The 72,089-nt window shown below is 32.8% G+C and overlaps 1 pseudogene; it reads left to right on the top strand.

The window, feature by feature from the left end:
- The first annotated feature begins 15,470 nt into the window (after window positions 1–15,470).
- On the top strand, window positions 15,471–63,993 carry LOC129222581 (sodium- and chloride-dependent glycine transporter 1-like; annotated as a pseudogene).
- The last annotated feature ends 8,096 nt before the right edge of the window (window positions 63,994–72,089 follow it).

Below are 72,089 nucleotides of genomic sequence, written 5' to 3'. Positions count from 1 at the left end.
TTTTGGCTCACGTAAAACTGCTGATTGACAAACGTTGCCAAGAAAGAAGACATGATCACTTGACGCCACACTTGATGCACCTGGAAGGTAATCAGATTGCGTCGTAGAAGAGCTAATTATACACGTGCTTTGCCTTGAACTTCGAGCTAAGAATGTATGTACACAAGCCCATCCTTGTGATTACATTTATTTAGCAATTATATTTAGGACACCGACGATTAACCACGAGTGCACAAGCAACTAGCGATTTGTTTTATTTTTATAACTAGTGGTACCCGTACGGCTTTGCCCGTAATAGAAAATTAAAAGGTCTTTTGGTTCGCCTGTATATTTACAAATAATGTATGGTGAATTTTCTCGCCAATTGGCTTGTGCCCATGTTACGGTTCCACATTATGATAATTTCGTAATTTACTCGTCCATCTTATGATAATTTTGTTCTTAAAATTGGAATAGAAAAAGAACCACATCGAATTTTCGAAAAATCGCTTCAAGGTTTACACCCCCATGCTACAAACTAACTTCGTGACAAATTTCATGAAAATCGGCCGAACGGTCTAGGCGCTATGCGCATCACAGAGATCCTGACAGACAGAAATCCGGACAGAGGGAGATCCTGACAGACAGAGATCCGGACAGAGAGACTTTCAGCTTTATTATTAGTAAAGACTATACCAATTCCATCAAAATAAATGTAATTGGGTAGTGATGTTCCGATCAAATTTTCTGCGGGTATACTCCTACTAATCCATGATGCACAACACAGTAAAACCTGTAAAGTTGACCACCCTTGTAAGTTGATTACCTTCTGTGTTGACCATGAATATGCACCAAATTTGGCCGAGAATCGTATAACAAACCCTTTCTAAGTTACCACCTGTCTAAGTGGACACTGCACCGCAAGCGGTCAACTTACACAGGTTTCACTGTATGTGTACTTGTAGGAAAATGTAGGTTTTACTTGCAGGAAAATGATTTTGAAACAGAACTAATAATGTTTGTACTAAAGCCATCATTTGTAATCAAAAAAAAAAAAAAAAAAAAGCGGAAAACAAAAACAAAACTGAATATATGTAAATATAAATTATACTAGAGGACCCGACAGACGTTGTTCTGTCCAAACTTTGTCAATTGAAATGTTGAAAAATTTCAATAAACCATCAAGTGTTCCAACCGTTTTGTTGAAAAAAATAAGTAAATAGAAAATGTTTTAAGCTGCTTGGTGTCAGAAGGCGTATATTTATTACAACTTGATTTATCTAGTGCCCACAGAGCAGTTGTTTTATCAACTATTTTTTCTGGCGTACTTCAAAGATCTTCAGAGATTGTATGGTTTGTTCCTTTAGGAATACTCAAATGATAAAAATCATCCTCAGATATTAAGTATAAAAAAATAACTTTCTCATCTAATAAAAACGGGAAATCCCGCTGCAACGTCCCCCATATGAAAAAAGAATCAAGCAATCGAATGGATATCGTTTAAAAAATGATAAATGTAAAAACAGTTCCCTGAATAAGCGAAAATCACTCCCCTCCCCCTCCCGATATAAAATAAACACTTTCTTCAATTCAATAGACTAAACACTCTTTAAAAACCAAAAGCAATTCTTTGCAATTTAAAATATTTTACCAAATAAACAAAAGATACAATAAATTACATTAAAAGTAGTAAACAAATAATCACGCAACTGTATTATTATGGCCAAGGTCGTCAAGCCACCAGGTTCCTGTAATCCAACTGATCAGTGAGCGAAGCGAACTCCGACCGATTGGCGGTCCCATCTTTTGAACGAAAAACTTCATATATTTGCCTAATTTGCTCTTTCCACCAAAATCTTCCACTGCACTGATCTTGTTTGCACAGAACTACCGTGTTGTAATTTATCTGAACGAAAATAAAATTTATTTCGTCTTCAAGTTCCACCATCTTTGCGTTTAGTAATGTACAATTTGATAATTCTTAAAGTATTTTTGCCATTGGTGCCAAAACTCAGATGGATTTGAACCGAGAAACAAATGTTGCTATGTACGGTACTATCCGATCATTAGGTTAGGAAAACCTCAAGCACCGACCCGGTCACATGATTTAACTACGACGGAAAATACGCGTTTTGAGTGAACCTAGTGAAAGAAATCCGATTTCTTCCAGTACTTTACTTTAAAATATATCACTGGAACTAAAATCGTTGCTTTCAAGAAATGAAAAAAGGCTTCACTCTCTTTCTCTACATTTTATCTATTCTCCATTGACGTATCATAGCAGGAAATTTCATTACAAAAAGCAGAGCTGGCTTTCTTATTGTCATTTGGCAACGGGTTAAATATTTATTTCAATTCTCGCTCAACAATAGGTTAAAATAAATATTAATCATTTGGGAGATATAACCATCCAATTTTAAATTAATTAATTAATTAACAAAAACGTTTCCGATTCGATCCATCGCGCTTCGAAGCCATGCTTGTCACAACTTAATTAAACGCAAAAAATTTGTCCAAAATCGGTCCAACCGTTTAAAAGCCTTATGGTGACAAACGTCCGCACAGAAGATTTTTATATATTAAGATAATATAAATAGGGGGGGGGGGAGGCCAAGCGAAAACGACAGTAACTTAAGAATGCACTAAACCAGCCATATGTTAAGTAAAGCAGAGTGACTTGCAACTTAAAAGTGTCGTGTCATGTGTATATTTTTTAAAATTGGTCTTTTTGCACTTTTTTCCTCTTTTTATTTATTATTATTATTATTATTGAAACTACCAATACTGACGCGTTCAATCCCCTTCATTTATGTTTGTTGCTGCAGTTCTAAATTCATGCTTTATAAATGTATCCCACTCCGTGGCGACAATAATGGCATATCTAACTAAATTTGAAAAGTAATAATTTTACCGATTTCAAATTTAAATTCAATGCCCTCTTTTTCCTCAACATTCACATTGAGCTTTTATACATAATTGTTGCGTGGCACCGCTTCAAGTACGTCATCAGTAGTGACAAATTAATTTAAATTTCATAATTTCGAAAGTTTTTCCATTTTTAAAGTTGAACTGTACTCTGTTAATGTTTAGACACAAAAAACAACTAGTAAGCGTGACACCGTACATTTTTGCTCGTATTTGAGATAAATGAGTCAAAGGGTTTATTGTGCAAAATCCTGATTTTCCCCTTTGCTGTATTTTTTTTTAAGAGAGAGAGAGATGTGCCACTATTGTCGCTGATAAACGGGGGGAGGGGGGGAAAGGCTAAATGAATTACGTCAGTTACATTGAAAACGTGCCTATAAAATAATAAATGAAGTGCACAAACTTTATTAGTGCACAGTACCATATTCAATTTTTAAGTTTAACTTCATGTTCCTCTTGATCGTCGTATTAGGGGGTGAATTGTAGAGTTAAACTGAATTTCGTGTTACAGGCAACAGCAGTCTTACATGCGTACAGTCACCAGAAAATGCTAATTGAGTTATTAAACTGAATTTTATACTTCCAGACAGTCGTAAATTATTGTTTTGAAGAAAATTTGTGTTGAATTACTGCTGTAAATTTATTTTCCAAGCTGACAGAAAAATTACTCGCAAAAAGTGAGTTATGTTGCTAAACTAAACTGGATGTTATGGACAGTAAAAACCACTCATCAAAAAATGCAAACTGCATTTTTAAGTTAAAACTCGTACTCAAAATCATTAGCTCTCAAGCTGTGGATCTTTACCAATTAAAGGATCACAAATATTTCTTCTTTCAATTTTTGCATGTAAGCTGTTAATGAAATCTAGACTATAATAAATGAATAGACGCAGAAAATGTGATTTAAATCACTAAGCAAATTTTCATTAACCAGCCAAAGTGTAAATAACTCGTCAGAAAACGTAAATTAAATTATTTCCCCGAAACTCAGACAGTAGCATTTTGCTTGCCAGAAAATAAATACACGAGTTTGATTGTTAACAATACTGTATTGAGGGGTGATTTAACTTTGATGTAAATTATCCTTTTGTGTATATTTTACACAAATTCAGTGCATCATTTTTAATTTTTCTTTTGAATGATTTCAGAATGTATTCTGTGGATTCAGTGGTGCGCATGTGACCTACAGGCCACTTATTCCATATTATCTGGGGTAACAGGAAGTATGGATTCATTCGCTAACAAACATTGATGGAGGCATATTTTTCTCACGCACTTACTCTTAGAGAGCGTATAGTTTCGGATATAATGCACAAAATGTAGTGGCTGAATTCATCCAAAAGTAGACAAAGGATCTAAAGTTGAAACATTGAAATTCTCCTTCCCTTTACCCCAATATAAACCTATACCCTCCTTTTTTTAATGAGTGTGAAGTTTGTTTCATTCTATTGAGTGTTTTAAAAAATAATAACGTAAAAAAGTACTACTCAGAACTTTCTGTACTAAAAACATTCTATGAATGAATTTTTTATTACCTTCGCTCGTCTTTGCGGTGGTGCCGACTCATTGATCAATTTCAATCGAAGCTTTATATAAGATCAAGTGATCAAGTTTAACAAATCACTGTGAAGCAACTGATGTACAATGTGCAAATAAAAACCGCCCTGCTATACGGGAGGTATTTGAATAAAAAAAAAATTCTTACTCATTTTCTACATTTTAGTCTAAGTTGCCAACCATCTTCCACCAAAAATTTACTTTTCCTTCTTTCAATCTATTCAGACTATAATATATTTAATAGTCTGCTACTTTTACGACCACTGCAGTAATTATGACGCTAAATCTCATAATCTAGACTAGACAATTGTAAGGCACTCAATATAAGATATTAATTATCAAATTGAATTTTAAGCAGTCTGTTCATTCGACAGTAGTGTACGATTTTTAAGTAATAAAGAAACGAGTGATGCCAACATCCTGCACTGCGCATTTACATAAACACGACTGTTTTCTTCTTGTCTTCCTGTGATGGAGTTATACTTTCGTTCACGTATCAGTTCCGAATCGGATATCCTCGGGTAACAGGTTGCTGTTCCGTTTTGGATCTGAATGATTTTACGTAGAATGTCTGTGTGTGTGAGTTGACCGTGAGCTCATTCATTTGTGTAGCTCGTGTTTTTGACTGAAAATTAATCTGTGGTGTTTTTGGCGTTTGTTTTCATTTTAAAAGCTTTTTTTTTTTTAATTTAAATTCTCTTACTACTAACTGTTTTGTATTCATTAGTGAATATTAAAATCTGATGACACCGCGCTCTTCCTTGTACGCTTAATTTTACTCTATCAAACGTAGTTGCATCACCACGGAGGGAGCTGAGCGCTTGCGTTATGAGACACCCTTGGAGGGAGCTGATACCAAATTGGTTTTAAGAATTTCATTTTTTTTTTCATGTATAAAAACTAAAACCTTTTTATTTTACTTTTCTTTGGAGCGGGGGGGGGGGGGCGACACCACAAATTACCGCCCCGGGTGTTACCCTGCTAGGTACCTCACTGCATAAACTACGGTCAAGTGAGGGAATAGGCAAATAGTAATTGCTAAAAGAAATTGAATTTCAACTTTTTTGTTAAAATAAAATATTTTAATGTTAAAAATTCAAATCAGAAGAAGAAACTATTTCTGTTTTACACTACAAATAGGACCAGCTTTCAACAAGTTATCATCTGCAATTTTCGATTAAGGGCAACATTAAAAAAAAAAAGCAATCTCTGCTGCTATCTACGTTGGTAAGGAAACTGTTATGCTTACAACCGAATTCGATACTTTTAAATGATTTTTAAGTAAAAGAAAAAAATTTCCGAGCTTTTTGTCACTATACCCGATCCGGAATGAAGAGGCTGAAAGCGCAAAGTTTAATGTGTACAGATGTGCTCATTGCGAAGAACTGGATGAATGAAAGTCACAGTTGACGAAACATCCTTAGTAACCTTAAAAACTGGCTTCAAGTTGAAAAGTGATGAGCCAAATTGTTAGGAATTAGTAAGTAGTTTCAGTTATATGAACTTAAATTTCTTATATTATACGCATTTAAACCAACCGTATTTATTAAACGTAAAATATTTGATCTCCTTCCAACAAATATCAGATGTGAAATGACCTTCCAATTATAGTACGTTTCTTTCCTTTGATTTGGAATGGGACCTGCGTTGTAATAGGTCTCGCTTTGAACAATAAGAGAAAATATAGCTTCCGCTGACGGTATAATTAATTGATTGAAAAATGATATATATTTCTTTGCTCGTTAAAAGCGGGCGACAAAGCACTGCGCCGTACACGCTTTATTTCACTTATACTGTGAAATATCAGCGGACGAATATCCGCATTTGGACTGCCCACTTTTTGTTAGACCACGTTGACGGGCCGATTTATGAACGCTACATCCAGTTACAAACAATAGCCGATATATTTTATTATTTTAAAAATGTGATTACACTGCGCATCAATATGAAACTTTGTCTTAAAACTGTTTAAGTTTTATTGGTTGAGGGCCAATTAGTATTATCTTCATACCTGCGTATAGTATTAGGGCTGCGGAGTCAAATTCGGACTGATTTTGGGATAAAGGAGTTGGAGTCAGGGGTCGAAGGTTTAAAATTTCAAGAGTCGGAGTCGGTCATTCCCCCCCCCCCCCCGAAGTCTGCAAGTCTGACAGTGCTTGCGGGGTCGGAGTCTGACTGCTTTTGGAATAAAAGAGTCGGAGTCTCTAAAATTCCCGGAGTCGGAGTTGCAGCCGAAGTCGGCCATTTTTTTCTCCGACTCCACAGCCCTATTATATATATCCTCTTCGTTCCAAATTAATTAGTACGTTTAAATGTTTTTGTACTGGTTGCGATTGATACTGGTGATTAAATGATTTTGTTTAAACTTTTTTCAGCGTTTCCATGGTGTTTTATACTGCTGTCAATTACCATTACCAACATTTTCTTACCAGGCCTTCCCTCTTTAAGCCAGTACCAAATTAGTTTCACTTCTCATAACTCTTAAATGCATGATTTAAAAAAGGGGGGGGACTTAAAAATATGTTCTTTGGATAAAATGTTTTGTTCAAACCATGAGAAAAATACTTTTAAAAGCATAGTTTAATTTAGGTATGGTTTATTGTTAAACAACCACTTGGCAACTTCATGCTTTATCTGAAAAACAACAACAATTAATTTATTATCAAATGTCCCAAAACATTGATAACAAATGTAAAAATGCTTACAATTTAAGTAGTAATAAGACTTTGTCACAGAATTAAGGAAGTAGCCATTTTCAAGCATGCTAAACTGAAAAAAAAAAAAAAAAAGTCCTACATTTGCGAGTGCCGAAGAAATAAATCTATTTTTGTTTTCCATCATATTGGTGCATTTATAAGTTCACAGTGGATTTAATAGCATCTTTTAAGAGTATTATTTGAACTACAGAGTTTCAATTTGTTCTTATAGTATTTTAGAAACCTAAATAACTTACACGTTTCTATAAATGCTTTATTACATTTCATTTTCTTACTTTTTAAAACGCTTTCTTTCCAAAAATAAACGAGGTAAAACGTTCCCGAGCTTGTTTTCTTTTTTGGAAAATAGGAGGTAAGCGTATAGGCGAATTTTCAAATTGTTGTCCTGAGTTTTCGCTCTGGGGGAAAAAAGGAAATAAATGAGGTCATTATTATAGTCGCCATTTTTCTTTTTTACAATTGATTGCAAAAATGTCGTTTTTGTTCATAATTGGCTAAAATAGTCACCATAGTCACCTTTGCTTCAAAATAGTAACTCTTGTCGCTTTTTAGTCACTAGTGGCAGTCGTCTGAAGCTAAGAGGGGACATCACGATCGTTAAAAAAATCCCACTAATAAAAAAAAGTCGTAAGCTTTTTTTTAAAGGTGTTTTTCAAGCTCAAAGGTGTTCTTTTAAACCTTAAAACGCGTTTTGATTAGAATGGTGTTTTTAAAATTTTGCATCTTATTCAAAAAGTAATAATATTCAAACAGCAATAACTCCAGTTTAAATTCTCATTTGAATATTATTATTTTACTTTATTTTTTTACTATAAAATCACATTTATCTGCTTAATGTTTTGAATTTAAGTCCTAGAAACATGAATTTTTGAAGTGCATTTTAAATGAAAAAGCTACCAAAAAACTATAGCCTACCTGTGGAAAACATTTTTCGGTTCAAAACACAGAGCGGAGTAAGATGCGTCATTCAGACACCAATATTGTATAAATGTTAATCAGTTACCAAAAATTCTTGTAAAAAGTTATCATAAAATGGTTTTCATAAGAAACATCTGGTAAACGCATTTTTCAATGGCAAAAATCTAATTTTTAAATTAAAAATTTGAAAAAAAAATGTTCAAACCTATGCGTACAAGTTTACTTAGCACCTCTGCATATTTCTGAGTACATTTTACGTCAAAAGAAACTGTACGAGAAGATATTCCAATACTGCACTTTGCTGCATGGTACGTACGCTTCAAAAAAATCTCGAAAATTACTTGAAGTAATAAAAAAATTTTGAAAAAAAAAAATAGAACCGACTTCAAAATTGCTCTAAAAAGTGAAAAATAATTTTATTCTTTAAACACCATCGATAATACTTTTCAACATAATTTTTGAAGTTGGCGCAAAAACGATCGATAAAACCATTCACAGCCATAACTCAACTACAAGTATAAATTTAACCACGTCCAGTTTCTTCACTACCACATGCATTACGCATTGACGACAGCATATTTGAGTAACGATATAAATGTTTCGTTCCTAAGTTTGGATGATTTTTTGATAAAAATATGAACGAAGCATGGTTACAATGGATTTTACTTTTTGTTTTTGCGCCAACTTCAAAAATTATGTTTAAAAGTATTATCGATGGTGTTTAAAGAATAAAATTATTTTTCACTTTTTAGAGCAATTTTGAAGTCGGTTCTATTTTTTTTTTTCAAAATTTTTTTATTTCATTCTTTTTAGTGTAAATGTAGATATTTCAGTAAAAGTAAGAAGTTACCTAGTAAGAAGTGCGGCTCTATATCACTATATTGCTTTAGAAAAGCCTTTATTCAAAATTATCATTACAATTACTATTAATGTTACAGTTACATGGCACCAAACTTTTATAACAATGAGTTTCATATTGTCGCGTAGATGAAGATAGCGAAGACAATGTGAAAGCCAAATGAAGCGAATACTCGTTAGTCTCAACTCGAGATCTTAATTCAGAACCACGAATGAACGTTACATCTCCTTATATACAACTTGAAAAAGTGCTGGAACGTTCCGAACTTGAAAAGATACAGAAATTAATAGAACATTCGAGAAAATACGGAAAACAGTAGAAACGAAATTTTAGTAAAATTCACTTTGTCCTGGTCGGGATTTGAACCCAGGTTGCTCGTGTGGGAGACGAGAATTCTACCACTGAGCCACCGTTATCCACGGATGACAAGTGCGAACTTTGCTACAATATCATTTTAATCATTTAATAGGGAAATTTACTGTTTTTTGCCCATAACGTTTTTTCTAAAGAACAAATATGGTCAAACAAAGTAATGGGACCTAAGTTGAGCCATCCTCTATCCATTAAAAAAAGAATCATCAAAATCGGTTCACTAGGTGAGACGCTATGAGTGGACAAACAAAAAAAAAAACATACATACGGTATGAACTGATAACCGCCTCCTTTTTGAAGTCGGTTAAAAAGTTTCCTTTTCAAGTGCTTGAAAACCTTGAAAAACGTTGAAATGTATCTTTACTCCATGATTTTTGTGATTTATTTAAAAAGGTACATTTAAAAAAGTACATTGTTTTGCCCCTGTTTTTCAAGGATTTTCCCTGGTTTTAAATGTATAATTCAAAAATCCGATTTTTTCAGAAAAATCAAATTTAGTGCATTGAAGGAATTGACTAATTAAAAGTTTCCACTAAACTGAATCTTCGCAGTAGGATAAAAATCTTATTTTCGAAAACTTTGCCAGCATCAAGTTCGTGCTTTGCTGAAAATTGCATTCATTGTTTGAGATTCTAATCCTTTTGCATCATGTAAATTTTTCAAAGATTTTTAAAGTTGAAAGCTATTTTAACATATGCAAACCGAGGATCCTCGTATTTTTGTTTTCATTTGAACAGTGTATTTAATTTTTTAGGGGCATTCCACGGTATTTTTGACATTTATGTAGAGTCCGTAACGTGACCTTTTTTGCCATAACTTTTTAATTTACTGTTTGATTAGTATATTATTTTATTTTGATCTTTTCCTACCAACACACCAGCTCAAAATTAAAATAATTTGCAAATCAAACGGTAAATTAAAAAGTTATGGCAAAAAAAAGGTCATGTTACGGACTCTACATAATGTCAAAAATACCGTGGAATGCCCCTTTATAATTTGATTTAATTTATTAAACAACTGTCTGCAGCAATCAGCGTCTATATTTACCGAATCGGCAGCTGCAAACATTGGCACTCTTGAATCGAATATAGCTAAAAATTAGGGTTTCCAATCCCGAATCCCACGGGACCCCGCCTAATATTTAGCGGGGTTAATCCCGCAAATATTTTCTATGCAAGCGTTTTCCAATTTTTGCCGTCAAGAATATTTTTACAAGCATCATCTGAAGTTTCAATCACCTTCCTGTTTTTGTGCAAGAAGAGCAAGAAAAACTTAGTCTCATATGATGAACGTTGTATTTACCACTCAAGAAAACAATAAAAATAGAGTATATTTTTCTGAGAATGAATTGGTATTCTTATTTAAAGTTTCAGTGTTTATACGTTCAGCAATAACGAAAAAGCTTTAAAAATATTAACCTTTTCGGGAAAAACATCACTAAATAGTGAAACCCAGAAAATTGGGCTTCAGATGAAATTGAGGAACTGTATGACAGAGTGCAAAATCCGATCGAGTAGCCTGAATGCAATGTTTTGTAAAAATGTCTACAATGACTTACAATGTAGTACAGACTTACAATGTTTTGTATGTCTGAATGCGCTTTTGTAAGCTTCAGGAATACGCTCAAAACCTTTTAACTTACCAAAAGTGCGCAATATTTTTTTCTGAATAAGAAAGCAATGAAAAACTAAACATCATGTTCTATTTATACTCTCTAACCTGTAGAAAGTGCCATCCGATGTCTTTGTCGTCACTGCGAAGCTAATCTTTACTAATAATAAAGCTGAAAGTATCTCTGTCTGGATGTCTGGATATCCAGAGGATGTCTGGATCTCTGTGTTGCGCATAGCGTCTAGACCGTTCGGCCGATTTTCATGAAATTTGGCACAAAGTTAGTTTGTAGCATGGGGGTGTGCACTTCGAAGCGATTTTTCGAAAATTCGATGTGGTTCTTTTTCTATTCCAATTTTAATAATAAAACTATCATAAGATGGACGAGTAAATTACGAAATTATCATAACGTGGAACCGTAACATGGGCACAAGCCAATTGGCGAGATACGAAATTATCATAACGTGGAACCGTAACATGGGTACAAGCCAATTGGCGAGAAAATTCACCATACATTATTTGTAAATATACAGGCGAACCAAAAGACCTTTTAATTTTTCTATTACGGGCAAAGCCGTGCGGGTACCACTAGTATTATAAATAATGTGGGTGGTGCCTATGAAATTGCGTTGAATGAGAATTAGCTATAAGCAATCTTTTATATTCAGCACGACTCTGAAAGAAGTGATAGAAACTTGAATAAAGCATTAGATATGACTCGCATGCCAGTGCTAAAGCAATGACCAACGTTAATAAAGCAACAAAGCAAGTTAAATTGGATAGAGTAATACAAAAATCAAACAGACATTGTTTTTGTCTGAAATTCGAAGTTGTTGAGCAAAAACCCCTAACATAATCCCCATAAGAAATATAATCTAATCTATTTTAGAAGGTGGTAAAGTTTATGAGGATCTTTTGCAAAATGTCCACAATTATTTAATCTCATTAAAACCAACTGCAGTGAAGCCATATCACGCGTTTTCATCAAGTCCATTATTTTTGTGCAAAAAATCTTTTTTCATATCATACGAGCGATGCTTTGTTCAAGAAGCATTGGACTTTTCTAAAGCACTTTTACATAACGAATTTATGTTTAAAAAAAAACCTACACCCCTTCCTAAAAAAACAAAACTTTTTCTATTTGACATAAAAATTGGATGCCGCGGGTTTAGGTTCTTACAATCCCGAAATCCCGCGGGACTGAGATTGGCGCGGGTTTGGAAACCCCACTAAAAACGATATATTAGATGCCAAACTTTTGTGGACACTAAAAACTCAAAAGTCGAAAATCATGGCTTGGTATAAATCCAACAACCTTTGGGAAAATATTTTTTCAATATTTCCTGATAGTGCTATCACAGAAAAGTTACTTTTAATTACAACTTAAAAGTTACTTACTTTTAGTTTAAGTTACTTTTGAATTTTTTTAAATTACTCAGTCTACATCAGTCTTAAGGTTTGTAAAGGGTGTCCCAAAAGTAACGCAAGATTTGAATTTGCCACCATTTTTTTCATAAATTGTTGGCAACCATGAAAAAAGAATAATTTGACAGTTGAGAGTTTAGGGTTAGTAAAAATGGGGTGTTATTGTACCATACAGCTAGAGAGAGTGAAACATTTCAATTACTGCATCAGGCATTTCCTAGTCACTTACTCTCTCATTTCGGTCATCAGAATTGGCACCCTAGATCGTGTGATTTAACATTTTTAAATTTCTTCTTATGAGGTTATTTGAATTCAAAGGTCTATGTCAACAGGCCCACAACCACCCGTGCATTACCGTGTTGCGATACCGAGTGCCAATAACAGTAACTGCTTGACCAGCCTCAACTTTCATTATTTTTGAAACAATTGTTCAATAATGAAAGCGCGTTATTGTATCGTATAACGCTCCATTTTTGATTACCCTAAACTCTCAGCTGTCAAATTGTTCTTTTTTCAGGGTTGCCAACCATTTATTGCAAAAATGGCGGCAAATTCAAATTTTGCGTTAATTTTGTGACACCCTTTAGCAGTCAATATGATTCTTAGAAGCTCAAACTAGTAAAGATTGATTTGGAAGCTATTACGGTATATTATACTGGGTGTTCTAAAATTATCTTAAAATTATTACAATTAAATTGATTACAGACTGGAAGTGCTTAGAATCACTAATGGTGCGCATGTTGAAGTGTACTAAAAAAAAACTTTATTAAATGCAGTAATACATGCAAAAGATAGAATATAAATATCTTGTTTATTTTCGAAGTTATGAATTTTTGGAGTTGTAAAGATAATTTTGGAACACCCTGTATTGTAAAAGGTTTTGTCTAATACTGAAACTTTTATATCAACTGGAACGTAATCGGCACTTATTATTTTATTATTGTAAAAAAGTTTTCGCTTTAAAATAATCCTGACTAGTCATTGAATATTCCTTGAAAAAAAAATTGAATTTTTATGTACGAACCATGTTCTGGCAAGCTTATGATGTCATTTTTCGACTCATTCTTAAATTTGAAAACACTGTGTACGCAGCTCATTGTATTATCCAATCATTAATATGTTCTGAAGTTTCTTTTCTGCAGGACACCCTTGAATGCTGAGTAGAAGTTGTTGAAATCTCCCAACTTACATTGTCTATGCAAAATAATGAATGACAGAATCTTGTGATGCTTGCAATAAAAAGAGGAGTTTTTGCACTTTTGAAAGTTTTATTCTTCTGGCTCAAAATGGCCCGACGTTTCTTAAAATATTTAAAATTTTATTTTGCATTTCTTACATGATGGTACAAAACTGCCGTGGACAGATACAGGACAGAAACTGATTTTTTTTTTTTTTTTTGCACTTCGTCACCTATTGTACGTTAGCTTTATTGTAAAATAGTGGCACCCGCACGGGTTTGCCCGCAGTAGAAAATTAAAAGGTCTTTTGGATCTGCCTGTATGTTTACAAATAATGTGTGATGAATATCTCGCCAACTGGCTTGCCCATGTTACGGTTCCACGTTGTGATAACTTGGTAATTTATTCGTTCATCTTATGATAATTTTGCTCGGGAAAATTTTCTTAAAATTGGAATAGAAAAAGAGCAAAATCGAATTTTCGAAAAGTCGCTTCGAGGTGCACACCCCCATGCTACAAACTAATTCTGTGCCAAATTTTGAAAATTTGGCCGAACAGTCTAGGCGCTATTCGCGTCACAGAGATCCTGACAGACAGAGACTTTCAGCTTTATTATTAGCCAAGAAGCTCGCCTATTTGGTTTCCGCTGAAAAAAATAAGCGCGAAAAGACATCAAATTACAACGTTCCCCTATTGTTTGATATCGAATCCAAAGCGCGTTTCTCCAAATTTCTCGAAAACTTATTTCTGCAGAAACTACGGTTTACCTGCCCACGGCACCAAGTAGCATCACATCAGTGGCAGGATAACTATGAACCTAGTTAATAACTCATTTCAAACGGTTTTTATAATTATCATTTCTTAGTATTGTGGATAACTCTACATTCGTCATTAGTTTTATGCCAAGAGATAAAATATCACGTTTGGAAAATTAATGGGGCAATTTACAAAAAAAAAAAAAAAAAAAAGCAAAAGAAGAAAGAAAAAAGGTTCTGGATCTGAGTTGCTATTAACCTTGCAAAATACCCCAAGGGGGGGGGGAGCGGATGGTCCGTAAATGATGCCACACAATTTTTCAGTATATTTGACCTTTTCCCCACTTTTTCGCAAAGGGTAACATTTTATTTTACTCCCGCCCCTCCTCTTGTCACACCTAATATATTAAAATACATTTCATTTAAAAAAAAATGCTTTTTTTTCAGCCAAAATGCGTGATATCAGACTTCTTGTTTACCACTCCCTTTCCCTTTGCACAAACTGTCACAACTTAACGAACGCCATGCCCCCCCCCCCCAATTTTTTTTTGAATGGGATACTTGTTTACAAACATATGAGTAAATGCGTTTTCCGTTCTGTTACTTTTTTTTTTTTTACTTTTTAGATTTTGCTGGAATAAAATTTCGATCATAAATCTTTTAATTTGAAGTATGCTCAAACGATATTCTGAGCAGGTAAGTAAAAAATATTAATTTAACCCGGGAGAAAAATTGTTTCAATTTACACAGACTAAAAACAATTTCTTTTGTTTGTTTTAAATTTTTATTTTGTATACAAACTCTGTCGGAAAAACCCTTCAAAAGAAAAGTCAAAGGTAATCTTTTCAACAAAAATTTCACTCTTTGCCAAAAATTTTCATTGATGCATCATGCTTGTGAATTCAGCAATCTGACCTCTCGTGGATATAAAAATTTTGCTGCAGGGAGAAAAAAGTGAAAGAGAGGTAAGAATGAAAAACGTGCCAAAAATACTACCTCTACAAGCCGCCATTCCTGTCTCGTAAAATGGACAAATCAGCGAAATGGCGCCGAGCAGAGAATCGCTCCCATTGGTCGATAGACCAGACGTCTGCCATTTTAACGCGCTTTCGTATAAATAACATAGTCTCGCATCGTGCGCTCTGTAACGTTTTATTTAGAGTTGTAAAACGCGGGGACGGTGCTGGACGCAATCACACTCCCTGCTGTATTCCATACAAATATAAACATTGCAGCTCTCTTACATAATTCTTTTGGAATACCATATAAAAATAGTGTGAAGACCCGAAAATTTGTTCTGACGTTGGAATATACGCTCCGAGGATTGGAATAACTGCGATTCTTCAGAATTCGTGTTGGACATTGATTTTTGTATCATGGATGCGCACGGTAATCCGAGGATCTTTAAGTTCTCCAAGGTATTTTATTTTATCTTCCAGGTTTCAAAAACGTAGTTATAATAAGTTATAATAAAAATAATGTTTGTTTTTATTTTCATGATATGCTGCATGAGTTCTGCCTCTTCATTGATCCATATGGAACGATTTTTTTAAAGAGCTTTTTATATTTGTGCTTTGCGGAATGCGCAAAGCAAATATAATTTGAAGACGATCCATTTTTTTTTTTTTTGTTTGTTTGTTTGTTTTCAGAAAAATTAATGTTTAAAAAGAACTAAATCTGATGAAAGATCTCTTCTCTTTTTTTGTGAAAATCTTTGTTTTTAGAAAACATTTTCAATTGGTTACAATACAAATTTGCTGTTGAAATATTTTTTATTGGAACTGTTTTGATGTTTAAAATTCCTTAGTCTAAAATTAGTGTTTATATTTTTTTTAATTCTTACGAATTCATTTTAATTCTAAGTAATACAAATAACCAAAACAATTTCGAACTTTAAGAATATTCCGATACTTAATTTTCAATTTAAAAAAAAAAGAGATTTTCTAAACGTCATTATGTATTTCTAATGTTTATTTAATTTTTGAAAAACGTATATTTTTCTTTGGTTGATAAATAATGTTTGTTGTTCTGTAAGAAAATACTTAATGATTGCTTTATTTATTTATTTTCTTTAATTCTCCATTCAATATTTATGATAATTATATCTACAGTGATGTTTTCTTAATGTTGATAATTTTTTTTTACATTTTATCTGCCTTAGAGATTTTCGTTGTTTTCATTTCTTTTCCTAATTTTTTTCTCCATCTTGCAAATTCATTTTTTGCATTTTGAGATATTTTCATTACATTGCCTTCATTTTACAGTTTTTTTTTAAAAATCCTTGTAGAAGTATTAGTGATCATTCTGTTGTGTTAACAGTTTTGCGATGGTCTTCTCTCGATCTTTTAATGTTCGTTCGTTGATGATTCACCTTTACCGATCGATATAAGGGTTGGCCCAGTTGTTTCTAAATTGCATATTAAACCGGAAACACTAACTTTCAATCTTTTGGTCATAAAATGTTTTAATGATTTTTACTTTTCTTATTTGTTGGACAGGTAATTTAATCACATGCTTTTTGAACACGTTTTTATTGTTTGTTGACAACGGAGCGTTACTACCATTCTCGTAAAATGCCGACTGCGCCATCTATTGATCTGTCATACAACTATTGTTGTAACTAGATCCTCCAAAACTTTTATTTTTGCAGTTCATTAATTCATCGAAAACAATTGAAATAATTCTCTTTCTAAAACAGAAGTTTTAAATTTTCATAGAAATGTCAGTGAAGAGAAAAATTGAATGTTTAAAAAAATTAGACTGACATTTCAAGTTTTTGAATCAGATATTTTTAGAAGCGATCAAGTTGCTCTCTATGATATTATTTATGCATTCCTTTTACATTGTAATCTTGGAATCTTGCGCATCTTTTTCGTTCCGTTAATCAAGGGTGCCCACCTTGGTGGGGTCATGGTGTAGACTGCACCATTGAAATTTTAGGAGGAAGGGATTGAGGGGAAAGCCCCCCTTGAGGGACTTCTTGATTGGGGGGGGGGGTCTTTACGATATTTAGAGAGGGCACCACTGCGTTTATTTTCCTCATTTGTTTTATATACAGTAAAACTGTCTTTGATAAGTATTAACTCTTTCTTCATTTATTGAGATTTGAATGAGGCCTGTGTAGGCCTGGATCTAAATTTTGGGGCTTCCTGCAAAAATCGACAGGGCCGCTAACCGCCTACTGAACTGCTCTGCCCCCCCCCCCCCACCACCACCATCGATTCTTTTAAACGAGTGGTTGTTGTATGTTTTTAAGTTTTTAACTGCTTCAATATTTCTACTTAAATTTCCAATTCATTTGTTTAAAAGTTTTATTTATTTATTATTATTGTTTTAAGGTTTCTAACTTACTTTTTAAAACGCTTTTGGGTAGCTGTGTGAGTTATTTTTATCCTGATTTTTGGAAATTCATTTTGTTTATAAGTTACGTCAGCAGGAAAACAAGTCTACCATAGCGTTACATTGTCCCCGTCACCCTCCCCCCTTTCGCTTATGGGCTTTTTTAATATGTGTTGAGATTCAATTTTTCCTCACGTTTTTAACAAAACATTTCAAGAATTATTCAACTGTTAAGACTAAGTATAGTTTTTAAAAATTGATTTTGTATTTTTTTTTTTTTTTTTTGTTTTTGTTTTTTTTTGTGCTGCGAGTCTCTCGATAATGTTTAAAAAACATCAGTTTATTATTCTGTCACTATACTGCCGACGATATTATTAGCATTAGTAAAACTAGTTTGAGGGATTACTATAAAACTAAGGGGGGGGGGGGGGGTCGTGTGAAACAAGACTCATTGTAATTTTCAAAAAAGAGGTTACTTAGAAACAACGTGTTGAGAAATTATTATTTTAGGGGTTCTTTAAGTTTAGTGTGAATCAGTAGGAAAAGATGGTAACGAGGTGATGAGAGAGAGAAAACGATAACTAATGAATTTCACAAAAAATAATATCTCATTCATTTAAAAGTAATAAGTTCGGCAGTTCAGAGAGAAAAGGAACCCGAAACATTAATTTTGCATGGATTTGGAGCGAAAAGTTGCAGTGTGTAAAAATAAATGCCCATTTGTACACCATGCCCTCCATTTAATAATTTTAAATGTCCATGTTTGAAGAAAAAAAACTCGTTTTGGATGAATGGATCACTAAATTCGTTTTCACCTGCGCACGATTCAGAATTCGAAGCTTATAAAACATCTGTTCAAGTTAATACTACACATAGAAGGTCGTCAAATAAAACTTAAGGGGGAGGGAAGCTGTCATCCCCCTTTTTTGTGATTGACGTATGTGTCCGTGCTTCAGATGCTGAAGAGAGATAGCGGAAAAGAGAGTATATGAAAACCGAAAATTTGCCGTGAAAACAACTATATGCTTCTGCCGAATAAGGCAGACCCGTTATTTAGGGGGGTTTAGGAAAGAGAAATTGAATCTCTTCCCAGGCCCGAAGAGAGGCCATGTCAGCCTTGTCGGATGCTATGGGCTCCGGCCCGGAACTTGGGGTGGGGGGGGGGGGGGGAGCGCACTGACGCAAAAAAAAGAGAAAGAAAGGAAAGAAAAAAAAAGGGGGGGTTGGAGGGGGAGACTCCGAATAAGAGAAAACATAAAGATTAAGTAAAATTTACTTTGATACAGTGCTGGTAAAAAAAAATTGCATCACCCTCGCATTTTCACGACAATGGGATTATGTGAGAAGTTTTGGTCGACCGATTAACGATGAATATATGTGAAATTCTGCAAAACTTATGAAATAAACATTTAACAGCAGGAATCCGATAATTGTTTACGTAGATCGGGACTGTTTCCGGGCCAAGGCAAACTGCTGACCCCATGTTCATTTTTCCATTTCTGAACCTGCGTGTGAGTTTAGAAAAAAAAAAAAAAAAAAACTTGACCCCATGTCAATTTAAGTCTAATGGCAGGATAAAGGTTTTTAAATTGTTACTTACCAGTTTTGCCCTATTTCACGAAGCAGAATCATCCTGGAAAATGACGTTTGGAACTGAAGTAAAGTGATCCCGGATAGTAGGAAGCAATTTCACCTCCAAAATTCCAATATACACCTGAGCCTTTGCACAAAGTGAAGCCCACCAAACTCCTCGATCAGAAATACATCCCCAAATCATCTGAGATACGGGATGCTTGACTGTGTGTTGAATGCAGTCGGGATGATATTCCTCTCCTTTGTGGCGCGGGTGATGCAATTTTTCTCCTGCTGTATTTACTGTTGTGGCGCTTAAAATAGAGTTAATTTTTTTCTAGTAAGCAGTTTTGATTTTTTTCTCCAATTTTATCTATTCCCCCCTTTTATCTCCCCCGCCCTTTTTTCTTTTCCCCTTCTCTTCTCTTTTTTTTCTTTTCTTTTTTGGGGGGCGGGAGGGGCCCGGCGACATAACTGACAAGGGGCCCGCCGTGGCTCTCTGCGACCCTGCCTCTTTCTCTGAGAAATCAATGTATTTCACACATATGTGGCGTGATTTTTTTTTTTTTTTTTGTTTGTTTTTCGATAAAAAGGCATTGAATACATTTCCTCCAAGGGAAAGTTTTGAAATGACGGGGCCTGGAACAATTAAATGAATTTTGGTAGGAAAAAATAAATTAATAATAAATAAATTTTACAAACATTCCCGCAGGATAGAAAAAACTGGTGATTGAAAATCTTAGCAAAATTTTGGGAGCGGAAAACGGCTTAAACTCTGATGTATAAATTCTAATCCCTCTGCGCAGTGCTGTAGTTAAAGGGGCACGCAGAGAAACGCCGACCTCAGAAATATTTGGTTTTAAACTTTGAAAAGAATACACATTTACTAGAGCATTTGAAGTCGCTGTGCTAGGAAAGACATTTTTATTTTTGTTAATTCCCTTTCAGAGCCTGATTACTGTATAAGCTAACTAGGCCGTGGCCTAGAGCCCCTAAATGACTAAAATTGTAAGGTTTGACTACAAAGGAGTTCCCGGAAAAGCGTTTGGCCTAGGGCCTCCTGATATCGGGCTCTGTTTCCTTTAATATCATTGTCGTCAAAAAATTTTAAAAATTCAAAAATTCCTTGAAAAGAAAACAAAAACTTTCCTGTATAGAAAGTAACACTACCGCATTTTACTGCCTATTAAAAATGTCCCAACTGATACATTAACTTTACCCTTAACCTTGTTCGGAGGTTGCCATGGTTGCGTGCAGAGTTTACACTTGCGCATTTATATGCTAATGAAGTTTGTTGTGTCTGATCACGAGCTGCCAAAGATACGTAGGTTACACGAGGGCAAATGGGGACCTCGATGCTGATTACCGGCTGGAACTGGATTGTTAAATTTTTCCTGCTACTGTCGTGGAAGATGGGAAGAAATGTGGGTTATTGGGGGGAAATGTTTGGTAAACATCAAAAAGAAGCATCTGTGAGCGAAGTTTATTTTGACGCTGACGAGCAGATGTGTTTTCGTGTAGTGGTATTTGCAATTTCGTGTGTTACGCGGAAGTAATTAACTGCCATTTAATTCCCTGTTTTGTGTTGTATGGAGGAGGAATGATATACAGAGGGGATTATGCAAACTTGTTAATACGAACGATAATGCTCAAGTTCTCATTCCATGATGATTCTCCCCCCCCCCAAAAGAAACAACAACAAAGCAGGCAATTTTAAACGGATAGTAAATGCTTGAAAGGTTTTCTTAGGTTTGTAGTACGTGCGGCAAAAAGGTTTTTAAATCATTTAGGCTTAGTGTAAACCTTGTATGTATAGTATTGCTTTTGAAGAAAATGGGACTTCCTTTATAACACAAATACGAGGAAGAACAAAGCAAAATCTAGAGTATGCTTAGAAGAGATCAAGTTGTTTTCTACATGTTTTTATCAATTAATACAGAATGAAGAAACTCATATTTAATCACTTCGGATCACATGATGGATCTACATTTCGCAGCTTGAAAAGAAAAATAACACAACTCAAAAAAACAACTTTCTCAGAAAAGAGCATTTTTTAAATTGTTGCGATTTGTAATTTAGTGTTTCATTCATAACAATTCCTAATTATTGTATTGCCCTTTAAAAATGGCTATTACTATTATTATTATTATTATTTTTTCTTTTTTTGTTTCATAAAGTTTTTGTGCTAGCCTTTTAGGCTTCCTAGAAATTTTAATCATATTAGGTTTTAATCAGTTACCAGCTACCGGTAACTTTGCTAACTACGACTTGTGTCTCTTCAAAAAGTGTTAACTTTTCTGTCACACGTCTTCTTTTACTGTAAAACTTTTAAGGAACAATTCATTTAACAGTGATTTTTAATTTCATTAAAAATATATCTATAAAAACCTGCCAATAATTTTTTAGTGATAATTTTTATTTTAGTATGTTTTTGGTTCACAACATTTGAATTCTCACCTCCGTGGCATGTCAAACCCGGTGTGACTGTTTTTGTTGCTTATAACTTGCTTAATTAAAAGTATATGCTTAATTATTTATTACTAGTGGTACTCGCACGGCTTTGCTCGTAATAGAAAATTAAAAGGTCTTTTGGTTCGCCTGTATATTTACAAATAATGTATGGTGAATTATCTCGCCAATTGGCTTATGCCCATGTTACGGTTCCACATAATGATAATTTCGTAATTTACTCGTCCATTTTATGATACTTTTTTTCTTAAAATTGGAATAGAAAAAGAACCACATCGAATTTTCGAAAAATCGCTTCGAGGTGCACACCCCTATGCTACAAACTAACTTTGGCCAAATTTCATGAAAATCGGCCGAACGGTCTAGGCGCTATGCGCGTCACAGAGATCCTGACAGACAGAGATCCGGACAGACAGAGGGACTTTCAGCTTTATTATTAGTAAAGATAAAGATTCCTTTCACAAGTGTCTCAAATACTAATTGTTTAAGATAAGTACATTTAAGTGTTTAATATTGTGTCTTATTTTGTTTTAGTAGGATAAGTTATCATGTCACACAATAAGTTCTCACCTCCGTTACCTTAACACAAAACGCCATTTGTCATTAACACGTGGCAGTAATGACATCTCATTTTATTTTCCATGATACATGGGAGCCCCCTTGTTTATTTTCAGCCATAAAGAAGTTGTGAGATGTTTGTCAAAAGACAAGAGGATAGATTTTGTTTGAAAAACTTTAGTGTGGTTATTGTGAACTCTCACCTCCGTGGACTTGAATTTCAGAAATGTAAATTAATGTAAAAAAAGCAAGTGAAAATGTTTTCATATGTTTAACATGTGCAGTTTGTAGCAACGAAGAAAAAGCAATTTTTCCCCGAAAAATGTATACATTAGGCCTATATTAGTGGAAAATTCCTCACAAAACCTCCGTGACAGATCTTATCATTGTCGTTATTTTTGAGGTGAAAATAAATGATGGAGGGGAAATACATCAATATTAAACATTCTACCAAAATTATAAATTGCCAGTATATTCGCAAATTTATTAAATACTATTTTAACGCACGTTTGAACTAAAAGGATAACTAAAAATTAAACCGTACTTTAATTAAGAGAGCTTAATATTAGATTCCCACTAATCATTAAAATAGCTCTTTTTTTCATAATTAATAAAATTATTACTTTGATATTAAATAGGCATTGATTTTTAAGCATTAAAAGTTTTTTTTTTATTTATTTCCATTAACAAGGCATTTATTTTATTTTTTTATTTATGAGTAAAATAATTGGAACTTAGCTTTGCCATTGTTTATGGTTACTTCTAGTAGGTAACACTTTCATGTAAGAATGAAAAAAAAGAAAACGAACAGTTTCGAAATTGAAAAACCTTTGCGTTCAAAAGTTACGCTTTCTGGAGAATGACCCATAAAAGATCAAACTTTTTGAAGTGTTATCAATTAAAAACCTCATTTTCGGTATATTTTGAGTTGTTTCACTATTTTTTCCAAGCGACGATTTGTGGATGGTTCTCAACCTCTCTGAGCCCATCGACCTCCTCTGGAAGTTGACAAACACGTATCGCCCCCTCCCCTTTCTTCCTTGGGGGAAAAAAAAGTTGGCGACAGTAACATCGATGTTATTGAAAATATAAGTGCTAAATTTTAGTTTGATTGGTTCGTTCTATTGGGATTTTTGGCGCAAGAGCCTTAATAGGCCATACAGCGCCAAACCATAGTTGATGTATAGAAAGAAGTGATTTTAATTTGAAAATTATTGTAGTTTAACAAAGCAACTTTATCTAATCACTCTTTACTTAAAAAAGATAGTAATAATGAATAAAAGTTCCTTTTTACTTCCCTCTCTCCCCTATTTTTTTTTCATACACAACTTTAACTTTTGAAACTTATAGTGATGCAATAATGAAGGCAGAAGTATTGCGCATGCGCAGAAGGGCAGCAACAGAAGTTTCGTCACTTACGACAGGTGTAAAACCAGCCCCAATAGTTAGGGCACATCATCGAGTCAGAAAGATTTATGCTTGATTTTAATTCAATTTTTTTAAAAAATTTTCATGTTTTTAAATTTCATGTAGCGCCGCTAGAACTATCGTTCCTGGCGTCACGTGATTGTGCTCAATGACGATAAAAATATTAATCTTGAGAGGAAGGAAAGCAAGTGTTTTTGAGTTTTTGCTATCTCTTTGCAGAAAAATAAATAAATTTAACACGTTTTCTTTAAAAATGCGGAAGCGACGAAGTAAATCCGAGTAATTTGCATGATTAGTTTTCTCATTGTTCGAAGAAACAAAAAACTTCCTGAAATTCCTACGCCACTTCTAAAAATTCTCTGTTTTTCCCTAATATTTTTAGAGCACGATGTAAAAACCTTAATACACTGAACGAAATTGAGATCTCTTGTAGTACGGTGCAAATAGACCGAAAAAAGGTCTAACCTCAACATCCAAAGTAAAAGTTTCCCGTCAACTCCAAATTGTTGTGTACTGTCCACATATTGTTTGGTAAAAAGTTACACCGTTTTCAGCGTCGGGTTTTGGGGGGAGGGGGGGAGAAGTTGGTAAATTAGTAGTTTTTACCAGTTTTTTGGAAATATTTAAAAAACTATGGCGTTTAGCGCGAAAAGTGCCATATACAAAATAATCTACACTAAATTACGAAGAAAATGGTCCTAAGCATTATTTTGTTAAGTGAACGATTTTAGAGTTAGGGCGGGTGTAAAAGTAGAAAATTTTCGCATTTTTTTAGATTTTTCGGAAAAAAAAATTCACTATCCCTGAAAAAATTCACTATCACTCAGGAAACTAATTTTTTGTATGAGGAGTGTTTTGTAAAAGCAAATTGCGATTTATGGTGCCGGTGGTATGTTTGTGATTAGCCCTTGAAGGAACGACAACCTCACCACCTACTCAAGGGGCTCTACTTTTAAGGGGAAAAAAGCATTCATGGACCGTGGTTATATAAATCTGCGGCACGGAGAAACCCAAACTTTCTCTAGAGAATGCCGCAATAAGAATGAATATATTTTAAACATAGATGATTTTAAATTATAAAAATTCATAACAATTATGATTTATATTTATATCATTTTTAATAACATTTTTATAAGTGCTGCTTTTGAAGTTTTTTCTTTAGAAAATAGGCTTTTTTGCCTGTATATTGCAACCATATTTTATCTAACTTTTTGACGTTCGTAAACTGAGTTCATTACTAATATTTAATAAAAATGTAGAACGTTGAATGCGACATATTGTGATGCAAAGTATTCACCAGTATTCAGTCCTCTTCAAGCATACCACCGTCCTCTTCTAGATCTTTGTCTATGATATAAGTGCCCCTGTTATTACTTCCTAGACCTGAACAATTACTGCACATGCTTGAGCAGTTTAGACCATTACTTCTGCACTCGCCCTGTTATGGACGCATTCGGCTTTTTAAACGCGCACTATGAGGGAAAGTAATTCCTTGGGAGTTGCAGAAGGCATTGTTGTAATTGATTAAAGTGAAAAAACCAACGTAAATAAAGCACAAATATTGAAGAAAATACAGCTTATAACTATTTCAAGGCTACAATGGAGTTTCTTCATCGGTGCAAAAAGCTCACCAGCACAACCAGAAGTTGCGAGAGAACTGACAGCAACCAAATGGACACCGGTATTTATACCAAAGAGGGCCAACTAATAAGATTGTTGTAATTGGTCTCAGGTATTCACCAATCTTCTTTCACCCCCACTGGAGGTAAATTCTTTTTTTCATCCAGCCGCTGCTGAACCTGGTGGTAGGTTCTATATGAATGCTGCCTGGTAGCTGTTGAAGTGAGGGTAAGCCAACTTGTGTGTGTGTGAACAATGAATGTATGGGCTGCTTTGCAATAGCCTGCAAGTAACACTGGTAGCGAAAGCTATCTAGATCTTCAGTATTCTTTGCTCCAAACATCGCAAGAAAGAAATACTTTTCTGCGCACACCTTCTCCTGCTGATTGTCTTTCTTTGGTACCACCATTTTCAATTTGTTTTCTGATGGTGTGTGAACATTCAACAAGACTAGTAAGTTCATGTCATCACCGATCACACAAGCTTCAACTCCATTCTTAGCTTTATTAATCGCTGTTAAAACTATAAATAAGTCATCGTCACCCGATGCTTGATGAACTGTTCAACCGCCTCTTTGCAAGTACATTGTCAGGAGAGAAATAAGGCGCATTTTTTTTCTTAGAAATTCACTTTGGTTGATAGTTACATCGATTGAGTCTTCAAATTTGACTTCAATGTTAGTGGTAGAACGTGATCTACGTAATTGTTCTTCATCTTTTGTGGTTCCTTGCTCGTATTCATCAAAAACAAGTTGCTGGCCTATAATGAGCAATTACGTAATTTATGTATTGCTCGCAAATCTGTCTGAAAGTAGCTGGGAGACGTCAGAAAACACGATGAAGAAGGTGATGTTCATCAATGATGTAGGACACTTTTTCTAAATAAGGGGTGATCGATGATTCATTTGAATCTGGAACCAAGGGTGGAGGATATGCACATAATTCAAATTAAAATACTGGAGAGCCCGCTTATTAGAATATCGGTTAAAAGAATATCCCGCTTAATATAATACATTTTCAATGTACCAAACCAATGTAATGTGTTATTTTTATCCCGGTTTTTGGAATATCCCGCTTATTAGAATATTTTTTCGTGGCAAAAACAGTATTTCTTAAAGTCTCTCATATTTTCTTACAGTGCACACCATCCGATGTGAGAGAGTATTAGGCAGGGGTGCACGTGGACTCAAGTAAAATTTTCTGAAGGCAGTATGAAATTTGCTGAAACTGTGAGGAAGCTCGGCCCTTCTCCCTCCCCAGTAAAAACTCTTCAAATTATGCATACAAAAATCATTTAAATCATAGATAAAAATTATTTTTCAAGTTTTTTTTTATTTTTTTAAATAATTTTTCCGTTTTAGAATGTGTTGTCAACCAAAAAATGTCGGAAATTTCTGAAATTTTGGATCACAAACACCCCTGGTATTAGGGTTCACACATACAGTGGTGTTGCTAATTGTCATAGACTTGGTAATAGAGGCTAGAGACTGAACAGCTAACTTTCTTTTCTAGTCTATCTCTGAATGTTTTGTTTTCAATCTTTTTTGAAGCTAGTAGTCTAACTTCAAGTGCTTTATCACAGTTCACGCAAATTGCAGAAAACCGGTTCTCGTTCCCAGTATTTCTACATTTCTAACTCCATGTGGTGCCTCTTAGTTTCTTTTAGACTAGAATACGATTGTACAATATTACTTTTTAATAAAATTGTTTAGTTATTTCTGTTTACGGAGGAGTTAGAATTGCATTTTCCAAAAATTCTTTAAAATGCGAAAATTTTCTACTTTTACACGCGCCGTAACTCTGGAATCGTTCACTCGACAAAATAATGCTTAAAACCATTTTGTTCGTAATTTAGTGTAGATTATTTTGTATATTACACTTTTCGCGCTAAACGCCATAAATTTTTAAATATTTCCAAAAAACTGGTAAAAACTACTAATTTACCAACTTCTTCCCCCCCCCCCCCGAAACCCGACGTTGAAAACGGTGTAACTTTTTACCAAACAATATGGGGACAGTATACAACAATTTGGAGTGTACGGGAAACTTTTACTTTGGATGTTGGGGTTCATGTCTAATTGCACTGTACTATTGTTTCAACTCCAGGCATTTTATATCTGTTTTTCACGCGGCAACGAACTAACATATTGTTTTCTTTTTTTTCAAATTCGGCATAAATGATTCTAGATTTTATCATTACAAACGGTAAACATGCACGAGGGATTTTTATTGTTTATTATAGATATGTGTGAAACGTTTAAGAAACGAAGTTTTCTTGAGATTTGGGTTTTTGACAGAGCATTAGGCAATAAATGTTCAGACCTTAACTTATTAGGGGACCTCTTTTTGATTTTTATTACGTTACAGTAACAGGTGGATGGGATGTATGCAACCCCTCGTAACTGGAGGGTCGCCGGTTCGATGCCAACCGGTCGAAGATCCTCCGTGATTATTAATGATGACTGGGGCGTACTAATTTTCATTAAAATTTACGAATTTTTCGCTGACATACATATACATAAAAAGCCGTATATGTGAATTGTACAACACGTGTGAATACCCAAGTTCAATTCTTCTGGTGAAACACCCTACTTTACCAATTGAGGGTTAAACTTGCACTCGATTTTTTTACTCACTCGCTATGCATATGTTACCAAAAGACCTACATTTGAGAATGTCGACTTTCACCTGTGATTCACCAGAAATATTCGTTCTTTCGCCGATGTCTTCGGAATGTGAATGTAGAGAGTCACCGGCGAATGTTGACATTAATGACATCGTGGATTTTGACCGTAACGTATCTATTACAGTAAAACCTGTCTACAACGATACTGTTGGGACTTAAAAAAAGATCGTAATAGACAGGTTATCGTTATAGACAGTATCGTTATACACAGGTTTCACTGTATCTCATCGAAATTTGAAATTATTTAATACGTTCTCTTTTGTTATAGATCGGCTTAAGGCCCCTATATATACGAGCCGACGCATCAGCTTAAGATTAGCCATTTTGGATCGGAGCGCGTGTTTGAGTGGTTGTCTTTTTCTGGCGTGTTATCGCGTTTGGTGATTGTTCACTGAGCAATTATTAGCGGCACGTGAATTGCTTATTAAATAAAATATTATTTTCGGCAAATTTGGCGAAATCCGAAACTTTGCTGTGGTAACCCTAGGAATGCAACAATGAAAAGTCCGATCCAAAATGGCTAAACTTAAGGTGATGCGTCAGCCTATCTATATATAGCGACTCTAGATCGGCTAAAATAGTTTCTTTTTTAGATTTCACCACTTTTTTTGGAAAACTAGTTCGTTTAGACAAGAAAAAAAAAAAAAAAAGAAAAGAGCAAGATGATCGTTGAATTATAATTTTTCCTGTGATCAAAAATGTAGTTGAAAAAAGTAACGTTTGAGAATTGAACTTCCATTTTACCACGGGACCGCTAGAATAGTTTTCACAAGGACAGCCTCAAGCTCTTCCCCCTGTAAAAAATATTTGATCCGTACATTTTTAATACAATTTCATATTTTATACAAACTCAATTTTTGCTTCCTCTAGAATTTTCCCCCTGGCCATTGCCTTCCCTTTCAAGTCGAGAATTTTTTAAACAAATAACACGGACTCCAGAAGAAGACGTATCAACCTATCAAATATTCCAATTTTAACTATTGCACAATGTTGACAGGCTTACAAAACACAAAAATTCACCATGGCCGGATTTTTAAAACCAACGATTGATTTTTTATGATTTTTTTAAAGAGCGATGCGCAAAAAAGAGGTGTGGCCTAAAACGTCAGCAGCTGACGTCATTTCCCTGTTCCGATCAGAGCTCCATTTCCATGCCGTGTTGCGCCTACCAGGAGGTGAATAGCACTGTCTTTTTCAGCCTTTTTAAAGCATTTAAACAGCATTTTTTCCATCATGGGGCTAGGATTCACGAAAGGTCAATCCAATAACCTTCCTCAAGTAAAGTCATTCATGGTGTTTGACTTTTTTCGAAAGAACGAGAGATTTAATGTCCTAGAAGTACGGGGAGTGAGACAACAAAGTTTCACCATTGTTATTCTTTAAAATTGTACGTACATATCCGTCTATGTTTGCAGTTCATATTATTCGCATTAGTTTCCCTTATCAAGATTGATCATTTCCATTTGTGTGTCGATGGTTTTTTTATCTGAATATATAAATTACAATGTAGGAGCGCTATTCCAGTTCTTACTTGGCGGCTTTTAATGAGGCGCGCATTTTGTAACAACCCTACTGCAAGTGATTCCAGTACTAAGTTTTAAAGCAGTTTTTGCATGAAAATTTTTCGCTTTGTTGGCAATAAAAGTTGATCTGCTTTTTTTTTTGTGGAAAATTGTTTTAAATCCACTAATACATGTTAATTATCCTTGAGTTTTTGTGCAACTTAGCAAAAAAAGGAAAAATATATTTTTTTGCTCTTTTGATAAAAATAATAAATTTGAAAATGGCGTTCATTTCATAAAATAAGTACCTTTTTGCAGGTGAGAAAGGTCTTGTATATATAGAAACGCTTCTGGTGATAAACTGAAAATGTATTTTTAAATTATCAATTTGTAATAGTTAAAATTTGAAGATAGTTTGAATGTTAAAAAGAAAGTATTAATAGTTTTTGCATTGTTATTAAAATGGAAATATTAATGCATCTATTACTTTCTATTTAAGTTTATTTTGCAGGGTTTAAATTCCTTTGTTTACTTGCATTTTTTTAAAAAATATCTCATATGCTTATTAAACATTTATTTATGAACAGTTGTGAACATACATTTCAAACTATTTCTCACTTGACATAGTTTTTAATTAAAATGAAGTGCAAATTTTCATTTTCAAATTTTAATTAATAAACACACTTGAAAACACTTCTTTCGAAGATCCTGCTGGGACGGAACAATAACAAATCGCTTGTGAGGAGTTTTTTTAGATGTAGATACGCATCCAGGAACGAAGCAATACTTTTAATTTATTCTACTAGCCATGACAAAGAAAATCAAATTAAAAACAATCGCAGAATGCATTAAACCCTACAGACAGCAAAGGATTTTCACTAGCCTTTTATGCGCGCTGCTGTAAGAAGGCTCTTGTTTTCCCGCGCCTTCCCCCAAAGATCGCCAAGCACTTCTTTGTCCTAGCCAACCCCGCCGCCTCGCAGCGCGGCAGTGACGTCAGTCAAAGGACTTACAAGCAAATGACGTCACTCGCGCGTGAACTTTAAAAAATTATTTAAAAAAAAAGTATTAGTCGTATCGTAAAAATTTTTTCGCAGATGATGTTCATGTATGTTACTCTATCAAATAAAAATAAAATTAGAAAATCGAATACTTCCCTATTCTCCGTCTTCGGGCTCTCCTCCGAAGATTCGACTGATAAAAAAAGAACATCTGCGCTAAAGCATCGATCAGTAGCGTAAAAAGTGTCTTAACGCGTCAGGAACAGTTACTTCCGTTAACGCTTTTCCTGTCATCAAGGTCACCGACCTATTTCCCTCTGATGAAGACCAGGATAATTTTGATTCAGGGACATAAAGTAAACTTTGGCTAGGGTCTGATTTACGGGAGGGCATTCGAGGCACGTGCCCGGGACCCTCTACTTCTGAGGGAGTCCCAAATTATGTGTGAAGCATGTTTTTTTTTGTACAAATATCTTGCTTGCATATTTTTTTTACATATTAACATGTTTTTCGTCATGCTCATCAGCAGCTCTACCGGGAACCCCGTGGCTCTGAGGCAGAAACTTTGTTCGATTGCCGGAGGTGGTGGGTTCGATTCCCACCGAAGTTCTGGGTGTTATTTCCTCTCTTTGTGCTGTAAATCTTTCATGTGTAGCCTCATTTGCAAATCAAGGAGTACCAGCTTTCGAGGCAATGCAACCCATATCTTCATAGTGATTATTGATTAGAATACGACAACAACAGCTCTGTCAATTATTTTTTCTCTTCCAGCTAGTTTCAAGTTTAACTAAATTAAAGCTTGAATTTCTATATGATGTAGACATAGGATTTCTATATGATGTAGACATAGGCGGCTGCTGCACCTGAAAAGTTGTGGGTCAAAAGATATGTAGGAGTTTGAGGGCATAGCCCTTGAAGCGGATGATTATTATTATTTTGTGAAAATTTGACTATATTATGGTTGTTAATGTGAATGTGGCTAATCATATTACTGATTTAATGACTTCTAAAAATGTGGAGTATGGCATCAGGGGGAGGGGTTGGAAAATTCTTAGGTACCCTTACATGGAGGTAGCTTAGACCATTGAGAGATAGACAAGCTATTCCATTCAGTCGCTATTGTAAGCGCTAAAGCAGGAGTAAAGGCGACAAGTTTTATTACTCGGGGAGAAGATCAAATAATCTCGGTACCATGAACCATGAACCACGTGATTCGGTCACAGGTCCTTTGGATTTCGGCACTTTCTTCCTCTGTCGCTATTCAAAGAGAGCGCAACTTCTAGAACCATTTTTAAATCGGCATAACTCAATCACTTAATGTCGAAATTGAAAATAAAAAATACTTATCCTTGAATCAGCAAACTATGCGCTTGCGGGTGACAGAAAAAAAAATGTGGCAAAACATTTCAGGCAAAGGGTAAAAAATTAAAATAGACGACTATTCAAATTCCTACGAGATTTAGTACAGCTCTGGCGAAACGTCTTCCGTGGAAGAACGCAGTCACGTGGTCTCCCCTCACTCCCCCCCCCCCCCCCGAAGATTCCTGTGTCAGCAACCAAACCCACTTGCCATACCTATTTGTTATAATGATCTAGGGGAAGTAGAGGGGGGGATCAAAAATCTCCAAAATCATCTTTACGTAATTAATGAACGGCCTTAATGGGTCTGCAGAGTCATTTAGACTGATTTTCTGGTAAAGGAACCGGAGTTTGGAGTCGAAGGCTTTTAATTCTAAGAGGCGAAGTCGATCAGTTCCTCCTCCATGAGTTCCTCCGAGTCCGCAACCTTATTCATTGCTGCGGACTCAGAATTGAAGTGTCGGAGTCGGACTGAAGTCGCAGGCTCTCAAGTTTCAGGTATCGGCATTGGTCCCCAGCTAGGGGGGAGGGGGGTCATGATACAGACTGCGCCATTGAAATTTTTAAGGGCGTGTTTTGAGGCGGATTTTTCTCATTTGAGGAGGAGAGGGGCTCCGCAATATTGAGAGGGTGCGCAAATGCCCTTAGGGGGGGGGGGGCACCCCTGAGTATCGGAGACGTCCCGTTCTTTCAAATTATTGAAGCACCACTATTGTCATGGAAAATGATATCTTGCATTTTCTCTTGAAATCTGGCATGGAGTGGTGTCTTTGATTTTTCCCTCACACCTTGAATGTTCCCATTCTTCATAATTCTGCCCAGCAGGGCTGCCCGACATTCATTCCACTTGGCGACATGTCGGATGGAGTGGAAAACTAAGGAGGTCGGCCCCGAAATGTTGGTCATTGCCAACTTTCGCTCTGGCTCCAGGTGTGTCTTCAGCTTGGCTGCTTTTCAGTTAAGATGTCGACTGTATGTTTTTACTGATGGATTTCGGTTTTGTGTTATGTTTCTTAATCGCATGACATTTTATTTTGGTATCGAACTCGTTCCGATTCCCACTTGTCCCGCTTTCCGTGAGACGCAACAGCTTTGACCCGGTTAAGATTATATAGTTAGTAATACTCTGATCCGTCGCTCACTTGGCACTTGTCAGATTTCAAGTAATTTTGGTGGTACACTGTTCCAAGAAAAACTGAATGTTGCAAACGTCTTGACAGTTCATTAAAGAAAGAAGAAGAATTTTTGAAAATTCTATGGACGAAAGCTGAAAGCCAGAAGGAAGAAAAATGTATGGCAAGCAAAATTTACCTTAGTATCATACCATAGTACCATAGATCATACGATAGTTTGTGAAGAAAACCACAGGAAATAAGAATCGATTTACTTGTTTTGTGTTCAGTGACTCAAGAGCATCAACGGCCATATTCACCAACCGAGTTTAACTTCAGTCAAACAACCAAAGCGTCGACTAAGCATTCTTATTGGTTGAAGGAGGTCTCGATCGGTAGTGGTTCGGGTGCCTGATTGAAGTTTAACTCGGCTGATGAAAAAAAGGCCTCAACGGATTGCACTGTGCCAGTATTCATTTCGCGATTTTATTTGTTTATTTATTTGTTTTTATGCGCAAACTTGAGGGGAGGTTGCTTTCCTTAGTACCTTCTATAATGACGTCTGCCCTGCTTTTGATTATTGTTTGTATTATGCGTGACGAAGTACACACAAAATGTTTCGGCTGTATTTTGTGGAACAAATTGTCGTTAAAAATCTGCCAGCCTCTTCCGATCTCCTCGATATCTAATAACTAGAACCCGAATCATATGAACTAAAAAGCTATTGAAATACACATGCAAATATGCACTAAAAGTATGCGCTGAAAATTAAAAAGTCGCACTAATATTTTTTCTGAGATAGAGAAACTAACCCGGAATTGATGTCTGACAAAAGTGCAGGAGCCCTATATTCTTCAAAACTTATTTTCATACGTAAATAGCCTGAGGTCCGTCTAATAAGGGGAAAAAAAATCCCATATCATTGTGAAGAGGCTCCTTCGCTGGAGCTGAGCTCCCATACAAATTAAGCCTGATCCTAACTCCTCGTACAATATTTTTGCATTGATTTTGTGATTACTTTTGCCTATGTTTTTGTCCTCAAGTATATTTACTTATGCAGGGTTGCCAACCTTCGAGAAACAATTTGAGGAGCATCTGTGCTGATTTTGAGGAGCAATTTAAAATTATGCGGAGCAGTTCGGAATTTTGTATAAAAATCAATTCAAATAACTAAAACCACTAATCTAAAATTGTTTAAGAGCTTTAATAATTATTATTTTTTAAATACTAATTATTTTTAAATTAATAAAACAGCTTTAAACACTACTGCAATCTTTGAGTATGAGCATTTTTAATTTCCCATATTTATATATTTGTTATGAAAAAATAGCAAAATTTAAACTTAAAAGCGTTCGGCCGGGAAATGCGGAGCAAAAGAACTTCTTTGCCGAGTCGCGGAGTTTCGCCATTTTTGCGGAGCAGTTGGCAACTCTGCTTATGTATTTACGTACCTGTAATAATTACGGTTGACTCTCAATAACTCGAAGTCTTATAACTCGAATATCTCTTTTTCTCGAAGTTTTCAATCGGTCCCGAAGTAATTGTGTTTTCAATCAGGGTTCGCCGATACATATCAGTCGATATGTATCATAATATATCCGATATTTATTTTGAAAATATGATATTTTGATAATTTTTTTAACTATGGTATTTTCAATACAAAAAGTACATTATCATTGGAATATTGTTCATTTATTATTAAACATAATCAAAGAGTTATGTACTATATTTTTATGATGTATTAATACATCATTAATATAACAAAGTAATATAATACTCCTTTTTAATTGTATTTTATATAAATAAAACTATAAAGAATGTAACAATTTTAATTCTGATTAAAAGAGCATAATTAAATATTAAACATCGCTCAGAAAAAATGAAATTGACTGACTGACAAATGTATATTATTTGTTTCTGAGTCATATAACTGTAAAAGTAGCTAACAGAAGAAAAATGAGTAAAAAAAGCTAATGCTAAATTTACTACATTAAAATTGACAGAAATGTAAAATGAAATATTAGACATAAATAATGAAAGAAACCTTAATTTTAAATCTACATATTGAAATTATAATATAACAAAATAAAGAGTGATTTGAGGATGCATTTACTATTTTGAAGACTTCAGTTTGTGCTATTTGAAAATATCGGACATATATCAAAATATCGGATATTTTCGATATTTTCTAAAATATCATGATATTTTATTATGATCATGATATTTTCGATCCTTGTTTTCAATACTAAGTTGTCTCTATATCAGGAGAAAAAAAAACGCCCCCCTCCCCTTTACACATTACTTGCCTAATTAGTTTGTTTGAGGAGGATAATTTATTTACAATAGTGTTCCTTAATGCACACAGTGTTGCAAGATTACATGAAAAGTGGCCAATTGGTCAAACAAACATGATGACGTTTTAACATGCCTTAAAAAAGTGGGCGCAGTCAAAAAGAACATCTTTTTCGAAGCGTGTATATTAATAAAATTGATTCTCTGTGAAGATATTTTTACGTACCTAGTACTAATGATTAGTTTTATCAAAACTATAAGTGTCTATCCATTATGCACTATTCCTGAAAAAGAAAATTAAAATTATTCTTGAGAAGGCTGTGATTGAAACTTCCGATTACTCGAAGGTTTTAGCCGGTCCTTTGGAACTTTCGAACTATCGGGAGTTGACTGCACTTGTTTTTGAGGAAGTTGACGTCTAGATTTGCCTTTGCTAAAGAAAGAGAGAGATCCCTCCGGTGAAATTCCCTCGATTTCCGAAAAAGAATAAAGGAAATCTATATTTTCACTTTCTCGCGTTAAATTACTAATAAAACTTCTGAAATCTGAAAAATTTATTTTCTACGTTTAGTATGTAATATGATAGAAACTCCACATTGATGTTGCGAAAAAAAATCAAATGACTACTCAGAGTTAAATGGTTGAATCTAAATTCTAAAGCTGTTGTATTTCTTTACCTTGACCTGCCAGTCGCTCATCTGCATAATATTCATTCCTGAAATTCATTGACGGCTGTGAGTCTTATTCATGGAAGAAAGTGTCTCCTTCATAATTACTTAATGGCTCAGTCTGGCGCCACAACACGTCGAAAAGAAAAGAAAACAAAACAAACGCAACTTTTCGTTCCTTTCCATCTCCATTTACATTTCACCTAGATTAGGGAATTAATCGAAACGCACGCTTTCTCTCGTTACGCATTTCATTGTTGAGATCGAGTTTGTTCTTTTGAGATTTCCTTTAGAATGAAATCGTTTGATGAGAAGAAGGGTTTCATTTTTTATTTTCATTACTTAGAATTAGAGATGCACCGAATGAGAAATGTTGCCGAATTCCGAATATTTGCTTTAAAAAATTTAAACTGTATGCCAAAAATTAAAATAAATAAATAACTAATTTAACTTGAAATAGAATATGTATAGGAAGGCTGATAAAAATTCAAAAGTAGCAAAATTTAAATTTAACATCTGAGTGTTTTCTCTTACATCAAAATTACTTTGCATGTGATGCAATTTGCATCATCATTCATTGAACCCCCATCCACCCACCAATCATTGAATTATTTTTGTGCTGTGACACTTTATTGAAAGTTTCAATCAAAATGTTTGTTTACCAACCAGGGTTCGAAAATATCGAAAATATCCGATTTTTTTTATATATTTCGAATATTTTGATATATATCCAATATTTTCAATTAGCACACACTAAAGTCTTCCAAATAGAAAATGCATCCTCAAATTACTATTTATTTCCTTATATTATAGTTAGTGATGTTCCGGATATTCGTTTGAAAATAGAGTTCTGTATCCGTATCCGTTACTTTTTTGACGGATCTTAAACAAATCATTTCTATTCTAAAAATTTTTAAATATTTGAATAAAAAACTCTTAAGTTCCGTTTAAATTAGGTTTTATTCCCTATTTAAATTTTGAGGTATCATTTCAGAAGCCAATTTGTATCCCCTCCCGCCCCCCCCCCCCCTCGCCCCCGTTGAAAAAAAGGAAGGGGAAATAAGTTTTAAAAGTGTATCAGTGTGTCTTTTTGTGGCATCGTAGCTCCTAAACAGTTAAACCGATTTTGATAGTTCACTTTTTGTTCAAAAGGTGACTTGATCAAAAGTGTTTTTAGCTTGGCCTCGTTTTTGTAGAACTATAATTACCAGAGATATTAATTAAAAACCGGCTTAACGTTTTTCACAATTAGGGTAATAAAAATTTACCCGTACGTTAGAAATGTTGGCCCTAATTGAAAGGACGAAGTTTTCTGCGTTTGATATTTATTTGAAACTTCCAACTGATATACAGTAGGAGCTATAATCTTGTTAAGTAAATTTTAACTGTAATTCTAAGCCTTTACACGCTTGATTAGTAGCGATTTCATAGTCGGAAGATGAGAAAAAGCTCAATGATTTAAAATTTTACCTGCTGTCAGTTCATATTTGTTAACAAATGTGTAATCTGACCCGCGAAATTCATCTTAATATGAGATCGGCTCTCTGGTAGATGTTTTGGTTTCTTAATTTTTAATTTAATATTAGTTTTTGTTACTGATTTGGGGTTTCTGTTATTCTTCATTTTAATTTTTCTCGGCATCCTTCCAAAAAAGTGAGATTAAACTCTCCATTGTATTTACTGTTTGTAAAGATGTTCCCGGCTCTGTATTTCGTCGGTCGGAGTAAGTTCGGGGGAATGGGTCAGCGCTGCATTTATGCTGAAATAAAATGCGAAAAATTATTTCTAGCCTGTCCAGTAGAAGCTTTACATTCTTGTTCCAGTATCCTACATCTACCGAGCAAGCTAGAAATAATTTTTCACATTCCATCTAAGCATTAATGCAGCGCTGGCCCATTCCTTCCAAGTCTCCTTCAATTTTAAGAGATTTCTTTAAAGAGTAAATCATCGTCTTGATTATATTTTTGCCGCAGTTGACATTTTTTGAAGAAACTGCTATTATTCTGACGGGAATACCTTCCATAACAAATTTTACACGGATAGTTGAATTGGGTTTAAAAAAAAAAAAAATGAGATCCGTATCCGCGGATCTTGACACTAATGATCCGGATCCGTATCTGTATCCGTGGATCTACTTTTTTAACGATCCGGCACATCACTAATTATAATTACAATAAGTAGACAAAAAATTAAGGTATCTTTCATTATTTATGTCTAATATTTCGTTTTAAAAGTTATCAGTTTTAATGGAGTTAATTTAGCATTAGCTCTTTTCTTCTGTTAGCTTCTTTTACAGTTATATGATTCATTAGAAATAAATAATATGCATTAGTCGGCGCACAGTCATAAAACATTAACTTTTTTTGCTAAGCAAAGTATAATATTTGATTGGGCACTTTTAATATAAATTCAAAATGTTACATTACTAATAATTTTATGAATATAAAATACAAGTAAAAAAAGAATATTGTATTACTTTGTTTTTTTATTGATGTGTTAAAACATCATAAAAATATTGTACATCACTTCTTGGTTATTTTTAATAATAAATGAACAATATTACTGTGATTAATATAATTTTTACATTGAAAATACCGTAACTGAAAAAATAAATATCGAAAATATCATGATAGATATCATGATATATATATATATATATATATATATATATATATATATATATATATATATATATATATATATATATATATATATATATATATATATATCGGCGAACCCTGTTACTAACTATCGACTATTTCAATTCATTTACTATTCGGTTGTCGGATATTGAAGTATTCGGCTGAACCGAATATTTGGTTTGCCGAATATGCAGTAAACTGAATACCAACCGAATATGCAGTAAGTTACCGCCTTAATAAGCACGAAACTACAGTCCTCGGCTAGAATTGAATGAGCTGGCGGTGTATTTCATGTACCAACCAAATATTCGGTGTATCTCTGAACAGTGTTACTTAATTTCCTTCATGGGGGGGGGGGGTGCTTTTAGAAGTTCACTTTTCGTGGAACACCTGGTTTTTTTCAACAGTGTTGTTAGACTGCGACATTCGGAAAATGATTGTGTTGCAATACGTTAGTTCAAATTTCAAAATGTTAATTGTTTGCAGAAAGTAACTTTAGAAAAAGGGGAAAGAAATCAAATACCTTTGAAACAACTCATTCAAGCAAAATTTTATTGAGATGAGGTGAAAATTGAATTCTCATGTCAGGTGATCTTCAAGTTTGTTGTGGTTTTTATTTTTTGTCGACACATAGACTGAGAATTTTTTTTTCGTACTGATTAAAGTGCCAAAAACGCCCTTTTTGGCAGTGTTGTCTGTTTTTCGCCCTGGGAAAAACCCGCCTTGGACAAAATATCAATTGGTAAATTCAAGTAAGTGTTGGCACGAATGCGCAAATCCAAAAGATCCGATAAAATATAATTTTTTTAATCTAGAGACTTTATCCAAGAAAGCTTGGTTATCACTAAAAAGTTCAAAATGAAATCAGTACATGATTTATTGGTTACAACACTGAATAATTGTAGTTAATCCTAAAATCTTCTTATTAAGGTTAATTCTAAATCTGATAATAAAATTAAAATAAAAAAGTTAGCCAAGAAATGTAGGTATATATAGTAAAAGCTATTTGTACAAAGCCACCACATTCGTACAATGTACAAAAGCTATTCGTACCTCCACATTTTGTGTAAAATTTGCTCCAGACCCCAAACCTCTCCCCGGAATATAGTGCGATATTTTTGTTGAAATTTTGAAATTAAAGATTTATTATTGGGGACATTTTTCAGAATTGAAGTATTTCAATTTTTATAAACTCTGAAATTAAGTGGAGGTATTATCCACCAGATGAATGCCACCCGGGAAAAGAGAAGAACCGCTTCCTCTCAAAAAAAAAAAAAAAAATCTCAGTTACAGCTTTCGAAAATTGAAAACACAGGATATGATCAACATCTCTTTGTTGAACATAAAAGGGAAGCAAAACAATCCTATTCAATTTTTTAAAAAAATGCGATTTTTAATATTCCCACTTTAGAAACCGCAAATATTGGATAAATTGATTTTCAAATTGATTTTCTAACGCTGTATGCATGTTAGGTTACAATAAAATACAACACCAAAGTTTCATTAAAAGGAATAAATATTTCAATCTCTGTTTAGGGATTTTTACCCCTTTCCATGGGGGGGGGGTGCAAAAATAAATAAATAAATAAGTCGGAGTCGGACGTTTCAAAATCCAGTAGTCGGAGTCGATCATTTTTCTGCCGACTCTTCAGCCCTGCATTATTCATTGAAATGAAACCAGCACTTGTTAAGACATTAATGTAAATTTAAGGCTGAGCTCTTTCGTTTTGATTCAAGTTCTAATTTAATGAATGATATATTTTCACTTTTAGTGTAATATCTGAAGTAGCAATTCTTAACCGGGGGTCCGACGAACCGGCACCGGCCCGCAGAAAAATTTAACCGTTTTCAGTAGAGACGTACCGAGTAGCACTTTGGCCGAGTAGCCGAGTACCGAGTACTCGGCCTTTCACTACTCGGCCGGGTACCGAGTTACCGAGTACTCGGGCATTTCACTACTCGGCCGAGTTAACAAGTACCAATTATGTTTTAAGAAGAACCACTGACACACACGTAATCAATTTTGAACTTATTGGAATACTAGTATAGAAGACCTCTTTGTCCATATAAAAGTTTTTAAAACTAAATTCCTGCTGAAATTTAATTTCGCATTACGTATTTAAAAAATTTTGTTTACGTCAAAATTTTTACAAAAAAATTATTTTTAAAATTAAAAATAAATAAATAAAAGGTATGATTGATCAAGTTGGAATTAAGACAAACTATACCAATCTATTTTAGTTCTAGTCCGCCAAACATAAACAATTTTTAAAAGCAAATGTGCAGGAACACTGCACACACGTGTGTCTGCGTTACAAGGAACGTCTTTATCAGTGCATAAAATGTGAGCTAAAGAATGTTAAGACATTCGACAAAAAAATCCGACTTTTGTCGGATGCCTTTAAATCTACAAGCTCACATTTTGTGCATTGAAAAAGGAATTTCCTGTAACGCCAAAACACGTGCCTGCAGTGTTCCGGCACTATGCTTTTAACGTTGTTTTATTTCCCTTTTTTTTAAGCAAAGGAATTTTTATATTTCTTATAACTAATTTTTGTTTGTAGCAAAAATCTATTTTTTATGTAAAAATTCCATATTTTCTATACTTACCTTTTTTGCAAAATTTTTAATAAATAAGTTTTATTAACTTTGGGGACATTAAAATAGAGATTTATTCCATTAAAGCATTAAAAACTCAAATTATTCTCAAATTTTAAAATTGACTTGTAAATGATTGCAGAGTATTAAATATGCTTGCGCTTTTTTTTATAAATTTTAATATCTGTCTTGGACAATATTCAATTTTTTGCAACTACTCGGTATTGGCCGAGTATCTGATCAAAATTTGGCCGAGTACCGAATACTCGTCAAATTGGCCGAGTATGCCGAGTACCGAGTAGTTACCGAGTACTCGGTACGTCTCTAGTTTTCAGAGATTTTTGTCCGTTTCCGTTTAAAAAATTTCCTTACTCAATGAAATAAAATAAAAAGTAAGAAAATTTTAAAAAAAAGGAAACCATAATAATAATAACAAAACGATATTTTAGTTTTTAGGCGAATTTTGTGATTAATCCTCCCAATTTCCTATGATCTCACATTTGTTTATTTACTTGTGCATAATTATTACGATAATTACTTGTCTTTGCATTTAAATATTTTTATAATACTTCTTTAATACCGAGTGAAGTGTTATTTATTTATTTTTTAATTTATTATTACCATTTTTTCGTAAAATAGAAAAGAAATCTCACCGGTTCGTGAAATTTTTTCGCAAGTTCTTAATGGTCTCCAAGTCATCCTTTTTTATTCGGGAAAACAAGGGATAAAACCTCGCCGGTCTGCGGGTCAAAAAAGTTTGAGAAACATTGATCTAAAGCAAACTTAACCAAAACTTCTTGTTGTGTCCTAAGTTATTTTAAAGTAAATATAAATTTAAAAAATAAAGTAAAATGAATTTATGTTTTTAAAATTTATTCCTGAATTCACTTAATACATTTGTGTTTTAATTATTAACAGTACTTTCCCCTTCTGCTATATCTAATACATATTAAAGCATATTATAATCGTGATTCCTACAAAAATTGGTTCGCAGGTGGACCTCACTGGGAACCAGGCTTGGAGTCAATTACGAGGGAATGTAATCGATTACGATTATGATTAAGGGCACAATAAAAGGGGGATTACAATTACGATTACGATTATAATCCTCTGGCAAAACATAATTACGATTACAGCAACTATCCGATTATGTAGAAAATGTAATCGATTACGATTACAATATGCCGAATATGATTTTGATTACGATTACCGACTTATATTATATTGTATATATATCACCCATTTGCATCAACAACGTGATAGTTGAAAATTATGATTTTTGATTTAATATTAAAGAGATAATTGCAACTACCGTGTAGTATTAACTTAAAGGTTATTTATTTTGTATTGCGCTGTTGCAGGGAAAGAGCAATATATGAAAGATAAAAAAAAAATCTAGAAAATTCAAATTGCGTACATTACACAATGCCACAATGACTGTACTGGTATAGGCACACTCTTATTCAAATGGATACACAGTGCATATTGTTTTTGACTCGGCTGTTCATTATTATTTTGCCATTGCAGTAGTTCTGCCTTAGCCCTGGCTAAGGGGTTGAGCAGTTTAGCAATGGCTTATTGCTAAACTGCTCAACATTTTATAGCTTATTATTTCTGAAAATTGTGTGGTATATTTCATCATTGTACTCTCAATTATTTAATATATTACCAATTAATTTAATGCGCAGCTATTCAAAAAAAAAAAAAAAGAACCTCCTATGGATCTTTATGCAGAAAAACTGCAATGTAATAAAATACGCGGAAAGTGTAACTAAAAAATACGGAACTAAACAATTGAAATTTAAAAAAAAAGGAATTAAATGCATTTAAGTGTAATTAATACTTCAAATATGTTTGTTTTTTTTTTCTCTCTCTCTCATTCTTTGAGAAGTGAAAAAATTCCAGCAATGCTAAACAATCGTTGAACTGGAGCACATGACGCAGAGGTGAAAAAATACTTGGGTAGTATTATTTTTAGCAAAAAGATACTTATGAGTGTTAGACCCCTACAACTTGATTTCATTTTTGAATCACTCACGTACCATATAAATTGCACTTTTGCAAGCGCTAAAAGGCTTCAACTCAACACTCATAAAAAAAAATAAAAAAAAGATTGGACATAAAATATTTTTGCTACGATTTCCACTTTTTTGTCATACAGCTTTTTTTTTTTTTGCATAAATGAGTATTTTATAATGATATTTATACATCAGAGTTTTAATGCAACAGTGAAGTGCAATTTTTCTCAGTTTAAAAATGTAGCTTAAAAGATAATTAAAGTTCAAAATTTGTGTTAATTCCTTGATACAATAAAACGAAAACAAATTTTTATAAAATCTGTCAATGCAAACTTTTTACTTTCATACATGCTCATTAATTAGAGATAATCAGTTGTAAACATATGAACATACATTTAAGATGAAACTATGCGAGGATCTTATTCACCAGGGTTTAAATTAGATGTCATGTAGCAAAAAATAAATGCAATACGTGTAGAGGCAAGAATACTTAAAGAATCACTGAAACACAAATGCGAATTCCGTTTTCGTTTGACAAAATCTTTTTTCAGTCATTCACTACTTTCTCATGAAAGTATAAAAAAAAAACAAAAGCATTTTGTTGCGCAAAACTTAGTTGTACTTTTGATATCATTGTACTTTTCTGCTAAAATACGATTTTGAGGGCGGCAATGTGCTTCGCTTGATTGCCTAACATTGACAGATGAAAGGGAAACTGATGAATGACCAATTGTAGGGATTTGGGAAGACGTTCCCAAGAAGCCAAGAAGTGCAAAAGCGCCCACAGGGTACTAATTGTACTAAACACTTTAAGATGGGGCTCGATTTATGACTCTTGTTTGCAAACAGGGACGAGTGGGGATGAGCACTGAATAGTCGTTTAAAGAAAGAAGTTGTTTTCAATGTTACTATTGCACTATATGTTATCTTTCCATACATTAATAAAAGGGAGGCTTAAATGTTTTCTCTTTTAGAAAGTCAAGATTACACGATTACAAGGGGAAATTACGGATTATTTTACTTAGATTACAGTTACGATTACGCATGAAAATCCTGATTATGATTTCGATTACGATTACGGCAGTATCCCATCGACAGATTACGATTATGATTATGATTACACAAAAACGTAATCGATTACTCAGATTACGATTACGTAATCGTCGATTACTCCAAGCCTGCTGGGAACAGATTCAGATCCGTTTTTGACGCTAATCGCTGCTAAGTGTTAGAATGTAAATATTTGTTTAAAATTAAGCTTGGCTGCAATTCAGCGACTTTGCTTTATTTGAACTGCCGCTAAAGGCAATAAACTGTTCAACCTAGTTGACACAGTACGTGCATTTGAAATGCCGTTAAGATACAGAATCTTGATAGTTACGATAATAAGTACCGAACATTCTGATGAAACATATAGAAAAAAGTTTTGTGATGCGGACAACATACCATTAATTATATATGTCCCTAATCGCTGCAGTTATTGAGATCACTATTGAGATTGCCGCCTGCGGTGGCGGGTTGTGGTGTACAACTCCGTTTTCCTGAAGTAACGAAGTACAGCTCCCTTGGAGCTGTACTTTGTGGGCTTCGCCTCCCAACTTGCCGCTAGAGGCAGCTTAAATTAGCGAAAGAAATGTGATTAACAGTTTTTTGACGTAAATTACATTTCTTCAAATTAAAAGGTGAAAAAATCAGCGCAAAAAGAAGTAGAGCAAGGAATTATTAAGGGAGAAATGTTACCCACAGAATCGACGTTTTTAACTAATACCTCCGTTAATTTAAGTAGTACGTACGAAGTTGTAAGTTGCCTAAACTCAGTACCCAAAAAATTACAAATCTTTCGATCCCTGGTTCGAACCTAAAATCGCTACCGTCTTCAAGAAGTTTGAATGACATACAGAAATCCATATAGTGTTGCCATTTCACGTCTGAGGAATTTAGTATAATGGACTATTGTTATTATTTATCATCATTATTATCTATATACTTTACTATTACTAGCAAAAATATTTAGTTATATAAGCACACTTTTTTTGAACTTGTATTTTCGCTTGGGAGTTCATTGCTGTTCAATATACATATGTATATTCATCGTTTTGTTTGTTTCCAGGACAACCGTTCGGTGGCCATGCCGCCTCCGACCATGGACCTCCCTGACGTGACTTACAGCCGGTCCTCGTCCGAAGTGGACGAGAACAAGGAGCGCGGCAACTGGACCAGTGGCGTCGAGTTCCTGCTCTCGTGCCTCAGCTACGCCGTCGGGCTCGGCAACATCTGGAGGTTCCCCTACCTCTGCTACAGAAACGGGGGAGGTGAGACTACTTCATTGCCCAACCTTTTTACTTCCCTTTTCGTAGTGAAGGAACTATTTTATTTTACCCAAATGCCGTAGCTGATTTTAAAACGAATGTCAGAGGTCCGAACACATATGAAATCTAAAGTTAATTTTTTCTAGATGACATGGAAAAACACGGGCAAGGAAGGAAATTTACAAACCATGAATTGTTATCAGCAGTGGCGTAGAGAGAAATTTTCATGTGGGGAGTCATGTGAAATTTTTCGAAATTAAAGGCCGAAAATCACTATTTCAGGCCCTCTTTCAATTATTCATACATATAATTTTGTTGCTTGAAATAGGAGAGGGGGTGGGGTTGCTAAGACCCCCTACCCCTCACCTGGCCACGCTACTAGTTGTCAGTACTACATTGCTTATTTTATTAATTATCCATCGATTTTTAGTAATCAATTTCTGACTTTTGAACTCCAAATTTTCAGCGATCGTTCTTAATACCGAATGAAGGGGATCGGTAAATTTGGAATGTTGCAGAACCTATTTTTTGGCTCGTATAGTGGAGCATTATAGCAGGCCACATGATGGATCAGCTTTAGTGGCAGCATATGGACCGTGGGCACCACTGAGCTAGATGATAGATGCTTCCCTCTTCGTCACGTTGGCTACCGATTTGTAGAAAGTAACACGTGATAACGCTGAGCTTGATAACAGTGGGATGTTATTAAAGCTCTAGATTAGCGGTCGCCACAACTGGCGAACAATTCCTTGAAATTGGCAACTAAAAAATTAAGTTCCAGTCGCCAAAAGCGGCGATCAAGTTTTTGTTCATTGATAAAAAGCAATATCGCGCTACGAAAATACGTTATCCCGGTTTTTATAGATTTCTATGAAGCGTTTAGTAAGGTCATTTGTTAAATACTGCTCTCGTAAAATTTTTGTAATGAAAAAATATATAATTTTTTGGAAACGTTGTTGAAAATGGGGGGGGGGGGAGGGAGAGAAAAACGCAGACGATCTTTAAACGGGAAGCAGTTTTATGAACGCACATTTTATGTCTTTTTTTTTTTTAATTATTATTATAAATCAATTAATTTATTCCACGGCTAGAGGGTGTCCTCATTTTTATTTTCATCTAAAATCAAGACTTTCCGATCCGCAAATTCTATAATCAATGAATTTTCGTTGTTAATAAATACAAACAGCGAATAAGTTATTCACTTTTTGCACTTTGAATACACTTTTATTAAAAAATGGCTACCAAAAGTGCAAAAGTGGTTACCATATTTTGTGACTCTGGTCACCAGTGGCTACCTGAGATAAAACTACTTAATTAAAAGAAATTTGGATAGTTTTAGTGGATCAAAAAACAGTGCTGTTATAAAGGGTAGCATTTGAATGGAAAATGGAAAGGCAGAAAATAAAGCTTTTAGTCATTTTAGCATTAATCAATTGCTTATTTTATCCTTAAAGAAACGCGTTTATTTTCCTAAGAATAAAAGATGTTTATTATGCTTCAAGAATTCTTATTATATTAAAAGAAATAATTAAATTCTAGGATGTCTAAACATAAAAATAGAAAAATAATAATAATAAATGCACGCCAGTAGAGAAAAGAATATGTAAATGAATATTATAAAAGAAGAATATTTATAATGTATCTGTAGATAAATAAGCAAACTTTTTTCAATTAATCATGAAATGTTAGACAAAATAAGTAAGATAAGCGATTAATTGCATGTAGCTAAAGCAAATTAAGATGTCTGTAGATTGTAGATTTAAAAAGAAAAAAATACCCGCAAGGAAGTGGGGGAACGTTGTTAAACTACAAACTGCATATTTCTTTTTCTCACCAAATCAGAATTTTGGATCAAACCTCCGGTCAACTCCGCATCGTACAGGCAATATTTTGTGTGAGGTTCCGTTTTAATACTTCATATAATTTTCGTGTAGGAATGTTGTTAGTATTTATTATACTTTCATTGAAACGTTGACTTTAAAAGATGAGTAAGTGAAATAAAAAATGAAATGTCTCGTTCGCAACGAAATATTTTCCCCTCTTCGCAGCTTACTGCATCCTCGTAGGCTACGCCTGGTTTCTCCTTGTTCATAATTTTCCCCTAGATGGCAGCACTAACATTTACGTGACAGAAATGCCAACAGATGGCAGCAGCATCAGTATTCTAAGTGTGTTAAAAATTTTGAAACCATGAATCACTGTATAAGTGTTATGTAAAAAAAAAAAAAAATGCATTCACGTTGTAGAAGATAAATATATTTAATTTCAAACAAAGATTAAAGTTAATTTCCGGTATATGTGATAATAGAAAATTTTAGTTACAAGTTTAATTTTTTAAACCTAGCAGTGTTGATTTTCTTTTAAATGTAAATTTATCTTTTAGGTGCATTCCTCATACCTTATGTTATAATGATGGCATTTGTTGGTTTGCCGTTATTTTTAATGGAGCTGTCTTTTGGACAATATGCAAGTGAAGGGCCAGTTACAATATGGAAAATATGCCCTTTGTTTCAAGGTTTGTATTTCTTTTTCCAATCTTAAATCTGCCAGTCTTGGACTTTAAACTCTAAAGTATTTTTCTTTCTTTCTTTTTTTTTTTTTTTTTTTTTTTGAGACTAAAAAATCTTCAGATGACGCGTGGGGGGGGGGGGGGGGGGGATAGCAACCTTTACCTAGCAAACTTGTCAAACTGAAAATGTAGCTTCAATTTCCTATGGGTTTGGGCCTGTTTGAATGTTCTTAACTGAAATTAAATTTGTGGAGGTTTCTCCCCAGCTATTTCTGTGAAATAAAATTAAACAAAATTCATTTTTCAGTGGTGTGCTGTATTATTAGACCTGTTGTAGAAAATGACTTGTGATTGCAATTATATTGCTAAAAATGTTGTGTGATAAATAGTATTATTCTATCACTTATACTTAAAGAGTCACAAAGTGAAAAACTAACCCTCTGAGCCATTTTAATGTTGTATTTGTTCTTTTAAATAGTTTCAGTTAGCTCATTTAGCAATTCTAGATTTAATGCCAGGAAAAATGTTTTAATTTATTTAAGCTAAATAATAATAATAATAATAATAATAATAATAATAATAATAATGCTTTGTATTTACTAAACTTTATAGGTTTTGAAACCTGGGGAAAAATACTATAAAATAATTTTTTTTTAATATGAATTCAAGAAGTATCCTTTCTAAGGCATACCGTAAAAGAGCACACACCCCTTCTCTTTTTTAAAAAGTTTTATTTGTTATTTAATATATATACAAAAAGAAGTCACTTGGTATTCATATTAGATTTTTTTTTCTTTCTGTAATCAACATCCAGATAGGATTTTCAATTGATGTTCGAATTAAGCATTCTAATTACTATTGTTGAGTCTCTATTTCAAAGATTTATTAAAAATTGCCTAATTTATTTTTATTATTATTTTTTAGGTCTTGGATATGCTATGTTCTTGATGTCCAGCCTGGTTAGTATTTATTACAACATGATACTGGCATGGGCATTGTTTTACTTGTTGTCTTCATTTACAACTCATCTACCATGGAGTTCTTGTGATAATTGGTGGAATACGGAAGGTAAAAATGATAGCTTCTTTCTTTCATACTTATTTTTTATCGTCAAGAGCCCCGCCATTTTGCACTTTGTGGGCAGCATGGGGGGCAAGCCAATCTGCATAAAGCAAACATGAAAAAGTCTTACATGCCTATGATATCAATATAGTAAACTCCCAATTATTGAAGGAAATGAGGCGGCACAAGTGCCGCAGCAGGTATTAAAAATCCTGAATAAACCTCAAACAGGCTAAAATGATGGACTAATGAAGGAAAAATTGTTGTTCCATATAAAAGTTCGATTCACACACATCAGTGTTGGTTGTTTCAAAGCAAAAAGGGCGGGGGTACAAAAAATATTAAATTTGAGAATGGTGTTTGTTTTTTGTAAACTATTTATGTTTTTCATCTTCTTTATTTCTTTTAGTTTATTGTATTTATTTTGAAAACTCTTAAGTAGTTTCTAGAGTGTTACTGAAAAAGTACTTTTCCCATTGTAAAACTGAATTTAAAATACAATTACAGCAGTGCATACGCTGAGTAGATCTGCCTTAAGATTTTATGTATTGAGAATGTGTTGAATTTGTTTCAGATTTTTTTTCTTTCTTTTCAAAATGTAATTTATTTTTGACTGGAAAGGGGTAAAAAAGGTAGTATGAAATCATATATACCTTTAATAATAAAAGTTACTTTTTTCCTCCTCATTAAGAAAAAAAAAATTCTTAACCTTACAAGATGTCTATAAAAATATTGAAATTGTAATCTTTATATTTGTTATTAGTAAGTATTAGTATGATCAAACTAAAACAAGAATTATATGTTTTTGGCGATGAAGTTTTTATTGTTTCTATTTGAAGTGTTATTTGCATGCTACTTGCCCTAAAGGTACTGTTTGATATAGTTTGCATATAACTAGTAAATCGTTTATGAATAAAAAACTATGTCTCCCTTTTTAGTGAATACTGAATGAGTTTCTTTCCTCAATTCCCAAGAACCTGTTAATATTTAAATGTAGTAGGGTACTAGGAAGCTATTCCTTTTTCCAATTTAAAAACCATTTAAAACTTCCAATCATCTGCCCCCTCAAATGTAAGACAGTGTGTCACATTTATTTTCTTCATAAAATAATTTTAAACTTTATCTTCCTTTCCACACAGCTTGTAGGAAATTTGACACACCGCGAATTGTACTGGGCATAATGGGACTGTCTTATCAAATGGAACTTGTGTTTTTTAAACAGGATGTCAGCCCCGAGTTGTGGGACGAATATGTTAAGCATAATTCCAAGATGGCCAGTGATGAATATTTTTCAGTAAGAATGTTTCCTCTGCTATTTTTAAGGCCCAACCCCTACCTGTATGTAAGTATAAAGTGGGGTGCCTTGCATAATATTTTTAATTACTTGTATTTATTAATAATGATGTATTGTGCAAATTATATAAACATATTACTACTGTAAAAAAACCAAACTAAAGTTTTAACACATGCAATTGCAGGTTTGACTTTCTGCTACGAGTTGTTTTCAGCCAAGATTATGCGTTTACACATTTAAAAAGTCTTGACATTGATAATGTAATTTGGCCATTGAGGTAGTAAAATATAGGATACTGTGTGTTTGGCTGTCCAACTCCATAATTCTCCAAATTATAAACTCTCCTTAGGTGTTCAATTTAACGTATAAATTAATTCTGACTAAGTATTGTGCATTAATATTATGCTGAAGTTGTTTTAAACTTCATCTGACTTAATCATGTTACTTTAATATACATGTATTAGCATGTTGCTGGATAATTATTATTCTTGTTTTGCATAACTATTTGTGTGTCTTAAAAAGTATTTATTCGTCAGTAAATTGCAAGATCATATTTTATTTGCAGTATTATATTTCAAGAATCATAGTAAAATATTTTAAATATTTATTTTAAAGTTAACAGTCCAAAAAACTTCAACTTCTTCTTTTTTTTCTGTTTTCAAGCCATAAATCAGAAAAATTAAGTTTAAAAAAATTTCATAACTAAAAAACAGCACTTACTTAAAAATTTAAGCATAAATTACTATAGGCATATTTTTTTTTACTGAATATCAGTAGTTCAATTTTGTTTGTTATTTCTATTTGATTAGGTATTTTTGCTGCAAAGTAATGTCATCTTTATTTTTGCACTTCTAACCTACACTGATATTTGCTCTTATTGCTTTTATTTTTATTTTTAAATACAATGAAATCCGTTGTGCTTTTGTTGGTTTATTTTTTTTCTGTTACTTAGGAGTCATTAGAGTACATTTTTTTTAACCAAAATTCTAAGAAAAACGTTTGTATTAAAAAAAATATTTTTTTAATTGTTAAAATATTGGAGTATTCTTTGTATGACATGTTGTTAGCTAGTTTGGTTCAATTAGCTGTGTTAAAACAAATTTATAATGTTCATTTTAGATGGTAATAGTGTTTCTTTATTTTCAGCAATTTTGTGTTGGATATAACTGACGGTTTTGCACGATTTAAGTGGCGTGAGATGGCAACTGGCCCTGTGCTTATTGGCATGCTGGGCAATTGTCTTTCTCTGCCTTTGGAAAGGAGTCAAGAGCATGGGAAAAGTAAGTGCACAGTATGAAACTATTCCCCAATTTAAATTATACATGAATTTCAAAATAAATTTCAAAATATTGTTTAAAAATAATACATTGCCATTCTCTCATGATAATTGCACTTCCATTGTTTGCTAGATTGTTATATTCTTTAGCAGCTAATGTAAACTTGGATATGTGGTAAGATTCACTCAACTTTCAATGTTTTCACTATTCTATCATTATACTAATTCACTATACTAATGGTTCATACTATCAGTTTTCCTCCATGAAAAAGAGAGGCAAAAAATGATTCAATGTATTACATGATGTCACCAAACTTCTCTAAGCTTGTTGTGGGAGAGGACCTTTAATGCCAATAAATCAAAATCAATTGATCAATCAATCAAAAAAAAAAAGAACTTGGAAATGTTAAGACCTACTTTTTGTCTATAATTATATTTGCCAGCCTGGCCATTATCCATATTTTGTGAGGACCATTATGGCCACATTCCAGCTGTCTATTGTTTCGCTAATCGTGTTTGCCAGCTATTGAAGTATTAAATTTTTATATTCTGTAAAAGTATTAAGTTGCATAATTACCATTTATACGTATCATTATTAACCAAAAATAGACTAAGAAGAAGGATTGCTATTCCTTACACACTGCCAGATCGGGTAAGAGCATCAATTTCACGATTTATCCTAACTCAGAAAAGTCGAGGATTCAGCACTGATTATAAATGTCTCTTCAGACATCATCTGCAAATTTGGATTATTTTTAGCACATTTTTTTTTAAAATCAACATCTACATTTTTAGCTGTACATAATTTTTTCCTAACATGCAAGAATTTTAGAAGCAGTATCACCCAAAGATAATCTTATATAATTATGTTTCAGGTCTAGTTTCAATGTGAAAAGTGATAGAGAGTTGTTTGCTTCAAATAATTCTTATTAAAAAAAAAAGATTTTTTTTTTCTTTACAGAGAAGCAAACTCTGGTCACCTGTAAGACTATTTGTGACCATAATATGGAAAAAAAAAAAAAACTATTTATTTATACTGGGCTATGCATTTACTATATTGAGGCTTTACCATTTTAGGTGGTGTACTTCACGGCCCTGTTTCCCTATCTTGTGCTCATCATTTTATTGATTCGAGGAACCACCTTGGAAGGGTCATATGATGGGATCATGTTTTATCTCACTCCTGAATGGGGAAGACTATTGGAAGCAAGAGTATGTTTTTATTATATTTTTACTGGAGTGTCTCAGAAATGTTGCAGAACGATGCAGTGTCTCACCAACTCAACATTTTTTAGGTCTGGGGAGATGCAGCCATGCAGATATTTTTCTCTCTGTCGCCATGTTGGGGAGGATTAATTACCCTTGCCAGTTACAACCGTTTCCACAACAATTGCTTCAAGTAAGTTTCATCATGTATTTATATTTAAAATTTGATGAGCCAAATTGAAAGTGCCTTCTGACTGTAAAAAATATATAAACAGAAGGAATAAAATATCAACAGGTAACATTAAATTTGATATTACTTTATTTCAGAGACTCCCTTTTCATCACTTTTGGAAATAGTGCCACCAGCTTCTTTGCTGGATTTGTGATTTTTAGTATTGTTGGCTTCATGGCCCATGAGATGGGAGTGCCTGTGCAGAAAGTTGCAGCTGAAGGTATGTTTCAATTTTTTTTTCTTTATTTTCAAATAAACTTTGACTTTATTTATATCTGTGCATATTCAATTTGTTATTCTTTATTTTACTTTTATATTTTTAATTATGTGGTTATGTATGTAAATGGATAAAATGTAAATTGAAAAAGTTGGGTGAAGGAAAATATAAATTTATTTTCTTTTCCCCAACATTAAAAGTATTACTTTTTGCAGCCATTTTGATATACAAGTTATCATATCTATGGTTCCTGTAACGCATAGGAATGTATTGTGTATTACACCTAAGCTTCTTTCATACACTGAAACTTTTCATTCAATTAACTGTTTCAGCGTTAAATTTCTAATTATAAAAATGCAATTTAAATTTATTATACGATCAATTTATGAGTATGATCCTAAAAGATTTATACATGAACAAATATGAGGACAAATCAGAGTCTTTGCACCTATTTTTAATTTGCCAAAAACAGGTACATACAAGTATTTACAAAAATATGTAGTGTACTATGTACCTTACATTATTTCCATATATTCACTACACCAGTTCAGACATTTGTCCCATCCCAGCACTAAATTAGACATCCCCCTGTGGTAGAATTCTTCCAGCTGCCTGTGGAACCACCATCGGACAGCTTTCTTGGCTTCTTCGTCACATGTGAGCCTTTTTCCTGCCAGAAACTACTTCAGTTGACCAAAAACGTAAAAATCACTAGGTGCAAGGTCTGGACTGTTTAGGTGGGTGTTTCAGATTCTCCAAGGCTGATATGGCTGGTACTGTTGATTGAACGTTCACTGCTGGTAATGTATATGTTTGCTTTGTATTCACAGCCGTATTTTGGCTATAAAAAAAGGCGCAAACACTTTTTGATTTGCTCTTCTATTTTCTGTCCTTTCATTCAGATTGCTTCATTAACAAAATCGTAACCATTTCACGATACTATAGAGAAACTAGTTGTGCAGAGAAACAGTTGATTGAATGAAAAGTTTCGAAAATCTTTTCTTTTAATGTGGTAGCAACTTTGGATGCTTTTCAGTTCTCACCTACAAATCTGCTTAAATTGCAGGACCTGGTTTGGCTTTTATTGCTTACCCTGAAGCTGTTGCAAGGCTGCCAGTTTCGCCTTTGTGGGCTTTTCTCTTTTTCTTTATGTTATTGACTCTTGGTTTAGGAACTCAGGTAAATATTTTGGTGAATGAGAGAAAGTATTTTTTCTACGTCAGAACAGATTATGAATGATTGTTTATAACTTTTTTTTTTCTAGTTTACACTCATTGAAACCGTAACCACTACCATCGTTGATACTTTCCCAGAGCGTTTGAGACGTTGCAAGGCATATGTTCTTTTAGCTGTTTGTGTTGTTATGTATTTGGCTGGACTGTTGATCTGCACTAAGGTTAGTGAGATTTATTTATTTTACTAGCTGCATTGCCCGACTTTGCACGGTCTACCTCTAAAAAAAAGTTATGTCAAGTGATGCATGTTTAACAATCAGGCAGTGTTGCCAGATTGGAGGAAATTTCCCCATTTTGGGGAAATCTGGTGCTTTCTGGGGAAATTATGGGGAAATGGGTTTTGAGGGGAATTCTTTGGGGAAAAAAATTTTTCTTGGGGAAAACCTGGGGGAAAAAACCTCAAGGAAAAAAGTTTTTTTCGTATTTAGATTTGCGTCAAGAAGTAATAGTTACATTGTTTGTATCAAGCAGCGTTGGTTTAGCTTTACTGAACTTTATGGAATTCGCATTTCGCATTGTGTGGAATATTATGCTACGGAATTTGCATTAATGTTCTGCGTGAGTAACTAGTTAATACGTGAAACGGGTAAAAATAAGTGTGATGTAGGATGTTCTTGGATAAATATATACAAAAATCATAGTTTAAATGTACATACAAAAGCAGAGTAGTAAATGCAAGTAGAAAAAAAAAAACATTTGGCTATTTCTTAACTTTCGGTCAGGCGCTTGTATTTATGACTAGTGGCATCCGCATGGCTTTGCCCGTAGTAGAAAATTAAAAGGTCTTTTGGTTCCCCTGTATATTTACAAATAATGCGTGATGAATTTCTCGCCAATTGACTTGCCCACGTTACGGTTCCACGTTACGATAACTTGGTAATTTACTCATCCATCTTATAATAATTTTGTTCGGGAAAATGTTCTTAAAATTGGAATAGAGAAAGAACAAAATCGGATTTTCGAAAAATCGCTTAAAGGTGCACAACCCCATGCCACAAACTAACTCTTTGCCAAATTTCATGAAAATTGGCAGAACGGTCTAGGTGCTATGTGCGTAACAGAGATCCGAACAGACAGAGAGATATCCAGACAGAGAGACTTTCAGCTTTATTTTTAGTACAGATAAAGAAGATATTGATAAAGAAGACAAAAAAAAAGCGAAAATGGGAAGAAAAAAAAAGTTGGGGAATATTCTAAGAAAATTTGGCTACTTGGGGAAAAAAAAAATTTTCAAGAGACAAAAATATTAGAGGAAGTTGATTCATTTTCTGAAAATATTAGTGGAAAAATATTTTTTTAACTTGGGGAATTTTGGTAGAAAACATCACTTTTTGGGGAAAAATTGGAAGGAAATTGGGGAAATCTGGATTTGACCATCTGGCAACACTGCAATCAGGCTTCAATTAGAAGGAAAAAGAAATCTAAAATTTCCCGTCAAAATAATCATTTTCAAAGAAAGAAAACGTCAAGTAAAAAAATTCCCGAATAAGTTAAACGCAGCCCTCCATAAATGCGATTAAAATCCTTAAAAAAAAGACTATAAATCGCCAAATAGTAACTAAAATGGGAAATTTTTACCTCAAAACCTAACAATATTTTATTTAGTCATTGTCGAGAAAAAAAGGGGCAACCTTCTGAATGGTTTAATTCTCGCTAATTTGAGATTGTGCAAGATAATTTGTCGATATGAAAATGGTGTTCCATTAGGCTTAAAAGTGCTTTAAATCTTTTTCCCGGTGAAACAAATCTAAAGAAGTTCTTCTGCCCTTATATAGAAGTTTGGTAAGGCCCCATTTGGAGTATGCTGTTCAGTTTTGGTCTCCTTATCTTAAGAAAGACATTAATGTATTGGAAAGGGTTCAAAGGCGGGCTACAAGGCTAATAAGTGGACTTTCCCACTTAGATTATGATTCCAGGCTTAGAAGGCTTAAAATGTACAGTCTTGAGCAAAGAAGAGACCGAGGGGACATGATTCAGCTGTTTAAATTTATTTTTAAACGAGAGATGTTACAGGGCTAAAGTTTAGCACTGAAAACAGGACAAGGGGTCATTGTTTTAAGCTATCTAAATCTCAGGCTAACATGGATATTAGGAAAAATTATTATTTTAGCAGGGTAGTGGAACCTTGGAACAGCTTACCGGAAGAGGTGGTAATGAGCAAAGGAGTAGACAGTTTTAAGAGGGCCATTGATCTTCACTGGGGTTTGTAAATTGACTAGGACCAGTCTAGCTGGGCCCAGAGCCTGTTGCTGGTCGTCACTTTTGTATTTGTATTTTACAGCCTTTTTCTTTTGAAATTTGAAAGATGTGGCTGACCGTATGGAATTTTTTCGCGAGCTTTCAAATGGGATCTGAATCAAAGAATTGGGATAATTATTTGGAGTGAAAGAGCCATTTTCGGGTCCTAAAATTGAAATTCAAACCGTTCGGTTCTTTTTTGGCGATTGAACCCCCCACCCCCTACGTTCTTCTCGGGTGCCCAAGGACCTGCCTGCGAAATTTGGTGGAGATCCGACGAAAACCGTGGATTTTTATTGTGGGAACATACACACACACACATATAAATATATTCTCTGTTTTATTTATATGGATTTTTGCACACAGTAAAATTGTTTTATTATCATAATTAATAAGCACATATAATTTGAACTTTTTTAGCATTCAATGCACTTGTGAATGAAATGTCCTGAACGTGAAAATTTGTCTTGAACCATCTCATAAAAATATCTATTTTGAGTAGCTTGTTTTTCTTTATTCATAATTTCGAATAAAAAAGGGTTGTTTTGGTTTAATTTGATGTGTGATGGAAATTTTGTTTTTTTAGCTGAAGTAATCTTTTTCTGGTTTGCTGTACCCTAAAGAAAATTTGACTTATTTAAAAATATTTCTATCCCCCCCCCCCAATGGTTCTTATGGTCCTTGCTACTTCTAACAACATTTACTTAAATTCTAAATTTATTGAAATGTCAAAATACTTCTATTTTGAAAATGGAAACTCATGCATTTGACATTTATTTTGCATTTAATGATGCATTACTCCAGTTAAATGCCCATTTTGGACTTGAAAGGAACCAACTCTCATAACAACATACCTAATCTTCTTTACCCTAAATAACAATATTGCATAATTGTTCCATCATATGCCGAGTCATTTAGATAGAAAATTTTATTTTTTAGGGTGGAATGTACGTTTTGCAGTTGATGGATAATTATTGTGCCAGTTTTTCCGCTCTTATCATAGGATTGGTTGAAGTCATTGTCATTGGGTGGATCTATGGTAAGTATATTTCATTAGCTTTTGAATTAATTTATCATTAACACATGTACTCATAAAGCTACAAATAATTGCTCCATATCCAGAGCTCAGGCAGAATTGAAAAGAAATACTGAACAGCTGTAAAAAGCTGTTTGTGTACTTGCTTGCAAATGTATTCATATTCATTTGTATCTTTTTTTTTCTTCTGTATCATAAAGATGGGGGGGGGGGGAACAAGATGATAAAGAATGCATTTAATAATGAATATTTTCCTTGAAAATTACTTGAACTTTAACATAATTTGATGTTGTGAGGTTCCTTGCAACTATTAAACATATATAGAATTTTCTGCCAAGCAATGTAGAATTTGTCTTTGGTTTATTCACAGAAATTATCATTTTGGTTTATAAGCATATTTTACAAAAAAAACATTGTAAATTGTTAATCTTAAAATTTTACTTGTGTGTAATCATTAAACATATTTTAAAGCACATTATTAATGTTTCCTAAAGAAAACATTACCAGACCTGAAGTTTTAAGTTATCTCATGTTTAAAAAATTCAAAATATTAATATTGATATTAATTTCAATGTTTTCATCAGTTTTTTATAAAAAAATAATTAAACTACTTTTTCTTGAAATTGTTTGGTTATTAGTTTTAGTATTAAGTTTTAATTTGTCTTTGTTACATGATAAATTGTGTCTTCTTTTGTTCCATTTCTATTTTAATCTAGAATAGCACTTCTAGTCTATAAGCTATTGGTAATTACAAAACTGTACAAGTCATTGCATGCTTGTAATAACTTTGATTTTCGAACTCTAATTTGATTTTCTTAACACTTCTTTTTTTTAGGAGCTGAACGGTTTTTGAATGACATCAAAGTAATGATGGGACATTTTCCATTTCATTATCAGTATTGGAGGATTATGTGGCGATTTGTTGTCCCAATTCTGATTTCGGTGACTATTTTTTTTCTTGCTCATTTTAAAGATTATGAAGCAAACCATGTATATTTATATTTATTAAAAAGCAAAAATTTTTTCAAAATTTTAGCTTCCATATAAAATTAAAACAGACCTGTAATTTAATATTATTTATTCCTATTAGTAATTATCTTTTCAAAATGTTACGTAACATTATGAGTTATACCCGCAAATCATGGACTTAAACTCCAAAAAGTTCTAAACTTTATTCAACACTTGGTAACAGATTATAAGAGTTTGTGTTAGTTGATTGTATGATGAATAATACTTTTCATTGTTATACTGTACCATTCAGCTATTTTTTAAAGCTGTCCAAAATTAGACAACAGTTTTATTGCTTTCTAAATTAATGTGCACCAAGTCGGAAATTATTTATATTTTATTAAAATGTTAAAGCCTGTTTCTCAGACTTATTTTGTAAATGTTTGTATTATTTTTGCTGAAAAAATAGTCTTATTGCACCCCAGATAAATATTTAAATGTTACCCTGATAAAGAAGGGCAGGAAATGCTCTTCAGTGCATAATTGGACCAAATATTCAACAAAACATTTAATAATCTATAGTCATTCAATGTTTGCCTCTATTTCCATCTATGAGACTGATGCATGTTTGTTTCTTTTTTCTAGTTCATTTTGATATTTTCTTGCATGGACTTGAAACCCAATAAGTATGCGGACTACGAATACCCTGCTTGGGCCACCTATGTCGGATGGCTCTTCTCCTTGACCTCGGTCAGTGCGATTCCTATTGTGGTTGTGATCAAGATCTGCCAAGCTAAAGGTCCTATCTGTCAGGTAACAGTTCACATTTATGTCTGTTTTGATATTATATCTAGCATCTTCAATCTTGATATAAAAATAAATTGACTTATCTGCTTAAAAGCAGCAGAGTGAAAAACTTTCAGTAAAAACCTTTTTACTCAACATAAAACACAACTTGCTTCTTGCAAGATATAACAATGAACACACAGTAGTAAACAAATAAAAATGTAGCTTTAAACCAGCAGTTGTAACTGCAGTTACATGTACAGACAACACCTGATTTGTCCATTGACATCATGTATGTAAATTAGCTTCCAGCTCTTAACCAATCACATGTTGGCTACAATTAAGATTCTGAATATCTAGTTTTGAATCAAGAAATACTTATTCTAATTTTATGTTTCTTTTTAATAGATAATTAAATAATTTTCTTATTATTTATTTACTTGAAAGAATACATTACAAATCTCAACATACATTTGCATCTTTTATGCAAATTTTTAGTCTGATTCTTAATTGTAGTCTGTCCTTGCCTCATTTTAGAAAATGTGTTGCAAACAATGTAATTTATACAACCTCGTAGGTAAAGGGCGCTAAGTCATAAAAACAGAATTAGCCAGAAGATGAGCTTAAAGTTTTTGTTTTATTATGATTTGCATTGCTAGATTGTCATTTATGGGTTTATAAAACGAAAATTGTTTATTAAACTCATTGTGCTGTATACCTCTAGATAGAGTATTAAAGACAGAGTAAGATGAAGCTTGAATCTTAATTTTGAAAAAAATGGACACAATATTTAGGGGGGAAAAATAGATATTCATTTTCTTTTATGTAGTTCCGTTCCTACTCCTGTACTTAATGTGTGATAGTGTAGTAGATTGAATTCGTTTGCCATTTTCTTACCAGTTATAACATCTAGTCATTAATGGAAATGATATCACCAAAAATTTCTTTTAAACCAACCTTCGAAACTCGCTTTTAAAGAGAATCTCCATCTGAAAATCTGACAAACATTTTAAGTGTATTACAAAATTGTAAACAATCTTATAATGCAGTACTTAGAACTTAGTGAAACAATGAGATCAAAGTTAAGGAGTTGAAAACCCCCTGAGGTATTCAACAAGATTTAACATTACAATGCATAACTAAGAAACGCAAAGCTCAAATTTGTGTCCATGCTCCTAAATATGCTATATTTCATTCTTAATTTTTGAATGTAAATCTTGTGCTTTTAAATTAAAATACAAATACTCTATGAGAAAAATTTATTCAGTAAAAGTTTATTTAGTAAATGTTTATTTTGTTTGGTATGCAATACACTAACATTGTAAATGCAAAAAGCTTTTATGTAGTGATATGAAATAAAAATTTAGACAAGCATACAATTTGTAGTATAACTTATAGGCTGCAACCCTAGATTTCAGATTTTCATGTTTCTACTAGCTGCGTTGCCCGGCTTTGCACGGTCTGCCTTGAAAATAAATGTTATGTCAAATGACGTAGGTTCAACAATCACGCTTGAACCAGAAAAAAAAATCAGTAAAATTTTGCTGCAGATTCCGGAAAAATAACCAAAAAGGAAACGTTTCAAATCTTTTGTTTACAGGAAATGCTTCAAAACAGAACCCATAATTTTAATTGTTCATATTCGAGACAAATAATGGCAACAGATCTTTCTTCTCAATGGTTTTCTTCATCAACAAACTTCAAGAAAAGCATTGTTACGGAAAGTTGAGATGAAGCACTGAAAAATAATTTGAATGGAGGAAAGCCTTCAAAAAATAGGACATGTCGAAATCTAAGTGTCATAATTAATAGTTTTTAATTGATATCTCCCATAGACTAATAATAAGAGTAGACCGAGCTTTCTCATTCTTGCTGATGAAGAAAATTGGTTCATAGATGTATCATGTGACTGGTGGAAGGGCTTGGCGAAGACTTTGGCAGCATGGTTGCTAGATGGAAACATTATCTATAGTTTGGCACTCAACATGTATTTTAAGACGTAATGTGTTTTCATTATAATTTTTTTCCAGGTGCTGTGATTGAACTGTTTTTCTTTTAGTTATACATTGTTTTGACATTAGTAATTAGTTTTTGATCACAGTTTTCAGTAACTTTTATTTCATTCGGAACTGCTACGTCAGCGTTGGCGTAAATGTAATGGCGTAAACGTTTTGCGTCAAGGCAAAAATGTACTAATCGGTATCTTGAATTGAAATTGTAGGTAAAAATCTTACCTTTTGCAGATTCTTTTTGGGCGCTTGCATCTTTAATTGCTTAGAGAGTTATTGATATTGAATAAAGAAAATGAACAGTACTATCTAAACGAAAAACTCACTATATTAACAAAATTTTTACAACTTAGAATAACAAATTTACAAATCGGACTCCATAAAAGATCATTCTTCCGTGTTCCATCATTCAATTTATTTTATTTATTGTTGATCGTCTGCTACGATCAACGCCCGCTGTTGCTAGGATATCCACCAGTCACATGGTTTGGTTTATGAGCAGCAAAAGGGTTGCCATAGCTCGGTCTATTCTTATTATTAGTCTATGATATCTCCACTAGTTATTATCGAAGGATTATGTTAAGTAGCCAAACATAAAGACAGGAAAATTATGAATCCATCGATACCTTGGTTTGATGGTCAGTTTACTGGCGTTCAGGAGAAGTAACTCAGACATAGATACATAGGTACATACATAGATATGCTCAGTTTTTATATAAGACTAGGAGTTGAGATGATACACTAAATAATGAATTGGGTTGAGGACAGCCTTCGAACATGGAACAAAAAAAGCCCATAACTCGTTTTTCATACAACTTAGAACTTTCAAACAGATGCCATCTTCAGCAGAAAAATAAGCGCTTTCGATGGACACATAATTTTAATAAATACACTTATTTTTTAACCGTCATATTGGGGCATTTATGCAAAAATTTGGACAAATTAGAATAATGAAAGAACTATCAATCGGATTTTTATCGAACTGGTCTACAAACCCCCCCAGTACCAACAAGAACAAACGGTGAAAGTTTCAGCCAAATTTGCCGGGTAGTTTCTGAGATCTTAGGGAACAAATTTACCAAAGTCCATTCTTATATATATAGATTTTCTTTTTGTCTTTTATAGCGCATCAAAATTTTGCTTCAACCTACCGAAGAATGGGGACCCAAACTGCAGATGCATCGCATGGAGACTCACAGCCCGAAACACACCGATTCTCAAGTGCCACTAGCGCTTCCCAACTACGACCCCGATGGCTACGGCGATGACTACGCAGACAACCTGGGCAGCAAGATCAGCGTGGCAGACGACAGCTGCTCCGAGTTCGAAGGATTGAGACTGAACATCCCTTCCCACGTGAACGAGACGGGCGTCTGATCGGAGGGCTGCACGCGTAACGAGGGATCGTCTTTAATTTCCGAAACAACCGTTGGATAACCTCCATGTGCCTGTGAGTATGCCACAACAAGTTCCTGTGTGTAGGTGCATTGTCATAGATCCACACATGGTCATCTCGAGTGCATGGAAGTGGCCTTTCGATAAATTTTCATTGTAAAACTGTGGCGAGACGAGAAAAGAATGGAGACATTTTTTTTATCCATTTTTACAATGACTGACATTGTCAGATTTGTATCAAATAAGGCTGGTCCTATATTAACAATCGTGTTGTTACATACTGAAACATTAAGCCATGTGCAACGTTAATTTATGGTTCTTGTTGCATGCGTATCTCTATATGGAGCATTTTAAAAATGCATGCAAAATATCATGCAATGTATCATCCTTGATTCATTAATTTTGCGTTTCATTGAGTTTTTAGGCGCAGTTTCAAACATTTTTAATTTCATACACATGGATATCTTTATGTATTTTAATATTTTAAAAGAATGTTTTGATAGATTTTGTTTAACAGCCATTAAACTCAAAATTTGAATTTGAAGCATGTTTTATGTCAAGATTAAATTAGTAAATTGAAAATAAGCTTTGATAATACACATATTGCAGTGCTATAAAGCAATTTTAAATAAGTGATATTATGGACTGAGTCTTAATATTCAGAACTTTATTGACTGAATTTCAAAAAGAAAAAAAGTTGAATAATGAACCAGCCTTGTTATTACAACTATACCTATGTTATTAGTCTTCAATATTCAGAATTAAGTTTTATTTATTTTATTTCCAATCATAATTACGGCTTAATATAATATAAATTTAAACTTCGCTGAATTAATTTATTTTATCCGATATTTGCCCAACACTTCTTTTGCTTCATGATGTTAACTCGGTTTAGTTTCTTTAGTGTGCAGAAAAATATAATCGGAGCAGTTTTAAACTGGTGTATTTTATTATTTTCTGATGAAATTATGGATTGGTTTGCAGGAAGTTTGAAAATGTTTTACTTGGTTGCCTTTTTTAATATGTGCCATTTTTAAGAAGTGATTTTTGGTTTTAAAATGAGTTCAGCTGCAGTTAGTATAGAACTCAGTTGACAGAACGTCAATCATCTGAAACACCAAAAAACAGAGTAAAATGTTTGGGAAAAGAAGAAAAATGAAACATGAAGAGAATAGGAGGGAGGGGGGGGGGATAGAATTAAAGAAAAAAAACAATATTTAGTTGTTCAGAATTGTTAGAATGGAGTTCTACATAAGATAATGTATTTATGAACTTTCATTTTTTAATGTAGTATTTTAGCGTGTTCCATATGATGTTAAACTTTTGAAACAGTTAAAGATATATTTTTAAAATGAAATTGTATCTATTATTCTTTATTCCCGGGCTACATCTAATCATGCAAATCTGCCCAATCCCCATTTTTAATTTAGATCATAGGTTAATTTGATTCGACAAAGTGGAGATCAAGTTGAAATGGATTCGGGTATCCTGAATCTATTGTATTTTGGATTAAGGGGTGAATATCTAAAAATCACTTCCCTTAAAATACCACATACTGCTATTGTATCAAGCCTTTTTGATACCATGCTATACCTAATCAGTAATAAAAACCGTAAATCAGTTTAAATTTGATTGAATAGTGCCAAAACATGCTACATGAATGCTAAAATTGTGCTGAAGAAATTTCAATACGTAAAAGCAGAGTTTAATAGTTACACAAAATAAGAGTTTATATTTAGTATATTTTAATATTTATTGATGGTTCACGTTTTCTGTTTTTTTACTATCTGGTTTTATGCTAATCTATATATGAACTTTGGAAGATTGCTTAGTATGGCAGTGCCTATGGAAAAAAAACCCTAATGTTTTAAAATGAATTTCTCATCAGAAAATAATATAAAATCCAATTTTTCATTAATATAAAATTATTAGTTTGAAATTTCTAATATATATATATGTAACATGTATATTAGGGTGCGTCTTATTTTTAAAGGTGTTATTTTTTTATGAGGCACCTTCTCATTTTGTTCCTTTGAATGAAAAAAAAAATCTCATATATTAAAAATAAAAATTGAATAATATTTAGAGGGTGCTACCACTGCTGCAAAATTGGTCAACTTTCTCTCTTTTTATTTTTTTTAAATTTATTTATTTAGTCTGGATAATAAGTAGCAATCAGTGAAAAGTTTGTATTGTCACATGGAAGTAACAAATAGAAAAATTACAATATTGCTGAATGTAAAAGACCGAAAATGTAAACCTGTGATAAGAATGGCATTACCGAACCTTCAAACGCTTTTTTAACATTATTACATAAAATGACAACCATGAAATGCTTATTATTTTCTGGTATATATAAGAAATAGGTATTTGTGTTATGTTAAACCCAACCAACCAAATGTCATGTTGATTAAAAATATGTCAAGAGCTAATTTTTACACCATTTTTTTTTCAAAATGAATGTAATTTTAATCACTGGTAGCACCCCTTAAATTATGTTCAAATTCTATGAAACTTTTATGTGTGTATTTTTTCATCAAATGGAAGCAATTAAAGGGGTGCCCCATAAGAAATTCAAAACTTTTTTAAAAAGTGCATTATAAGACACACCCTAATGTATATGTACAGTAAAATCCCTCTAATGTGGACACTAACGGGACACTTTTTTGTCCGCAAAAGAGGAGTGTCCGCTGGACAGGGGTTTAATAATGTTATTTGCTTTGGAATCGGGGAATTAAAAATTGTCTGCATTTGAGGGGAGTTTGTTAGGAGGGGTTTTACTGTATATCATTTAAAAAATTGTTTCTTACTTTTATCAAAATGAAGAAAAAGAACTCGCTAAATCTTATAAAGTTTCATTAGCAATTCTGCTAGCTTTTAAACTTTTTTTGAAAGTTTATTGTTGTTGGCTTTATTTTGTTTCTTTATTTTTTTAATTTTGAAAATTGAACGTATCATATTTCTCTTTTCCAATTTATTAAGTTTTCGCATTGATTTTTTTTTTTTTTTTGTATTTGTTTGACTTATTTATAAGGTTAATTCTTAAAAACATTTTACTTGCTTTTATCTTGTTTGAGATGAATTTCAAAAAATTTTGTACATATATGTACAGTAATATTTGTATTTTTTGTATGCATAATGTATGATGAAAAAATCAAAATTATCGTTTGTTTAAAAGAAATAAAAAGATTTTTGGTGCTAGGCACTATTGTCATAAAAATGCATACACAATTATAAGAAGTTATAAAATAATTGAAAGGTTGACTGTAAATGCCATGACTTTTATTTTAAAATTTTCCAAAAAAAATATTTGTTAATAAATGAACTAGTATATGTTTCAAAATAACTTTTCTATTGTATATTTTCTGAAAGTATGAATTTAATTTCTGATGCAAAATGTTTTGAATTTATAATGGTTCATTTACGTATCTTTTGATAAATTGAAATAAATAATATTACATCTAATCGTTCAATTTAGGATTAGATACTAATCTTAATTTTGCATCTAACCCTTCAAAATTTATTTACCGGTGATTTAATTTGTACAATTTTTTAAATATTTATTTATTTTTTAAAATGTATACTACTGAGTTGATAATTTTCATTCTATACTTAGTTGTTATACCGGTTTTCAACGCACATTGGTCTATTTATATGTTTTTTTTTAGAATTTTCTAATATTATCATGTTAGAAAAAACAGTTGATATTTTAGTTAGCATTCATTAGTTTGAAAATTAAATTTGGAATTGTTATGTTTACTTAATTTATTTATGACATCAAAAATAGAGTTATGACTTGAAATTTAATTATTAGTGGCTAGAAATTCTAAAAAGAAAAAAAAAGTCTCTCGCCCTTTTATGCTTAATAAATATACTTTTTTTTTAATACTATGAGTAGGTTTTTTTTTTTTTCCAGAAAATGGTCAAACTACAAATACTGTAACGCTGCATTAATCTGACTCATTTGGGACTCTCATTTGTTTAGAAGAAACTGAATGTCCTTAAAAAGAAAGAGAAAAATAAAACAAAAGTATTAAAGTCATTTTAAACTGACTAACTTCTTTTACTTACAACTAATATTCATTTTCATTTGCAAGAAAAAATTAGTAGGGTAGTTGGGTAAGATAGGGTTAGGCAGATAAAACCAGTTACTGGTTTGAAAGATTCTTTTCCTATCTAGCTAAAAACATTAATTGTTAAACAAAATCATTAATCAAATTAATACTTTTGAAATACATTTAAAATATCTAAGAATACTTGGAGAAATTGGTACCCCCCCCCCCTTTTTTTTAAGTAACACCTGCTCTGCATCAATTTCTTCTGATTCTGGTCTTAAAACATTTATTTTCCAAACTTTTGTAGGATCAAAATATTTTATTTGTAACTAAGCAGACAGATAATAACTCATCATGTATAAATATATTTTTTTAATTACATTATTACTGGCATACAATTCATACAGTACTTCAAATGTTTATCATTTTGATACATTTAAATGTTTTATATTTGTAGTAGATCAGTGAAGAGATATAGATTTTTTATTTAAAAAGATTTTTTAAAATCAATACTTAAATTTAACACACTTTCAACAAATTATGTTTACATAATTTCAATTGAACTTTTTTAACGCTTTAGTAATGTTTCATATTCAATTTAATTATATATATATATATATATATATATATATATATGCTTAAACCACTATTTCATCAACTATCTAAATTTTGATCACAAAAAAACTTTTAAGTATCAAATTATAAAGTAAATATTATTGTAGTTTGTCTTTTGGCATGACTAGTGCAGTCATTCTGATGCAAATATGAAGAAAATGCTGTACACTGTGCATTTTTTCCCCAGTTAAAAAGCACATACATTATTCAATTTTTTCCCCTAAAGAAACCACAGGTATTTATTTTTTACGAAGGGGGGGGTTAAGGGATTCAAAAAAGTTAGGAAAACCGGTTAGGGTTCGCCTCTGCTAAGAGAAAAGGCAGTCTGGATTAATGTGATTTTACCGTATTTGATTGATCATTGTATTCAATACATTTCAGTATTTCAGGTAGTTTTTATTATTTTGATGTTTTTAATTAACATAATCGTTGTAGCATGCGAATTTTGTGTATAGGAAAATATGGACTACCATGTTACAATAAAATGCTTTGTATTATGAGTGTCTGGTACATTTTTGTATAAGTATTTTGTACATAGCATGATATGTATATTTGTGGCATACATGTTGTACAAAAATTTCATGTTCTATACATATATATACTGTTTCAGAGTTTTCCCAAACTTGTTGACTTGTATGTTTTTTGTTCAATTGTTCATATATATCTCATATCAGTAAGTGCCGAATTACTATTTCTTGAAAAAATGAAAATATTAGCACGGTTTTTCTTAGGCAATGTTTTGTAAGCTATAAGAATTTATTCTTTGATGCCTATAAAGAAAATTGTTGAATTATTTTTTTTAATCATTATGCTCTTGAGCTGTGATTTCAAGTATTGCAGATTTATTGAGTTTAAATACATACTTTGTAAATTAGTAAATATGTGCATAACATATTCTGTTACTAGTCTTAAATAGTTTTTATAACCAGAAGAGGAATTAAAATTAAGATTTGTTTTATCAGTTTATTAGTTTATGGAGAAATTTATGACTTTTGTTCATTTTGCAACTTTGTTAAAAATTCCTTTATTCTATTTTTCATTTATTTTACTAATTTGCTTATTTTTAGTTTCTTGCTTATTTTTTTTCTCTCAAAGTTTCCTTCATTATTTTTCCTTTTTTGGGGGGTTTTTCTTTTGCCCTTCAAAGTTTCTTTCTTATCAAAGTTTTGTTTTTCAAAGTTTTTTTTCTCCTTCAATGTTTCTCTCGCTTGGTTAAATTAAGAAGAAAAAAATGCAACATTTTCTTCAAAGTTTTCTTTACCTTGGAATTGCTCCTCAAAGTTTTCTGCCCCTTCAGAGTTTCTTGCTAAATTTTGATAATTTCAGTTTTTTTCTTCAAAGACTTTTATTTCACTCTGAAATTAGTATTCATTTTTTTTTAAATTTACGTGTGCATGTATCTTTTTTTTTTTAAATTATGTAATGCAGTATGCTTGATTGGTACTGCTTTTATATTAGCTATAATTTATTACCAAAGTACATTTAAAAAATATATATTTTTTGTATTATGACCGCTACAAAATATTTGTATACTGAAGATGTTAGTTACATAAGATAAATATAGTTAATGGCAGCTTAGTTTATTATAGAGTCTCCGTCATCATAAAACACTAGTTACTACTGAATGAAGTAAAACCATTTATAAAGTTCTCATTTCACGAATAACTGAAATAAGATACACGTTGTTTTACCATTTTTAATTAAATTTCCAAACAAAATCTATCTATTTAGAAACAATAACTGTCTAAGTGAATAATTCTGTTTTCACTTTGCATACTTCACCCTAAAATAAACTGTAGCTTCTTGTTCCTTAAACTGAAGTAATTTGTTTTGGTGTGTTATTAATTATTACATAAAAGTTAGTACGAATCAATATGTTCTGTATGAATCATTAAAGAAAATTCAGTTTTGTTTGGCGTTAGTTTATTTTTTGATTTTTCAACCTTGTGGAATAAAATTTTTAAGAACTAAATCTTTTTGAATTTATACTAAAATATTTTCTGTCCAAAGCATAACTGATCCAAATAAATACATACAGATATACAAACCCGAAGGTGTCATTAAGACGTGATTCTGTTTTGCAAGTAGATATATTTATGAAAATAGAATTAATGTTTCCATACAAAGTTTTTCATACCCTTAGATTGTGAAATGTCAGTGACATTTTATCTAAAACATTGCTAATAATTTATATTAGATTAAATAGTACTAAAATGAAATGTGCTATTGAAGCAAAGTATTTCTGAGCAATGCTTCAATATTTTTCAATACCAAACCAGATGTTTTTCATGCAACTATTTTCGTATCCTCTTCCTTTTTTTCCAACTTTTTCAAAGATAATATTTGTTTTGATAATTAGATAAAGAATCATATGTAGCATTAATAGCATTTTATTAGAACAGAACAGTGTTAGAAATAAGAATTTAACTCTAGGCATCTTGATATGGCTTGGGAAAGTTTTCTGGGCAACAAAATTGAAACTTCAGGTGCTGTTTTAAATAAATCAAACATGCATGATGTCATTAAACAATTTCATCAAATAGAAACAATTTAAAAGCTGCAATCGTGGTAATTGACTACCAAAATGGTTTTCTTGCACTCAAAATTTTAGGCGTTCAATTAAGCATTTAGATTTTTAAATATGATGTCAAATAATTCTATTTCAAGATACATATAATGTTTTCTTATTTCTAACACTGGAGTAGAGTTATGTGTCTACATCATGTTCCATTTCAAACCTTTATCATAAGGTTTCTTATAAATAAGTGCTCAACAGAATGTCAAACTTTTTATTTCAAAGGACTCAATTGAATATTTTCAAAATAGGTGTAGAACCTGTTAACTACTACAGGTGTGCCTCTCTGAATACTTGTACATAGAGGATTTATCATGCAGTAATGAAAACTACAAAAGTATATGTCCTCACTATTTGTAGGAGAAATTTAATTAATTGATAATGCTTTATTGATTATAAATCACTTTATGTAATTTTATTTCTCAAATTTGCTTAATTCTTTTGATCTGAAGTATTAAAAAACAAATCAACCTGAAAATCAGTAAATTTTCAATTTTAATTTTGATGATATTTGTGCACCCCGGCACCCTCCTCTCATGGATTGATTTATTGAAAAAATTTGGAAGTATTATTATGAATGATAACCTACGTTTTTGGCTTTAAAAATTTGCACATAAAGTACTTAAATATTCAAAAAATTTTAAACCTGAGCTTCTACAAGTTCTCCCCCCCCCCTTCCTCCCTCCAGAGGTAGAAGGATATTAGAGGGGAGGGGGGATGTAGACTTAGTGGAGTTTGTTTTTTAAATCTAAACTAATTATTTAACAGCTTATGAAAAATATTTTACTAAATTTTATGATTCCCCCTACAAAAGACTGAGAAAAATTTTTTTTCCTAATATCATTATATCAGAGATTAATTTTAAGGTAATAAATCATACATTAATTAAATCTGAGGAAGAAAAAATATTCTGAACTGAGGGTGGGGGGTAAAAATATCAATAAGTAAATAATTAAACGCCAGTGAAATTGGAATTTAATATTTTCACTTTAAGCTCTTAATAATAATTTTACACTACTTTAATCCAGAGAATTATGAATCAAAATAATTATTTCTTCCTGCATTTTTTGGGGGGGGGGAGGGGGGGGAGGGCTAGTCACTTTTTTTTTTTTTTTGTAATTCTGTTTTGTTGCTTGCTCCATTGATTAACGTGCTTCCAATGCAGTTATCCTATTTCTGAGACTATGATTTTGTCATTTAATTTTTGTGCCATCTAACCTCAGAAGTTAATAAAAGTGTTCACAGGACGCAATATGTTTTTTATTCGGTGCTCAATTTGGGTTGAAATTCTATAAACACGCCGTTAAAATGCCTCACTTGAATATCCATTGTTAATTGTTGTTGTTACTATCACTATTATTATTTGAATCAACTTCAAAGATTAAGAAAATTGAGCTATTAATCTTAGTTGATTTTAGCTATTAAATTCAATTTAAAAAAAAAATTAAGCACCGTCATTAAATATTTTTATGGATGATATTGGTTAAACTAAAATATTAATTGTTAATTATTTTGCATTACAAAACAATAAACTTTGTCAAGTGAATCATATGACAGCTTAAAACATCGTAGCAATTCATAAAGATTCATTCAGTAATGCATTCAACAAATTTCGTTTTTTAAAAATCAGTTGAATTAACATTAAAAGTGATGTCAGCTATATAAATGTATTAGAATTCATACACATAAATATTTATATAAACTAAAACTAATTAAAACAAATTTCATTATTGTTATATTTTATGCTGTCCTTTGTCAAATTATTCAATTCTAAATAAACTTTAAAAAATTCTAGTTAATACTAAACAAATATTTCAAGGTTAATTTTATGCCACCCTACAATTATATTCATGTAATTTGTTTTATTCGCGATACCATGGGGTTTAAGTATTGAGTTGTAGCTGCTTAATTCATATGGGAAAAAAGAAATCAG

Source organism: Uloborus diversus, chromosome 5, assembly GCF_026930045.1.
Source record: "Uloborus diversus isolate 005 chromosome 5, Udiv.v.3.1, whole genome shotgun sequence".
Classification (NCBI taxonomy): domain Eukaryota; kingdom Metazoa; phylum Arthropoda; class Arachnida; order Araneae; family Uloboridae; genus Uloborus; species Uloborus diversus.
The sequence above is the reverse complement of the archived record's forward strand: the minus strand, read 5'-3'. Positions and strand labels throughout refer to the sequence as shown.